A 72,089-nucleotide genomic window follows, 5' to 3' on the forward strand; every position below is an offset into this window, starting at 1 on the left:
ATTATTTATTAAAAAAAACTAATATAATTAATTTTGTAACTTTATTAATTAACTTAAATGACTAGAGTGATTTCTAAAAGATCATATATGTGTTATAATTTTAGTTTTTTATATTAAAAATAATAACAAATAATTAATTTTATAATTTTAACTTCTACTAATATTATTTGATTATGATTATTTTAAAAATTAATTTTATATTTAATTATAAATATAAATAATAATATATAACTAATAATATTTTAAAATAAATATTAACGATTTTTTTTTAATTTTATGAGTTTTCAAATAGTCAACAATTAAGTACATCAGAATTTTGACTATTTTTATTGTGATATCTTAAATACTCTCTATTTTAACTATATTCAAGGTGATAAATGATTAAAAATACAAAATTTTAAATAACTATAATAAAATTAAGGATGACAACGTCAAAATCGAACTGAATTGTTCCGTTTGGGACGGTTTTCCCCAAAACCGAACGGGGATGGGGTTGAGATTGTATTTGTGTTTCTCGTCCCGACCCGCCTCGATTTCACCTCGATTGAACACCATAAATATAATTAAATATATTAAATCACCAATATATTTATTTTTTCACAATATTTTATAAAAATAGTAAGGTTATTTCTTTATAATAATATAAAATTTTAATATATTATCGTTTATATAATTTTTTTATATAATTTTATTTATTTAAAAAAAAAGTTATTAACTGTGACCCGCTGGATTCCTCAAAAAAAATCTAACGGGACAGAGATGATATTAAAAAATCTCCAAAACTAAAATGGGAGAAGGATAATAAATGCATTCTCTGTACCCGACCGACTGCCCCGTTACCGTCCCTAAATATAATAGAGATTTATTTGTATCATCACATAAACCTAATTGAAAAATAACAAGAAAATCTTTCAAATTAAGTAAGTATCCACACTCAGAAACCCTCTTTTACTAGCTTAGCTGGTTTATTTCGTATTTTCTCTGCAAGAGGGAGAGAGATTGACTGTAACTTGTCACTGACACTGGACCAGTTGTCAATTTGGCCTACATGCATTTTCCGAGAGTACAAAAAGGAAATCTTTACTTGAGGGAGTATCAAGATCTGCGTTTCATTAGATTGAAAGAAGCAGGAAATGGAATCCCTGTTTCTCGTGCATTCCGCCAGGCCATTTTCATCTCCATCACTTCCGTTATCATCCGACTTCTCTCGAACACCATCAAGTATGTCACCATATGTTCTCAAATTCAACGTTTTTACATTTTGGGGGATTTTTCTTTTCCCTTTTCTCGTCTCTACTTGAATGTTTTCTTTTACTACTCCTAAGAAATTAATGCGTATTTGCAATCTAATGAACTGATTCTTTTCATGGTCGTGTTAGTTTTGTTTTCTTTCGATGAAACAGTAGAAGTTCATCGGCTTTAGGGAAAGACAAATTGAAAAATTGATAGAAAAACAAGATAATGAATAAGATTCAACTTGTTTTCAGTGCAATTGGTCCCCATATCATTTGGAAAAGATTGGAATCCTTAGTAGTGATGTTGAATTAAATATATTACATGATGTTGACATATACAATGGATTTTGAAGTGAGTTGTGGATCTCTATCAAATGGATTTTGAATTTGGAGTTATTCATGTTGTAAATGTGTCAACAATTTCTGATATTGGGTTCTTAGTTGGGTAATTTTGTGAAGGGCTTGCTAATTGTTTGTATAAAATGGAGAATTTGTAGGATTGTTTTATGTAAATGGGGCTAGGGCTGGGCTTGGCTTGGCTTGGCACCTAGTGATTTTTTTGCCACTCTTTTGCATAGTTTTGACATCAATTTCACTGGACAAACTTATCCAGTTACCAGTCTATCCACATAGAAAGCATAGTATTCATCTTGAAGCAGGGATGGCTGATGATTATCTGTCATGGCTATTAAGAAAAATTCTTATTACATAAGTTTAAAGGTTTTATTGGAATTCTTACTGTGTTTTTCGCTAAACACATAACCTCATGCTCAATATAATTTGTATTCTATCAATAAATTTAATTTAAAATATCTTAATATTAGAAATAAAAAATTTTAAAAAATTCGCAAACTCACCTATTCTGTAATTTTAGCCATTCACATAATCAAACTATAAGATTATCAAATATGTTCTTAGGTATATTAATTATATATAATTAGTCACTTAAACATAAATATTACATTCAATTCAATCTCATTCTCCTTCTTTACCCCTTTTCCTTGATTTTTACTTTCATCATATTTTTATTAAATTGTTATAAGATTGTATGGGAGACCAGTATATCTACTTTATTCTTCACATCTTTTGTTAATAACTTGTGAGTATTTTGTTTAAACACCCTGCAATTTGGATTTGGATTTGGATTTGGATTCTGATCTAGATGAGAAATCGGAAATAAAATTTTGAACTGTGTTTGACTAAGTTCTATTTTCAAACATTACAAAAAAGTATTTTCAAAAAGTATTATCGACGGTTTCTCATATAGATCCGGATCCAAAATATGTTCCAAATGGACCAAATATCACTGTTCAATACTTATTTCTTCTTGTATATCATTACCAGTATCAGGATGCAGAACTTTGAAAATCAGGCAAAAATCCTCGGATGATTTGTTACCACAAAAGCAACTTCTAATAAGCCATGTTGCAAGAGTTTATGGAACATCTCTAGCCTCTCGGAAACATGATAATAAATATCTGGCAAGGGCAGCAGCTGAACAGCCTTTTGAATCTGATCCTGAGATTTATCATCCCAATGCCCCAAGGAAATCTCTACATGATGCTCTAGATGCTTTCTACAGGTTTTCAAGGCCTCATACAGTTATAGGAACAGTTATGTCCAATCTTTAGCTAACCAGTTTAATTGCAGTTATGTAAATGATCATGCTCCAGATGCTTACATAATTAGTTTTTGAGCAGGCACTGAGCATAGTCTCGGTCTCTCTCCTTGCTGCGGAGAAGCTGTCAGATATTTCTCAATTAGCATTTTTCACTGGGGTGACTGAGGTGCTTAAAAAATTTCACTGCATTTTCATGCTTGTTAAGATTGGATCAGGACAGCTCCTTACAGAAAAAGTGCCTTATCTTTTCAGGCCATTGTTGCTGCCCTTTTTATGAATATTTACATTGTTGGTTTGAATCAGTTGTCTGATATAGAAATAGACAAGGTACCCTCTTTCTTTTGTTCGCATTTTGTTATTTCTTTATTTCATCGCTTGATTGTTAGTTACTATAGTCTATAGCCTTGTTTGATGTGAATTATTTGAGATTATTTTCGAATAACCTACCATTCAATCAATAATCTACTCATCAATCACAATTTTCAAATAATCAACCAAAATACACTCTACTTTCAAACAAAACAATTATTTATCATATATATTTATACCCCTAATGTATTTTTACCCAAATAACCTGATTTTCTATAACTTACATCAAGCAATGTTGGAAATAACCCTAGATCAAACAAGGCCTAAGTAAATTGGTAGTTCATCCTTCATTATTTGCTCTGGGAAACTTGTAACAGTCTCATGCTTAAAATCTTGAACTCATAACTAATGATTTTGTACATTCTCTGTAACTGGTCAACAATTTTAATATTTGGTCTATTTAATGTTTCAGGTTAACAAACCATATCTTCCATTGGCATCGGGTGAATATTCCGTCAGAAGTGGTGTTATTATTGTTTCATCCTTTGCTCTTATGGTATCAATCAAATCTCCATTAATTCTCCATCTCTACTTGAAATTAGTTCCAATAATCATGAAGAAATGCTGGATTTTTTTTTATCTCAGATCCCATATTTCATTAGTATGTTTACTGTCTAGAAGATGGAACTCAAGATTATGTGAAGACGACACTATATATAGCTCAGTGTTATTTCAGTAAACAAAATTAACCCAACTATTTACCAACAATGTTTATAATGAGTTAATTATTACTAAAGGAGTAATTTTGAATGTTATACTTATTTATAACTACTAGATAAGTATCAAAGGTAGCTATATCCTAAGTTAGTCACTCATACATGTATTTAAAGATGACAACTGACTAAAGACACCCTTTTCCAACTTCTCCATAAAGCTCTCCAATAATGATCTGTAAGTATGGGCATGCTCTTCAAACTTCTTCATCAGACTACACCATAAATCAATGTGTTTCCTAAAGTGTCCTATCACCTTCAAACAATAATTTTCCTTGATTCATAGTGATGTGTGGGCTGCCTATGAGGTTAACTCTCTTTCACGGTCTAAGTGATTTGTCTCATTTATAAATGACCACTTGTCTTCAAAACTTCCCAAGTAAACAACATTTTTCAAAACTTCCACAAAATGGTTCAAATTCAATTCAAAATTCTTATTCAAGTTCTTAAAGCATACAATGATCTAGAGTATGTTAGCTCTCATGTTGAGTTATACCTATCTCTAAATGGTATTATTCATACAAGTTCATGTGTGTACTCCCTCCACCACCACACAGACACACACCAAAATAGGCGTCTGAGTACAAGAATTGTCACCTACTAGAAGTGAGCACAGTAATTGTGACTTACTATAGGTTGCTAGGGAACATCTCTTGACCCATATTCTTAAATTTTTCAAGGGGATGCAATTCTAACAATCCTTAGTTAACATATTAGAACTGTGAACCGTTAAGTATACTTCAGCACACCTATCCTCATGTTAAGTTCCTATCAACTGTTATACCTCCACAGTATTTGGTTTTTCTCTTTTCGTCCATACTATTTATTTTTAACATGTTAGAGTTTGTAGAGCTGTCGTGAAAACAACTTCTAGTAATACAAAAAAACGTCTGTACCAAAAAATAAGTGTTCCATGAGACGAGAGTGATGAATGTTATTTGTTAGATAACTCAACCATAAGTCGTTGATATCTCCCTTTTTCAGTTGAAACATTGTCTTTGTTGATTCCAAGTTTGTGAAGTGAGTCTATGGGTATGGGGTTGTTGACAGCCTTACATCCTAGAATGTTTGTTTCCTTGTTTAGGTTGAGGACTTTGAGTTCGATCTCAAATAAGTGTGATGTGTTGTTTTCTAGATGGTGTCCCAAAATCTTTGGTAGTCTTGTATCCCATGAGATTTTAGCCATTTTGAGTTTCATTGAGTTGACGAGCCAAGACATATCGAGGCCGTTGTTGATATCCTAAGTTTTCTAGGCGGGAGCAATCGCTTTTCCAGTGAGGAATGAGAGTTTGTCTCTACCTTGAATGTTCATTTTAGTATTTTACGGAACTTGACCATTCGTGGTAATTGCTGCCATAGAACTTGAAAATCGATATAGGGGAATAATAAACGTTTTGGTTATGAGCAGAAGGAGAAGAAGTCCAGTTTGAGCCAGCCATTTAAGAGGATATTAGGTTGCTGAAAGAGAAAGAAAAGGTGTTGATGCCAAAGAAAAATTGGACAGTATAGGAGAAGAGAATAAAAGAGGATCGAATCTAGAGAAGATCGATTGAGATGAAACAGTAGTAGATTCGATTTTTGGTTGAGAGCTTAAGAACGCTATGGTACCATGTAGAGTTTTGAGCTCTTAAGAGAGTGGATATTATTGAAATAATCTGATGTGTATTACAACTGATAAAGATCTAACAACTGAATCAAAAGACTAGGCTGCCATATCATAAAAAACTGTAAAGTCATCTGCACCAAAACAACAAAAAGAAGGAATTGATGAATAATTAGCAAGCATTATTAGATCAGTTAGCTAATAGTTAACAATTAATTGTTTTCCTTTCCTTATACTTTCTTTATTTACTTCAATATTAGTAGTATAAATACATATGCTAATGACCATTGTAATCAATCAATAAAATAATGGTTATCAAATTGCATCTCTTCAAGAACATAATCAACGTGTTCTTGATTCATTTCAATTTCTACAATATTCTTAATTCAATTTGACAATTTGGTATCAGAGTTGATAAAGGATAACTCCCGAAAACAGTTGGAAAATGGCAGAATGACATCAATTTTAGTTCTACCAATCATTACCGGAAACAGGTAGCAGGCCTAAATAGAGAATCAGAGTGGTACACTATTGCTACTGAATAAAGAAAAGTGGCGAAGAGTCGCACTCGGTTTCAAATCCCACCCCCTCCCCTCCTCAACATTAGTAGTATAAATACACATGCTAATGACCATTGTAATCAAGTAATTCAATTGATAAAATACAGTTTATCAAATGCTTCTCTTGAAGAACATAATCAACGTGTTCTTGATTCATCTCAACTTCTACAATATTCTTAATTCAATTACAACAAGTACAATGGAGCATGTATAAAATACAATTCGATGACAACGAAATAAATTAAGTAGTGAATATGGAGGAGTTCCAAGAGAATTAAGGCAGTCACAGGCAGCAGGCCTAAATAGAGATTCCTGGTGGTAGACTATTGCTTACTGTATAAAGAAAAGTGGCGAAGAGTCACGCTCGGGTTCAAATCCCACCCTCCTCGTAGCAAAAAAAGGAAAAGTATAGACGACAACTTACTGAATAAAGTAACACACTTTTTCCCTCTTCACTTTCCGAACACAAATCATCTGCTTTAGTTCTTATTGGACACAAGAAAAGTATATGCGCAAATTACTTACAACCTTTCTGCATCTCCAAACTTGAAGCATTTTATCATGATTTTTTACATAAAAGTAGTTGTTGATCCTGCATCCGCAATACAATTTACTTTACAAATAAAAAAGGTCAAGTTAGTTACTTTCTCACCAATTCCCCACTTCAGCAATCCCCAATAGATCCTGAAAACAAAACTACCTTATCAATTCTGTTATGCAAGACTAATCAAGTTGACATTTGTTCTCTGCAGAGTTTCTTGCTTGGAGGGGTTGTTGGTTCATGGCCACTATTTGGGGCTCTTTTCATCAGCTTCATACTTGGAACTGCCTATTCAGTTGATGTGAGTTTCTATTTCAGCCATGCTGCCACTTAATTGGTTGGATTACTTGTTTGATTACGAAAAAAGAAAAAAACTAGTAGTTTTCATAATGAAAGCAAATTTCCACATTTTTTTAAAGGCTAGTTGCATTACTTGTAGCTTGTTGATTATTATTTAATATAAAGAATCAATGCTAACTTAGTTTAGACCTTTCATCGTTCCAGTTGCCATTTCTGAGATGGAAGAGATTTGCTGTTGTTGCAGCAATGTGCATCCTTGCTGTACGTGCAGTGATCGTTCAAATGGCATTTTACCTGCACATTCAGGTTTCTCATCCTGATTATCTATTTTTAATGCACTGCTGCAGTTACTAGACTATTTTATATGCCATTTACTTCAACCACATTCTTCCACTGAAAGTTATAAACTTCTTCGTGTAAAATCTATTGCTTTGCTATGTTCTTATTCTGCTGCTGTCACAACCTGCAGACATTTGTTTTTCAAAGACCAGCAGTATTTTCAAGGCCTCTGATATTTGCTACAGCATTCATGAGTTTCTTCTCCGTTGTTATAGCATTATTCAAGGTAAATCCATTTATTTTTATTTTCTTGAGTTTTTTGTGCACCAAATGAATCAGAGAAGCTAGAAGAAACTTCAGTGTATTAACTTGCTGAAGTAAAACTAAAAACATCGAGTAATTTGCACATTAATTAGCAAGAAATGTTCAAGGATACACCCAAAAAATGCACCAATGAGATGTCCCAGTGATTGTTATAATATGGTATTGCATTTCTCTGTTTGCGACATATAAATTTCTTTTTTCTCAACATTCAGCATGACAATTAAAGTGATGATACTAGTTTTCTCGGAAAAACAAAAGTGATGATATTAGGTAATGGGAGTTGAAATTATCATCATACAACCAATCCATTCAGATTAGTCTTGAAGAACTGTTAATTTTCTGCAGAAGGTTTCACCTGTTTTCAAGAAAATATTGGTTATATAGAGCCTATGTAGAAACAAGTGAACGAGACTCACATGCATATGGGAATTCTTTAATTTGAATTTGAGAGACGGTTACTATAACTATGTTGACATATCCCCTCTTCTAACCTGAGGGCAAAAAGATGTGTTTATCCCAGGACCCCAACTTCCTTGAGGTCTTGTGTTTGAGCCTGTCAGGTGGCATGTATAGTTGAATTGGTTGAGTGTGTTTGCGGGCTATATGCTTAACCCGTGGGGATCAGTCGCACTCCGAAGGAGTTGCTGAACCCAACGTTCTAAAATAAAAGAAAAACAATGTTGACATATATTTGAGAATATTAATATCAGAATTTAGATTTGGGAACACCTATTGGGGTTGATAAACCCATTTAAAATCCAAGTTGTTAAAACTATTTAACTGACATTTATTTTGTAGGATATACCTGATATTCAAGGAGACAAGATATTTGGCATTCGATCCTTCAGTGTCAGATTGGGTCAAGAACGGGTTAGTCATGAATATAACAATGATGTCCTTATGGTTGCATCTCAGATTGTAGGATACCTAAATGGTTTTCTTGTGCAAACTCTTTCAGGTTTTCTGGATTTGTATCACATTGCTTGAAATGGCTTATGGTGTTGCCATCTTAGTTGGAGCATCCTCTTCCTGCCTTTGGAGCAAATACATCACAGTAAAGCTTTTACTTTTTTGTTCTAATTAGTTCAATGACAGTTTATACTTCATGTGATTAAACATGATTATTGGAGGAACTAGGAATATAAAGTAGGATAGCCATTAAAATCAACTTCGAATCAATAGCAAAACTTACATATAAATATCTTTCACTATCCTGCTCAAATTCGCAGATAAGTTATCTACACTTTTAAATCATTTTACATTAAACGAGATGGTAAAAATACATTTTGTTTTTTGTGAAAAGACATCATTTATTAATGAAATGCATTGTTATAATATACAGTGATTTCAATATATATAATAAAAAGGTAAACTTTCAGTATTTATGATAAATTTTGTTGTAATGTCAGTTATTGTATTGTCTGGTGATTCCTATAGATGATTTGTCATTTGTCAAAAGAAAAACACTAGTATCTGCACGAAATATGTTTAAATGATGCATTTTTTCTCCTAAGTGGTATTTTTGTTGCTCATATTCTTCAATATCTTAATCTTTTTGATAAATATACAGGTATTGGGTCATATAATCTTGGGTACACTGCTCTGGATTCGTGCGAGATCTATTGACTTCAATGACAAAAATTCAATAACATCCTTTTATATGTTCATATGGAAGGTGAGTTAGAACTTGCAAACTGCATAAATGGTGGTTGATTAATGAATTTCTTCATTTGTTTACTACTCCGATATAAGTAATCACGATTCTGCTGTCTTGCAGCTCTTTTATGCGGAATACTTGCTAATACCTCTGGTTCGGTGAATATGGTGTTTAGTTTTAATTGTGGGCAGTTGCTACTATAGTTGTTTGAAGGCATTTGAAGGCAGATTTTCCAATTACTGGTTGCACTAGGCATTATCTATTGAACCCTTTCTCTTGGATCAAGATTGATGGCTGTGTTATCTATGTGTATCAAATTTTAGTTTCTAATACTATGTGCATTATGATAATACCTGTTATTATACTTGGGACTATAAGGATGCTTGAGTGAGGTTCAAATGAATAGTCTTTTACAAGAAGACTTTTTGTGTTTAGGGCCTCAATTGTTCTTTTATGACATCAGAAAAAGGTTGTTGAATCTTCTTCTGGCACTGTCATAAAAAAATTGTTTGGTATATAGGGTTATTTGAATGATAATTTTAAATAATATGTTTGATAGAGATTTTAAACAAAAGAGTTTTTTTTTTTTTTTTTTTTTTTTTTTTTTTTTTTTTTTTTTTTTTTTGTAAAAGGATTTAAAAAGATATAATATGATGATAAATAATTTTTTTTAATAGAAAGTATTTTTGTAAAATGATTGTTGAATTATTTAAAAATTTCAACTGAAAAAGGCAACTTATATAGGTAAGACATATAATTGGCTTAATCACTTTAAATTTCTATTTTTATCATGTTAAACATGTAACTTTTAATATAATACTTGTACAAGATGTTAAAGTTGGCATGTTCGATTATTGTTATTCTTTTTTTTTTATCAAAAATGTTAAATTGTTGACATGAATTATTATTCATAGTCTCTCTTTAAGAAATTTTCCCGGTACAACTCGTTCCAAATGTGAGAAGTTTTCTCCATTATTGGCGTCTTTTAGGGATCATCTATTACGGATCATCCCTCAAAGTGAGGGGTAAAACAATCATTTTAAAAAAAAAAATTGGGCTGTTTTTCCCTCCACGTGATAGGAACAGAGGATGATGTAACATGTGATCTCTTTCAGTCTTTGGTTGACGACTTGGTGCTCAAACACCTCTCGTTTCCGGCATCTTGAGAAGTGTCTCTCATTTATGTGTTGTTGATTGAAGTGGATTCCAAAATGTCTGTCCATCCTATTTATATATTGTTGATTGAAGTGGATCTAAAACTTTTATTCCTAGGGCAATCATGACATTTTGTGTGGAGGAAGTGCAGTATCATGTTCTTTGGAGGATCTAATAACAAGAGATCTCAAATTTTACTACTTGACCTACAAGCCATTTTGATGTTGCTTTACCTACCTGGTATCTTCCTTATCTACCTATTTTTTTTTTAAAAAAGTTTCATCAAAAGAAATTGATTACAAATAGGCTAACTTGATGTGTGGCTTAGACAGACTTAGTCCAATGGATGAATTACCATGATGCTGAGTAAACTTTAAGTATTGTGATTGACTACATTGGAAACACAAAAGGTCATAGTCTAATAGATGAACCATTTCCTGTCTTACCCACCTTTCAAACAATTTTTCCCAAACTACCCACCTTTTCATTCACATTCTCAAACTACCCACATTTCTCTCTCTAAATCATTAATCAACCCATTAATTAACTCACTCTCTATCTTAACCCACTAATTAACTATCTCTCTCTCTAAACCCATTAATTAACTCCTCTATCTCTTTCAACTATTAATTAATATCCTCACTTTTAAACTATTAATTAATTCAATTAAAATATATTATATAAATATTAAAATAAAATAACACATATGTTTTATTTTTATTTAAATCTATAAATATAAAAATAAAATAACACATATGTTTTATTTTTATTTAAATCTATAAATATAATATATATAGTTCAAATTAAATACACTACATTAAATAATTTAAATAGCTATTATAAATTAAAATAAAATAGAATACATTAGGGAACTTAAAATAAAATATATTACATAAAAATTAAAATAAAATACATTACATCACAATAAAATACACAACATAAACATTACAATAAAATAAAATACATAATAAATATTAATCACGTTCAATATACAATAAAATGCATATTTTATCTTTATAATTCAATTTTATGATATCTACTCCATTTTCCACAAGAGCAAAAACCTCTATATAAATCCACATTATGTTTGTTACCACCCTTTCAATATCCATTTATGGTTCTGTATTGTGCAGTAACGATTTTGAAGACTCCTCTTTGTTCATTGCATGGAATAATCTTGTGTGATGATGTTTTTTCTCAACAGTTTCAAATAATTCTCTTGACCTTTGACAATAAATTTGACCATTTTGAAGGTCATTAAACGTCGCAGTTTCAAATAAATAAAAAAATTGAATTATAAAAATAAAATATGCATTTTATTGTATATTGAACGTGATTAATATTTATTATGTATTTTATTTTATTGTAATGTTTATGTTATGTATTTTATTGTGATGTAATGTATTTTATTTTAATGTTTATGTAATATATTTTATTTCAAGTTCCCGTTTATGTCATTTATTTTATTTTATTTTAATTTATAATAGTTATTTAAATTATTTAATTTAGTTTATTTAATTTGAACTATATATATTATATTTATAGATTGAAATAAAAATAAAACATATGTGTTATTTTATTTTAATATTTAATTGAATTAATTGATAGTTTAAAAATGAAAATAAAACATATGTGTTATTTTATTTTAATATTAATTAATAGTTGAAAGAGAAAGGAATTAATTAATGAGTTTAGAGAGAGAGAGAGAGTGAGTTAATTAGTAGGTTAAGATAGAGAGTGAGTTAATTAATGGGTTGATTAATGATTTAGAGAGAGAAAGGTGGGTAGTTTGGGAATGTGAATGAAAAGGTGGGTAGTTTGAGAAAAATTGTTTGAAAGGTGGGTAGGACAGGAAATGGTTCCTAATAGATACCTTATTGATATTTGATTAATAAATCAATCAACTTTGTTATTGTTAAGGTAAGTCAAATGAGGGGTTTTCATTGGTTGTCCCTAAATGAAAATCTTAAATTGGAATTGGTAAAGGCTCTGTCATTAAGAATTTTTTTAGACAAGTTGGTTATATTTCATATGTTTGTATCCCTCATAGTGAGAGAGCTAGGGGTGTGGAAGATTGTTGGGTAATATGGTCAAGTTCAGTTGTCAAACACTCACCATATTTTTGTGTGACTTCATGGTTAAATATTTATGTAATGATTCACGTTTTCTTTTGTCAATAGGGTAGGAATCTCTTTATGGGGTGAGGATATGCTGCTGCTGTGCCTCAATCTGTAACACCATTAAAAAAAATCACTTCAATCTCTTAAAATAAATAAATAAAACGATTCATTCTAAATAAGACATCGTTTTTAGTTGTGACACAGATTGAGACCTGTCTTTATGGCCCCAGATAGAATCAAACCTTGTACCTTGTGTCATGCACACAACCCAAGATTTTATTTTGATGGTGCATTGCATTTGTCACATGCCGAGTAAAATTAAGGCCTTGTTCTGTTTGAGTTATTTGAAAAACTCAAATAAAATCAATTTTCCAATCAATCACTTCTCAAAAATTACATCACTCATTTCATTAACCAAAATACTAAAATACCCTCTATTTTAAATTATTATTTTTTATTTTTATTTATATATATCAATACCCTTTAAGTTATTTTACTAAAAATAATCATCATTTTTTCAAAATTATCAGCCATCATTATTATTTTCTCCCTTTAGGTTTTTTAAAAAACTCCAATCCTAACAAGCCCTAAGTATTGTTATACATATAGGTTCTTTATAACATTTGAGGTTGAAAGGAATACCAATCATATTATATTTATAAATACCAATTACAAATGTGTAACATTATTTTCAAAATATTTTAATAACATCCTATTTGTTTTTAGACTATTACTTCCTACCATTCTCATATTCTTTGAAGCAAAATACAAAATAAAAGGTACTTTCATTCATAATACCTATATATAAATGAGGAGGAATAAAAGAGAGAATTTGAGAAAGTGAATGAGAGAGAGAAATGAGAAAGGAAAATGAGAAAGGAAAATGAGAGATTGATGTGTCACTATATCACTTATCACTGGTTGGAAAAATAATAAAGGGTGAGAAGAAGGCCAATTAGATTGCGTCATGTCATTCACTTCCGTTCTCTCCCAATCATTTCTATGTATAAATACTTTTATATATATATATATATAATTTTACACACAATTTAAAATTTTTAAAATAATTATTTTGATTATTTTCGAACAAATAAATCAAAATAATTAACCCAAAGTCAAAACATAATCAAATAATTAATTGGAATAATGATTGTAATAATTAAATCTTAAATTATTAAAGATAATGGTCAAATAAAATAAATTGGGATAAATGTTATATCCATTTTATCTCAAATTAATTTTAGAAAAATTAAAGGATTAAAAATAAATAATTTAGGATGAATGTTGTATCTATTTCACCCCAAATAAATTATTTATTTAACTAAAAAATATAAAATAAATTGACAAAATAAATGTCATATTTATTTTAAATATTTTGTGTATTTTAAAGATTTAAAAATAAAGGCAAAATAATGAAAGAAAAATCAATTTCAAATAAGCCTTTTGATTTTAAATAAAAAATAAAATATGTAATCGGGTGTAGCCAAAATTCGGGAGAATAACTACAACTAAAACCGCGGTCATAAGATGAGCTCTGAATTCTCATCCAACGCCCAAAAGCAACCCGTGTCGCCCGCTGCAGTAGAAGAAAACGCTCGCGCGAAGCAGTGGATCACCAAACGACCGCTCTAACTTCATCTCCTCCAACGCGAACGGAACGCCGACATGCTGACGGAACACTCTACATTTGCCAAACACACCCGAAATGACGTCGTTTCGTATGAGATATTCGTCTTCATCGCGATCGCCGGGAAGATAAAAACATCAGTCATCTTTGATTTCTCAAAGATGGAACTTTGTCATTTCTTGACCATTTGGACTGATTCAAAAAGTGAAATGATCACCCTACTTTGGTGATCATTTCCCATACATCTAGGATCGTGATCACGACCTATATCGACAACTAGCTGGAAGAACAACCAAAAGACCATGGATGACTTTTGACTAATTGAGGTCAACTTGCTACTCAAACTGACTTGAAGAGGCTATAAATAACCTCCCTTGATAATTCTGAAGCCAAGATACAGCCTATCAAGCTTTAAATCCGAAAAACACAGATATAGCACATCGCTCAGAAAGAGGCTTCATTCGAGAAATAGGTTTGGACTCTACCACCAAATGGTTGGCAGTGAGACAAGATTCAGTTAGTTTCATCGGGTGCTTGTCCGTCATAAGGTATTGGACCATAAAAGGAAGGCCTTGGAAAACTTTTCTCTATACTTTCATCATATGTCAAACCAATAGATTCCTTATATCTCATATAATTGATTGATATAAAAATAAGAACATTAGCTGTTCGTTTTGATTAAATCAAATACTCAAAAATTTCCAAGTATTTTGAAAATTTTAATTTTGATCAAACATGATAGGATAGATCAAACATGATCCAAACATTTGCCCAACATCATTACAATCATGTTGTGATGCTTTCTGGACCGTGACTCAAGAGAATTAACACAAGAACAATAAAACGTTTTTTTGATTTTTTAAATTTAAATTTGGATTTTATGATTTAGGTTGATTGATTGTTTCTAACATATCTAAAAAGTTCATAAGTGATCATAAGATCAATATCCAACCATAACACACCATAAACAACAAACATACAAGATTATGCAATTTGAAATATAAAAATTTCAATTTCAAACTATAAATATGAATTAGAGGGTGATTGGAACCTTACCAAGGATTGAAGAACACTCATTGATCCTTAGGAAAACGTTTTTGAGATGCTTAGAACTAAACTTTAAGCTTTCAAACAGTAAATTTGAAAAATCTAAAAGTTTCAAGCTATAATGGCGATTTTTCCTTCGATTTGAAGGTGGAGGGTGGATTCCTTCTTTTCGGAATGACTCAGGGGTGTATGTATAGCATCCCTGAATCGGTGAAGGCTTCAAATGAACTAAATCAGTCAAATGTCATTAATGGCGTTTTGGCTTTTCTTGAGTCAACTTAGCGAAATAGGGATGAATCATCCCTATTGTTATAGGAGAGATGATCACCTTGGTAGGGTAATCATTTTAGTCTTTAATTCAGCCGAAATGGTTGACTTTAGGCTGTATTCCATATTAGAGAAATCAAAGATGGAAACTCATCCTTATCCCTCCGGTGATCGCGTTGGAGAAGAAGGTGGCGCATGAAATGACGTCGTTTCATGCGCGTTTTGGCGTTCCGTCAGCGTTCTGTCAAGTGTCGTTGCATTTTGATGGACGACGCTAACGTCCAATTAGTTTATAGGGTGCGGCGCGGGCGCGCGTTCCCTCTGTTGCAGTGGGCTACGCGTGCGCGTCTAGAGCGTTGGATGACAATCAAACACTTATTCGATGGCTGCTGCTTCGTCTGTAGCCATTAAACAGAATTTCGGTTACACCCGATTCCGAATTTTATTTTTTATTTAAAATCTTAAAGGATTGTTTGAAATTGATTTTTTCTTTCACCATTTTAACTTTAATTTTGATATTTTAAACACACAAAAAATTAAAATAAATATGGAAAATATTTTACCAATTTATTTTATTTTTTTTGTGTATATTTTTAGGGTTAAATAAATAATTTTAGGGATGAAATGGGTACCTCATTTTATCCTAAATTATTTATTTTAATCCCTGATTTTTTCTAAAATTATTTTAAGATAAATGAGTACAACATTTACTCCAACTAATTTTATTCTTATTATTTTGACCATTTTCCTTAATTAATTAGACTTTAATTATCACAATAATTAGTCTAATTAATTATTTTAAATGAATTTTGGTCATGGGATTAATTATTTTGATTTTTTTTTATAAAAAAAACAAATCAAAATAAATTTTTTCTTATAAATTGGTGTGTAGATTTTTAGTGTTTACACAAAGGCATCCCTTCACCATCCTTTTTTCGGACATCATTTTTAGGCCACCGAAATTGAGATGTCCCATTCTCATTTTCCAACACCACGTTGGATCCGTCACAGACACTTGCAAATAATTTGTCTCTTCAGTTTGAATATGAAGCGAAAACATCATATTTTTTAACACCTTCGCAATTAGTTTAGCGCTTCCGTCTCGTACCCAAAGATTACGATCCTTCATTAGAATTTGGTAGCCGCTTTCCATGAGTTGTCCCAAATTCAAAATATTACTCTTTTAATTATGGACATAATACACATCGGAAATAAATTTTATGTACCATCCTTCAACCTAATCAAAATGGTACATTTGCCTTTAATCTGTATTTTGAAGCATCTCGGTTGCCTTCTTCCCAATCTCTTCGACTTGTCGCCGCACATGTGGTTTCTCACACCGCTTCCAAGATACAAATAATGATTAACTATGCTCTCACTATGATGACCTCCTTTTATTTTTTTAGGATTATACCAATCAAAAAGGATTTTTTTGGAGAGAATATTGTGAAACCGCACAAAATCATGTGGAAACTTGACTTCCTTCCAAATCATAAAAAATGTTGATGTAGGGAAATTCCCCTTGATCAATCAATGAATTGAGAAATTTAATAACAAGCAACAATAAAGCGAATATAACAACATAAGATTTGATATCGGAGTTCGACCCAAAAAATTGGTCTTCGTCTCCGTCGATCTCTGTTAGGAACTCGATTCCACTATCAGAATCAAACGTTTCAATTACACACTTGATTTTAGTATATCATTCACACTTCTCTCATCTCTCACTTGTATGGATTAATTATCTATTTATAAAAGAAACTTGTCCTAACTCCCTTAAAAACCTAAGACTTTAGACGATTCCTCACCGTTTGATTGTGCACTTCCACCGAGATCATGAAATGTGTAGGCTTGAACACTTCATTTAAACAGGGCCTGACCCATCAACTTAATATCAACAATCTCCACCTTGGGTTGACGGGTCATTCTCTTGTTTTAGTGGAATTGAATATGTTCATCACTTCATTTCTTGAATCCTTCATTGCACTACGTCTCTTGAACTCTAAGAAGATCCAAACAATGCCTGAATTTACTCAGAGGTAGTACTTTGACTCTAATAGCAGTTGTGTTGTTTTATATTCCAACCTTGTTGATTGAAACCACCCCTTGTGTTATCTTCTCTCGAAGAAAATGGTGCTTGATATCCACGTGTTCTGTTCTATAATAGAACACGGGATTTTTGCACAAGTGTAGTGAATTTTGGCTGTCTGTGAACATTGTTGTAGGTCCTTTGAACACCTTCAGTTCTTACAGCAGACCCTGAATCCACATTGCTTCCCTTATAGCTTTAATTGATGCGATATATTCAGCGATTGCAACTAACTCTTCCAGCTAATACAATTACCATTCACCAAAAAATTGAAAGCCAAAGTTGATTACTTGAGTCTTTATCTCCCGCATAGTTTGAGTCCATGTAACCAATTACACTAACCTATGTACTACTTCTTTTCTTGTAACATATTCTCACATTAATAGTTGAGGCTATGTATCTTAGTAACCATTTCATTGAGAGTTAGTGTTCACGGCCTAAACTCGCCATAAACTTGCTCAAGACACTAATCTCATGTGCCAAGTCTGGCCTGGTATAGACCATTAAGTACATAACAGACCCAACTACACTCGAATACGAACCTTTATCCATGTAAGTCTGATCTAACATGGTTTTTTCGAGTTCACATACGACATCAGATACTGATTCGTGACCGACAACTTTTCTGGCTTGGCTCCTCGAATCTCAAACTTGTCAATCACCTTCTCGAGATAGCACTGCTGACTGAGAGTCATTACACCATTATTCATGTATATGCTAATCCTTATTCCTAGAATCTTAGCAACTTTGCCTAAGTCCTTCATATCAAACTCGGAACTTACAATAGTCTTCAACTTCTTCATACTCGAAACTTCTTTGCTGATTAGTAGAATATCATCTACATATAGCAGAAGATAATCAGCTTCAAGTATACTCTTCCCTTTGAAGTATAAACAAGTATCATAGTTGCTCCTCATAAAGTCTTATTGAGAAATAAACGTATCAAAATGTAGGTATCACTTAGGGCTGCAAATGAGTCAAGCTTTTCGTGAGCCGCTTGCGAGTCGCTCTGTCAAAGATCGACTTGAGCTTGACTTTAACTGAGTTTCAACCGAGCTCGAGCTAGCTCGTTTAATATTCGAGTCAAGCTCGAGCTCATATAATGCTTGCTCGATGGCTTGTCGAGCTTTTTCGAGCCTCATCATATATAATATATATTTTTTTATTTATTTAATATTAAAACTCAAAATTTAAATAATATTTTTTTTCCTTCCTTCTCTTTTCTTCAAAACCCATATGAAGACCCACAATCCCTAAAGTAAAACCCTAATTCTTAATATATCTGCGTGACTCTTCATCTAATCTTGGTGATTGTTTCGTTCTTCTTCATTCTTTCACAATTTCTTTCACTCATTTTCACATTTTCATTCACTCTTCATCTCTTCATTCATTCTTCACCATTTCTTTCGCTCTTCATCTCTTCTTCTTCCGTCTTCACAATTTATTTCACTCTTCATATATTTTTTACTTTTAGATAACTTTGTTTTCTTTTTGTTTTAACAAAATCATAATAAAAAATGATCTATTTTGTTGGTTAACTCATCGGTAAGTTGTGTTCATCCTTTTTTTCATGTATTAAGAAAAACGTATGCTTATATATATATATCCTTTTTTCATGTATTAAGAGAAAATATACTTATATATCATTTTTTTCATGTATTAAGACTTAGGAGAAATTTATCCTTGATTTCTATCAAAATATGATTGATTGATGATAGAAAAAAGCGACTGACTATAATAATTAGTATATTATATATAATATTGAAAGAGATAAAAAAAATGTTAATATATTATATATAAGATTGAAATTGATAAAAAAAAAGATTAATATATTATATATAATAAAAGTAAATATTAGAGATATAATAATTAGTTTATTATATATAATATTGAAAAAATAAAAATGGATAATATATTATATATAATAAAAATATATTATATATAATATTGAAAGATATAAAAAATGTTGATATTATATATATATATATATAAATAAAAATAAAAATAAATATTAGGGATATAATAATTTATGTATTATATATAATATTTAGAAAGATAAAAATAGTTAATATATATAATAAAAATATATTATATATAATATTGAAAGAGATAAAAAAATATTAAATATTTTATATAATAAAAGTATATTATATAGGTAGAATTTTGAGAGAGGGAAAATGATATTTTTATTGCTTATATTTTCTTGCCTTTATATAAGAAGTTTAGTGCTTAAATAGTGAAAATTACACATCAATAAAATAAAATATCAATAAAATAAAAATCAAATCTATTAATAAAATAAAAATTAAATCGATTATAATTTATTTGATAATCACCATCAAATCTTCAATCAAGTAACAAATCAATTATTCTCACTGATTTGCTACTAATAACATTTCATTCTTAAAATTGTTTATTCTAAAATAATTCTACACTCCCCCTCAAATGGGTAGTAGATTTTGAGACTGCCCAGCTTGTCACATACTTCATTGAATCGGCTTGGTGAGTATGTCAACTACCTGATTGCGGGATATAATGTAGATGGGTGCAATAGAGCCTTAGACAGAAATTGAAGAGGGTATTGCCGATGTGATGAAATATGGATGACAATTAGTTCACTTTGGATCGCTGGAGTTTCGCTGGATGGCAGTGAAAAGGCTTTGAATTTCCAGAGTTTCACTGGAATTTGATGACAGCGAGTTGACTTGAAAGGCCAGAGTGTCGCTAGATGGCAGTGAAAAGACTTTGAATTACCGGAGTTTCACTGAAATTTGATGACAACGAGTTAACTTGAAACGCCAGAGTGTCGTTGGATGGCAGTTAAAATGCTTTGAATTGAATATAATATTTAAAGAGATAAAAAAATAATATATAGATATATATTATATATAATATTGAGAGAAAAAATGTTAGTATATATATTATATATAATATATTGTCGGTATCTACTTAAAGTAAGTTAAATTTTAGTTATTTGTTCTAACATTTATTTTTTATATTAATTATTTTTAAGTTAAACATTTCATATTATTGAATGTAGGTAGTCGTACGTGTGCTATGATTGAATAAATGCGTTAAAAAAGATTAATATATTGAATGTTAATACAATTTATATAGTCTTGTACTTTGATTTTGGAAATTTATGTTTTAAATTTTGATTAGTAATGGTGATTTCATGTTTTGGACTATCATGTTTTGAAATTTTTAATAGTTATGATTGTTTTATATTTTAATTTTGAAATATCATGTTTTAAATGTTGAATATATATGAAAGTTTGATATTTTAATTTTGAAAATAGATTTGGTTTGAGTTCGAGCTCGAGCTTAAGTTTGAAAATTTAATTTTTGTTTAAACTTTTCGAGTCGAGTCGAGTTTGTAGATAAATAGTCGATTCGAGTTCGAGAAATTTATGAACTCGTTCAAGCTCGAGTTTGAGTCGAGCTAATAAATACTAAATCAAATGGAGTCGAGCTCGAGCTTAAGCTGACTTGAGCTCGGCTCGGCTCATTTGCAGCCCTAGTATCACTACCTCGGTGATTGTTTGAGTCCATACAACGCATTCCTAAGTAAACACACCATGTTCTTCTCTTACTGAACTTTAAACCCTTCCGGCTGCTCCATGAAGATGGTTTCCTCTAGATTTCTATGAAGAAACGCAGTTTCAACATCCATCTATTCTTGCTCAAGATCGAACTGAGTTACCAGTGAGAGTATGATCCGAAAGGTTTTGTACTTGACAATTGGTGAGAAGATCTCATTATAGTCCACTCCTTCTTTTTTAGAGAATTCCTTAGCAATTAATCTTGCTTTGTACTTAACCCCTTCTTAATTCAAAATACCTTCCTTGATCTTATATATCCATTTGCACTTGATCACAAATTGTTTTATATATCCATATCCCAAGTTGATTTCTTATAAAGAAAATTCATTTTTCCATCATAACTTTCATCCACTTGGATTTATCACTAGAATTCAAAGCCTATTTCAAATCTTCTGGCTCAAATTTGTCTAACTCAGCTGTTGTCATAAATGCATATGCCAACATGTCGGTATAAGCCAAGAACCCATACCTCTGGCTAGGTTTTGGTTGTCTCATTTCTTTATCCCTTGTGAGTTGATAACTAGCTTCCAACTAATTTGTAACTTCATCGTCTTGTGTCAAAAAATGTTCAACATATGTACCAGTAAACTCTTCATGATTATCAGCAACCATTTCAATGTCTTGGTTTGAAATCAATAGCTCCATCTGACCATGATCCCCAGTATTACTCTCCATTTGACCAGTACCACTAACTTTCTGAAACATTAATGAAATTGAATATGCATTTGTCCCCTGCTCGCTTATACCTGAGTCACCATGATTAGTAATATAGTGCTTGTGAGAGACACGCAAAATCCTTTTCATTAAACAATGCATCTCTATTGATTATGGTTTTAAAATCACCAAACTGTCTCAACCACAATCTATGATCTTTCACTCCTTGAGGATATCCAAAGAACACACACTTCACACTTCTTGGCTCTAACTTGCATTCTTTTTTATGAGCAAAGACTGTGCATCCAAATGGTCTATGATGAGACATATCATGTGGCTTACTAGTCCACATTGTTTCAAAAGTATTGAACTCAATTGTTGTCGATGGACATTGATTCACCAAATATGATGTTCTCATTACAACTTCAGTCCATAAGGACTATGGACTTGGACAAACCTGCCCCCAAAAGCATTTACCGAGACTTATCCATCAAATTCGATTCATGCGCTTAACTACTCTGTTTTGATGGGGTGTGATTCGAACTGTTCTATGTCTCTAAACCCCTAGCTCGCGATAATGACTATCGAAAACTTTGTTACTAAATTCTAACTCATTATCTGTCCTCAGGGTCTGTAACTTTTTCTATATGTCAGATTCTCAATCAAAGTTTGTCATGTTTTAAACTTCTCAAATGCATCACTTTTGTGTTTTAGAAGATAAACCCATACTTTACGAGAATAATCATCTACAATTTACAAGAAATACAAGTTACCTCCATGCGTAGATGTTTTCTCAAGACCCCATAGGTCTGAATGGACATACTCCAACACGCCCTTGGACTTGTGAACCCTAGTCTTAAATTTTTACCGATGCTTCTTGCCTAACACACAATGATTGCAAAATTTTAGACCCTTGACTTTATCTGAGCCTAATATCTTTTTGTCATCGAGAATTTACAAACTATTTTCAATGATGTGACCGAGCCTCCAATGCCACATTGTGGTCTTATTGTCTTCCTCTGAAACTACTAGTGTAGATTGACTTGATAGTCTCACGAATTAGTTGATACAAACCTTCTTTCTTTATGCCTTGAATCACTGACATTTTTTTCTTCATTATTTTCATTTTCTAGACACTATCTGATTTGTATACCTTAAGTCATCAAGAACCCCGAAAGATGAGGTTTCGTGACAAATGAGGCACGAACCTGATTTGTTTCAGGACCCTCACAACACCATCGAACATTTTTATGATGACATCTCCAATACCTTCTACTTGACATGCATTATTATTTCCCATCAGCACATTACAACCACTTAGATTCTGAAAATTAGAAATTTAATCTTTTCTATATGTCATGTGGAAAGTACAACCGGAATCAAGAACTCAGTCCCTCCTAGCATCTTCCATTGACGCCATTAGAACCTCTCCACTATCATAGCCATCACCATAATTCACAGATTCTTTAGTCTCTACTTGCTTTTTCTTGTTCTCAATTAGCTAGATATAATAGTTGTTTCGAAGATGACCAACCTTACCACAATGATAACACCTTCTTGTTTTTGTGGCTTTTATTCTCTTTTGAGTTGTTGTTGGTGTGTGGTGGTTCTTTTTAGAAGCTTTTCCCTTTAGCCATGTATTTCTCTCCATTCGAGCTCGCTTTCTTGTTTGTCCTTAATTCCAACTCTCTCAACTTCAATATCGAAATCACCTCTTCAAGAGTGATACTTGTTCGTTCATACTTGATTGCATTACAGACTTTCTTGTAGGATTCAGGAAAAGAGTTAAATATTATTATTGCATGGTTTTCATTGCTCATTGCTTCGTTCTTGGCTGAGTTTGTTAACTCGATATTGAGTTTTAAGAACTCATCAAGATTCTGAGTAAGAGTCTTTTCTGACATCATCTTGTATTTAAACAGTCTCTCCTTCAAGTAAATATTGTTGGTTAGAGACTTGGATAGGAACAACTCGTTTAAACGCCCCCACATCGATGTCAGACTCTTCTTATTATCTATCAACTGAATCACATAATTTGAGAGATGAAAAATGATCATGTAAATCGATGTATCTATCATCTCTCTCTTGATCTTTACTAATCTCTAGTGGCCACGAGACTGGTTCTTCTAGGGTTCGCAGAAGATGCTGATGTGCCAAGAGAGTCTTGATTTTTTGCTGCCAGATACGAAAATCTCCATTGCCATTGAACTTGTCAATGTTAGTCTTCATGCTTGGCTGCCATTGGAATTCCCAAGGTGCAAATTTCTTTGTTGATCTTATGCTTATTTTTTGTTGAACCCGTCAAATTTGTTTTTACTTGCGCCTGAGTCGGACTCTTCCTTCTCCGTATCACTAGCCAGCGTTGAAGACCTTTCCAAGATTTCTCAAGATTCCTTAAGATTGATTTGAATTTTGCCCTAACCAAGCTCTAATATTACTGTAAAAAATTATTTCTTGATCAATCAAAGAACTGAGAAATTTAACAAAGCGAATACAACAACATAAGATTTGATATCGAAGTTCGACCAAAAAATTGGTCTACGTCTTCGTCGAGCTTTGTTAGGAGCTCGATTCCACTATCACAAATTCACAATCAAACGTTTCAGTTACACACTTGATCTTTATATATCACTCACACTTCTCTCCCCTCTCACTTGTGTGAACTATTTATCTATTTATAGAAGCAACTTGTCCCAACTCCCTTAAAAACTTAAGCCTTCAGACGATTCCTCACCGTTTGATCGTGCACTTCGACCGAGATAATGACATGTGTAGGATTAAGCTTGAACACTTCATTTAAACTGAGTCTGACTCATCAACTCAATATCAACCGTTGATTTAAGCTAGACGTGTCCATGATTACACATGACTATTATGGGAACTAAGTCATTTAACTCATAATATCTATATGAGTAGTGCAAGTTGGTTTAAGCGCCTACTGAACCAAAATCTTTACTGCATTATATCTATATGATGAGTAATATGACTTTAAGAAAACAGGGATACTACTTTCTTTCAGAGGAGAAATGACTTGATCTTAACTTCTTGAAGGTGGTAGGACATGTGGTGTTTGTAGCAAGTCTTTATATTTGGCAATAAATTTGAGAATCAAGGTCAGGTAAAAATGCTTAGGTAGGTTTTCAGTCATGATTGTAAGCCTCATTCCTTCATAAAGTATTGAAAAATCCTTCCAAGCTGCAAAATGATTTAAAAACTAACATAGTCCACAAACTGACCTGAAAGAAAAACTTGCTATACTATATCTAGCAATCTTCCTCCACCATCCATTAGAAGCAGCTTTAAAAAGTACACTATTACAACATTAAATTTAAATTATTCCATTCGATCATATCCTTCTCTACTCAATAACTATCTCCGATAAACTTAACCCCATATTCCCTTTCTTCCCACAACATTCCTTCCGAAAGCTCTCGCAACATCCACTTGTCCTCTTTATCTCCAAGCTCCCACAACAAGGTCCCTCATCCGGCCTAGAAATGTCAACATGAGGATCTATCATATGATGTTCTTGAGTGCAACATTTGTGCTCATTATGTTCTGGTGCCTCCTCATCAATCCCTGTTATGTCCCAATTGTGGTTGTCAACTAGGCTTGAATGGACAGGTTCGGGTTTCGGGCAGCAGTTGTGCTTTTCTTCATGGTGGTGATGTACATCCAAGCTTGAATGAGTAGGTTTGGGTTTCGAGCAGCAGTTGTTTTTTCCATGGTGGGGATGGTTATCCACAACTAAGCTAGAATGGGCAGGTTCGGGTTTCGGGCAGCAGTTGTTCTTTTCTTCATGGTGGTGATGCACATCTAAGCTAGAATGAGTAGGTTTGGGTTTCGAGCAGCAGTTGTTTTTTTCATGGTGGTGATGGTTATCCACAACTAAGATAGAATGGGAAGGTTCTGGTTTTGGGCAGCAGTTGTGCTTTTCTTCATGGTGGTGATGCACATCTAAGCTAGAATGAGTAGGCTTGGGTTTCGAGCAGCAGTTGTTTTTTTCATGGTGGTGATGGTTATCCACAACTAAGATAGAATGGGAAGGTTCTGGTTTTGGGCAGCAGTTGTGCTTTTCTTCATGGTGGTGATGCACATCTAAGCTAGAATGAGTAGGTTTGGGTTTCGAGCAGCAGTTGTTTTTTTCATGGTGGTGATGGTTATCCACAACTAAGCTAGAATGGGTAGGTTCTGGTTTCGAGCAGCAGTTGTGCTTTTCTTCATGGTTATGCCCAACTAAGCTAGAATGGGCAGGTTCGGGTTTCGAGCAGCAGTTGCGCTTTTGTTCATTGTGGTTGTGACCGTGGCTAGCTGTCGAGCCACAATGGGATTTCTTATGTTTATGAGCATGTTTAGGTTTATGTCCTCCTCTAAGAAGAAGCATGCTATTGAATATGACAAGTAGGCATGTACCAACATCAGTTAGAACAGCTGCCCAGACAAGTGGGTGACCGGCAATGGCTAAGGCTAGAATGGCACCTTTAGTGGAGATTGATATGATTACGTTTTCAATTACTTTCCTATAGGCTTTCCTAGCTAGCTTAACGGCTTCTGGTATCTTTCTTATATCATTTGACATGAGAATTACTTGCCCTGTTTCTGATGCTAGAGCTGAACCGGAAATACCCATTGAGATTCCGATGTCAGCCTCAGCTAATGCCAAGGCATCGTTTATGCCATCACCCACCATTGCTGTCGGGGCTTCGGTTTGGAGTTTCTTTATTATATTTGCCTTGTCTTGGGGTAAGAGTTCTGCATGTATTGCATCAAGAGCACCTTTTAACTGTAAAAACAAAACAAAACCAAAATCATTGGTCTTTCCAATGCAATTATACAACAGATATACAACAGATATACATCCAGATTTGATTAGCTAACCTGAGTTTGTATCTGGTTAGCTGCACCATTGTTATCACCAGTAAGCATGACAGATTTGATGCCCATAGATTTCAATTCAAGGATGGCTTCATACGCCCCAGTTCGACAAGTATCAGAGAGACTGAAAATTCCTACTGCTGTTTCTCCAATGAATATGTATCCCACAGTCTTCCCTTCCATCAGCTCAGGATCCATGTCAGGAACTGCAAAAGATTCAATCTTTACATTTAATTGACAAATTTCTCTTCCTTTTAGTAAAAAACAGTGAAGATATTTTACCTGATGAACACCCAGCTCTTATAGAAATCTTACGATTCCCGATATAGATTTCATTCCCTTCTATTTTTCCAAAAACCCCTTCACCAGGAAAGTCTTGGAAACCTTCCACTAATTCAGGCTTCGGCTCAACTGAATGGGTTCGTCCATAATCCACAAGAGCAGCTGCCATTGGATGACTGGACTTGCTCTCTATGCATGAAACCCTTTAAGAAAGATTGAGTTTTATGATCAGTTTCTGATCTTCAGATGATTAACATACTTACAGACTGAGACTGACCAGTTTCATTTAAAAAATACCTACCAGTAAAGAAGTGTGTTGATGGGGAAATAATCATGGAGTGATTGAAAGTTTTTTACTTCAAATTCGCCTCTAGTTATTGTCCCAGTCTTGTCAAAGGCAACCACCTTAATCTTAGAGAGTTTTTCAATGTATTCTCCTCCTTTGATTAAAAGTCCGGAGGTTGCAGCCTTTGAAAGGGCACAGAAAGTGGCTACAGGGGTAGATAGTATAAGAGCACATGGGCAGGCACTTACCAATACTACCAATGCCAAGTGAAACCACTCTGTTTTGTTGTGGACATTTAATGCAGCAGGAATCACAGCCAAACCGGCAGATAACAACACTATGGCTGCAAGACGAAATAATGTGTAAGATTTTTGTCATGTTTTTGTGAGACAGCAGTTTTTTTTCAGTGGGGGAGGCTAACAGATATGTTATGAATTGGTATATGTTTGTGCAAATTGAAACTTATTCACCAAACTTGTATATATGCAGTTTCATCAATTATTAGTCCTTGCAGAAAAGTATTAGAAACTACTTTGGAGAGTTACAAATTTGAGATTGACCAAAGAAACAAAACCCAATGAAGGTTAAATCTTCAATTGATAAGAAGAAGTCTACTCAAACTTGTTTTGGTGGACATTGGCTTTAATATCAAACTGGGTTCTGGCCATATATTGTTGCCAAATGATCCAAAAAAAATCTTTATAACAAAATTCACACTGTAATATAGATCATGATCCAAAAAAATAAAATCACTCTCAATTTGAACTTTGACAATTTTTGAATGAGGTGAAAATACTTGTTTCCAAATAGATGTTCATTCATGGAACTATGCAAATTCGGCAGGAGTCTGACCTGGTGTGTAATACTTAGCACATTTGTCTATAAATCTCTGAGTTTGGCTTTTACTATTTTGAGCCTCTTCCACAAGCTTTGCCATCCTGGCCACGACACTATCTTCGGATAGAGAAGTTGTTTTCACACTGATATAACCTGAATGGACACACACACACACAAACAAACAAAAATCAAAACTCATTACAAAAGATTACATCTTTCATAACAAGTAAATGTTTTGGAAACTAAGGGCAAAAAGTGTTTACCAGTGAGATTGATTGTGCCAGCCCAAACAATTGAATCAATTTCTTTAGTCACCGGGAATGATTCCCCTGTTAAAGTCTTCTCATCTACCTCACATTTTCCTTCAACTACAGTTCCGTCTATTGGTATATTAGTACCAGCCTTAACTGCTACAATGGTGCCAACTTCCACTTTATTAGCATCAACCTCTTCCCCTGTTTCAGCTAATACAGCTCTTCTGGGAACTACATTCATCAGGGAAGTCATGGTTGCACTTGCCTATGCAAGGAAAATAAAAAACATTATAGAAAGTATTTTCTGTAAACTAGATTAAATTTATATTGAGTAGCTAAAGATGTGAAAATTTGTCAGATGTGCTATTAAAGAAGAACCTTGTGACTTGCTCTTGCTTCCAGCCATTGTGCTATTGAGAATAGGAACACAATTGAGGCAGCTTCCCAATAATCCTTCAAAGCAATTGAACCCGCAACTGCAACATTAAATTCATCAGCCTTCATTTTGTCAAACAGAAAAAAGAAATAAAACTGCAGACAGCAACCATTCTGAGTACTTGAAATTGTGATTCTAGTTGAGAAAGTAAGAGTAGTAGTAAATAAAGATTCTCAATAATTGAAGAATGACCTGCTATTAAGACTAGAATGTTGGTATCAAGCGTGAGATTCCGTATTGCGGTTAAAGATCTGAGAAGAATAGGACCAATTCCAACAGCAACAGATCCTATGGCTAGCCATTGTAATGGGCTGTAAACATACTTGAGGAATGAAAGCAATAAAAGTACCCCACTTAACATAGCATATACACTTGGCCATTTTTTCTTGTGATTCGACTCTCCATATGTTCTAACATTCGCTTCAAGCCTCGCATGATTCAATGCCTTCACTGCAAGAACCGAACAAAGAATCTTGACATCACATCATTTTGCTGCTTTTTAAGTTGAGCAAAGTTGCAATTTGTAACGATTTTTTTTAGTTTATCTTTATCAATATCATCATACTAAAGGACTTAGTAGAACCAACTCCAAGAAACAAACTTTAGTATATCAAGTAGGAATATCAGAAACACAGTGTCAAAGTGGTTGAAGACCATATCCAAGGAAAATTGAATTTTGTTGAATGAGAATATATCAACAGTTGCCCATTTGGAAACACCCAGATGGGTATTTTTATCCCCCATGTAAGGATTTGTCTATTAACAAAATTAAAACCAGTGGCTTCCTTTCTAACTTGAACAGCAGTCAAACAGACAGTCTGATTGGATAGTTTTAAGGCTAAGGGATAGGTCAAGCATATCACAAAAATAGTAGGCACCGAAAGAAAATAGCAGTTAATATTTGAAAACAAGAATCAGATATATGTCATTTATTAGTAAATGCACAAAAACAGATGACTAATAAGCCAATATAAGACATGTCATTGACCACATGCAGCCATGTGGCAGTCCAAAATGGTCTCTCATAATTCTAGTCAGAGCCACCAAACTCTTAGCAATTAACCACCAAAGTAGTACAATAAAGTGATATCATTCAAATTAAAATAATAAAATTTCAGAAATACATATGCGGAATAAAGGGAAAATAAAATAAACGAATCATGATCAAGAAAGTATTGGGTTTGGTTGTTTCACACTACTTTCCTTATTGTCATTAACCAGCCCTTCTTTTGTCCAATTCACATTCACAACCTTATCTCCCTTTTTTTATTCCATAAAAGAAGACCAATTTACTAATCACAATCTGATCTTATAGGATTCCAAAAGTTGTCAAATATATTTTTTTATTTATTGGGAAGAATGATTCCATATACTAGTTAATAAAGAAATATATATTATATTTAATTGTTTGATCATATAAAATTCTCATCATATAGTTATATTGTAGAAATGATTTGTTTAAAGTTGGAGTTCATTATTTTTTTATTTTGGGATACAACTATTTTCTTAAAATAAAATAAAAAAAATTATTAGATGACATATTTTTTAATAACTTTAGTTTCGATTCTCCTTTTTGCAACTAATCCCACGAGTTAAGCATACACTTATTCAAAGAATCAAAACTTGCCACATATGACGGATATAAGAATCTTGAGTAAGGGTGGGTTTTAAAAAATTGTAAGGTGCACTTAAAAAAATAACAAAAAAAATTATGGATTAAACCATAATAAATAAAGTTTTGATTTTTTTTTTTTTAAATTAGATAAACAAAATATTGTTTTAAATTAAAAAATTATGGGTAATATCTAATTTGTATTTTTTTCTTTGATATTTATCTTTTCACACTCAAACCTTCTAAAATCATTTCATTATAGAAATGAATTTTTTCCAATTATCTTATATTTATGGCAATCAAATTTGGGGCCTCTAAAATCATTTTATTATAGAAAGGAATTTTTTCCAAGTAAACTATCTTATTATCTTTTTGTATTTATGGCAACCAAATTTGGGGTAAGCAAAAATAAAATAAAATATTTAAGAAAATCCCAATTATAGATTTATTATAAATAATAAAAAAATTGCATATTTCAGTTATTTGTTTTTATTAAAGTATATAAAGTTATCAAAACTTCACTTTAATTAAGAGAAAAAGCAAAAAAAAAGTATTAAAATATTAAAATATTAAAAGAAAAAGTCTAAAAATTAGGGAAAGAATTCATACCAATCTGGAGTTGAGATAGAACAAGATCATCATGAATGACAATGAGTGTTTTGGAAGGTACGATAATGGAGAAATCCTTAATCCCATCAAGCGACATAAGAATTTTTTCCACCAATGGTACCTCCGATGTACAACACAATCCGACCACATCAAAATAGCTTTTTGTAAACTTCTTCTTGTTCTGATCACCATCGATTTCCTTCTTAATAATCTCTCTTAATTCATCTGACCCAGTACCGTTCTTCACCATTTCAGATTCCAGTTTCACGATTAATCGGTCCTGGGTTCTTCAAACATGTAAAAATTAATCTAGAAATCGATCTGAAAAGTAGAAATCAAGCATCTGGGTTAGGTGTAGAGAGGACTAACCTGTAGTTTTATGTAAGTTCTACACGAGTAAAAGCTTCTTTGTGAAGAGAATTAATGGCGGAAGAAAGAAAAAACCAGTTTGTTAAAGCTGATGATAGAAGATGAAGAAAGTGAGGGTGGTGAAAACGAGGCGGGGAGGTTCATTTTAAAGAAGGATTGAACGGTGAACCGAACCGGGTTTATTTTTATGTACCCCACCACTTTACTTGTTAAAATGGAGTTTTCTCTTTTTAGGTTCTTTACCAAAAATAATAAATATTTATTATTTTCAGTTATCTTCTTTTTTCTTTTCATTTTAGGTCTTGTTTGGTGTTTATAAAATTTAATTCTTAATAGTATATAATAATATTTTTAAATATGTTATTGAAAAAAGTGAGGATAAAATAAATAAATATGTAAATATTTCAATCATACCTATCAAACAAGTTAGATAATACCACCGCCTTATTACAATTTTTTTTTCTACCGACATATAACATTAGTTAGGAGTTCATTTTCTATTTTTCTTCTTTTATCTATAATTTTATATTTTGTATTTTAAAATAATATAAATGATATAATTATATTTAAGACATCATAGTTATGGGTTTGAATTTTATTGAAAACGTTTTAAGATTAAGTGAACAGTTACGACAGTTAAAGTTTGTGTTATGTTATTAAATTAAAAAAAAAGTAAAACTTTTTCTTTCATTGAAGTGAATTTAGATACATTTATAACATAATTTTATCAAAAACAAAAAAGTAAATAAGTCATACATTTTTCTTTGTTTGAGTGTTATTAAATTAGTTCTATTTAAAATATATAAAGTAATAATAGTCTTCTAGAGTGAACAGATAAATGTTTGAATTTTTTTAATATATATATAAATATATATAATTTTTGGTTAATATTGAGAAAGAGCTTAAGTAAAAGCTAAACGTACTATTTTTTTATTTTTATATAAACCGGGAAGTGATAGTTATAGAGATCTTCTCAATCTTACTTTAAAATAATAATAATAATTTTCTTATATATTGATTCATATTTAATTTCGAGAGGATGTCATGTTCTACTTTTAATAAGAGTATTTTTTTAATAAAATTTTTAAATTATGTTAGTAATTTATATATATATATTTATTTATTTATTTATTTATTTATTTCTGTATGTTCATATGAATTTTACATTATTCATTTCTTAAATATAAATAAAAAAAACATTTTAATAAAAGGTGACCCATCTAATTTGTTTATAATTTATTTTAAAAATATTTAATAAGTATGGATAAAAACAAAAAACATTTAGACCAAAAACTTAGACCAGAATAATGTGTCAAGTTTTGTATAAATTAAAAATTTTATAAGTGAAAATTTTCATATTTCAATTCACTCCAAATTTAACCCATCATTTTTTTTTTCAAATTTCTATTTATTATCATTCTCTCTCTATATTCCCCATATTTTATATATCATTAATATTCATGTGTTATACAACACACATTCACAACCAGGAAGGTTTTGTATCGTGTTAGGCATACATTTTCCTCATCATCATGCCCGATATATCATAAAGTGCAATTAAAGATAATTAATGTTGTCATTATGAGAGTATATTAACCTATAGTTTGGTGATTTAATTATTTTACCTAATTACCTATATTCTTTAATTATATTTATATGAAGTCACATATAGACAGACCAAACCAAAGTGTATTAAGATTTTTAAAAGATGGTAAATAGCTCTTCATTCCTTTTATGCTTGTGTGCTTAAACAAAAGTTGATCATTAACCAAACTGACTTTAGGGTTTGATCTTACTACACTAATTATATATATGTATATATATCTTTTGTTCATATGGACCATGGTATGACTCATGAGCTAAGAGAGTTTTTATTTCTCTTAAAAATATCAATTCATTCTAAAAGGTGTCAAACCAACAAGAAAGTATTACAGAAAAAAAAAAATACAAACAAAGAAAAAAGAACAAAAAGACATGAAGACATAGAGTAACTTTAAAGTTATGTTCTCTTTAAAAATGTGCACTTCTTCCTCAATTTAAATACATATATTTGCTTACTATCTTTGCGTGTCTGGTATTTAAAATGGAAGTTGTTTTTGCTACATTTTATTTGAAAATGAAAATGCAAAAATCACTAAGATTGTGGTGCAAGAAGCTTAAATGATCACTTGAAAAACAAAAACAAAAAATGAGTTAATTGTTGCTAAATTAAAATAAGAGTTATATATAAAAAATTAATTAGAAAATAATACAAAGATAACACTTACAAAATCAAAATTAATCATTGATGATCTATATATATATCAAATTACATAAATCCAACGATTATTTGATTTGTTGAGAATTGATCCAAAGACGAACGCATTTGAGTTCTTGAACGATAACGGTTAAAGTAGAGCAAGACGAACGGACCAATGAAATGGCGTCGGAAAAATCTCCACCAAAGATTGAGTAGTAGTTAAAAATTATCCTTAGCCGAAGGTTGGTAATCAACGCCGAAATAGGTTCTGCCAAGTGAAAGTAGACAATCTACATATATGGTCAAAATAGTGAAAAATTCAAACAAATTATGGGAGGATAATTGTAAAAGGTCTTCCATATAAAAGATCAAATTGAGTAACTTTTTGTTGAAGAAATTAAAAGTAACTTCATATCTGATTATTCCATCTCATTTGCTGCTAAGAAGGGGACGGATATAGACTCAATGAAAGATTATTAATACAATCGGAGGGTATAAACAACAAATGATCCACCAACGATTGAAAATATTATTCAAACTATAACAATCTGAGAAAAAACATATTTGAGTGATGTAAAGAAAAACAAGACACAATCCCATGTTAAAAAGGTAATTAGAGGGGGCAAGAAAATTTGAACTTTCAACTTTTTTAGAGTTTATTTTTTTCGAGATAGAAATATGTTTTTATTATTTTTTTATCCATTTTTTCTTCTATATATTATTATGAGAAAATAATAATAAGAAAAATACTAAATATAAAAATGAAATAAAAATTTGTATTAAGAATATAAATTTAATTGTTATGTAATCACATTTATTAATAGTGAAAGGTTAATATAATCTCAATTAGTTTGATTAGTTTTATTTATTTTATAGTTAATTCTAAATATGGTTTAATTAATTTGAATTAAATAGTTAAAATCTTGAATTAACTATTAGAATCTTCTTATGATTTAAGAAAAGTAACAAGTCAATATTAATAAACTCTTAAATTTAAATTAGTTAAACTTTTATAATTTTACGAGTTTATAAATTAACTTGATTATAACCCACTAATGTTTTTAAGTTTTTAATAGCAAAACGTATTTCTCTATTCACTCTACATCTTTAATCTTTACTTTTTAACTTTTTTTCAACCACTTTGTTTTCTTGAAAGAGTCGGCATTTTCTATCACAAATCTTATGTCGTACCATTCTCCTAGAGAATACGGAATTGTATCATAAATTGTGGTCAATAAAGTTATCATCTTCTTCAAATCTACTAAATAGGTAAGTAATTAGGTATGTTACGTCTTTTTATCATTATATTTCTTTTTAAATTTACAATATTATAAGTATTTAATCGAGTAATATGACATGAGGAGAATCAGGTACCCGCTGAATCGGGGATGTGGTAGAAATAGAGATACCTATCGGGTTTGAGAATTGGTACTTCATTATTCGACAAGTAAGGTTTTCATTGTTATCCCTCCTAAAATCGCTTTAAATTGAAGTGAAAGACATAATTGTGAGTCATACTAACTTTCAATATTCAAAAAGTAAATAAATAAATAATATGTATTTCAATTTAATGAGAAGAATGAGTGAATTTATAATTATACATTTAAAAACAAATTATTATTTATTCATATAAATAAATTAATTTAATTGATTTTATAACTATTAATTTTTTTAAAGTTATTTATATATTATTGTTTATCAGGTTAATTTTATACTTAATTATTGTAGACAATTAATTTTTAAATCTAATTTTTTAATTTTAAATAATTTTGAGTCAACTAATTATTTCATAAAATATTATTACACGAGATTAAAATAAATAATTTATTTAGAATTAACGTTGTATTCAATCAGTTTTCAAATTATTTATTAACAGAAACATCGGAAAATTAAATAAAATTAATGTTATGTTTTAAAATATATGTTAAAAAGGAGAAGAAAATACCCAAACCAAACAAACCAATCTCTTGCTTAATTAAGTGTTGATGTCATTGTTTGCTTTATATGTGAAGTGAGAAGAAAATGAGTAAAAGGTGAGGTAAATCAAACACGCCCCATATTGGGAGTCCGACCATTGAGCTTGATATGTATTATTATTATATATGATCATATATATATATATATATTTTTGTATATTAGTCTATAGTATATAATAGACATCAAAAGTTTCCATTCAATTCAATACACACAAGTTTGAGAAAAACACAAGTTTGAGAAAAACAATAAACCAGACTTAGAGAGCAAGCAAGGTGGGTCAAGAAGAAAAACTCATTTTCATCAATTACTTTTTTTTTTCTATGTATATATGTATTTCTACAATGGGTAAAGATACATTATAGATGTATATGTCATCTTTAACGATGATGATGTTTTAAAAGATTTAGGTGTAATCTCTTATATTTGTAAGCATGAAATTTGACATACACAAAATTTATAATAACATTTATAATTTTAAAATAATATTTTGAATTATTTAATTTAAAATAATCCAAAAAAATTAAATTATGATTAATTATTTTAATAAATAAACCCTAATTAAAAAATTAAATAAAAAAAAAAATAACTTGAGATTAAAATATTGTATTCATTTTACTCAAATTAAATCCAAAAAAGAGTTAAAATAATTTAATTATAATTTTAGACATAAATTATGTGTAATTTATGGCATAAAATAATTAAACAAATACCTAAAAATAGATGAGCATAATTTTATTATGTTTTCAAAAATATTTTGTGTATTAATTTAATGATGAAAAATGAAAAAAATGGTTAAAAATTTGATTTTAAATAACTATTATATTAAAAATAAAAATTGATGATTTAGTGTGAACAAAATTAAAGAAATCAGCTGCAATAGGAATTTCATCTAACGCACTAGGACCCTCTGCGTAGCCGTTTGTAACCAAGAATACGCGCGCCCGAGACTACACAAGATTAACTAACGGAACGTCAACCCCGTTAGCCAAAAATGTCTAAATGCCCAAACACCTGACAGATCGCCAACAAATCAAAACGACGCGTTTCATTTTAATGAAACGACGCCATTTTGGTCGTCTTCTTCGCGAACGTCGGAGGATCGCGTTTGACACTAACGATCTTCCAGAAATCCTATCATCGTCGTTCCTCATCCTTATCCCTCCAGATTTCACCCATATGCACGTCTCTCCATCGTCATAATTTCGCCTAGGGTTTGAATTCAAATTCTACCCTAGAACTATGCCTACGAAGACAAAACAGAAATCAAAGGGATAACTTTAGAAGCCAAATTGAATACGAATTCGACTTCGAAACCTACCTAGCTTGAGTATAAATACTCCATACGTCTCATTCTATCAATCCATCGAACGTAATTCAACAATAATGGTCTGCTTGAAGATCTTTATCGGAACTCCGATAACTGTTTTTTTTTAAAAACTCTTCCAGTATTCTAAGCTTTGATCAAGAGCTTTGGAAAGCTTCCTTAAAATCATAAGAGTGTTCTCCAATCACAAGTAAGCTTCCAAATAACCTGTGATTCATGTTGTGATTCAGAATGGAAAATTTTCAATTTCAATCGGGCTGAACTTATCTATTGTTTAATTTCGTACTTTTTATAGTTGAAATGGATCCTTAGATGATTTCCAATCTTTCCGTGAAAAGATATTTCATTAATTCAACCCCAATCAAAAAGACCCAAATTTGATTTAAAAATTTGTAAATTTTAATTTTCGTGTTCTTGAGCTTGAATTTTGATAAACATACATCACGATCATGTTTGATCGAATTATTATTTTTAAATAAGTTTAAATTTTAGTTTTAAAATCTATTAAAGAGCTTGTTTGATGTTCTTGTTTTGGCTGTGTTTGATTATAAACATCATTTGGATGCAGTTGGAACAAGAATTAGGCCATGCGATGGCCTAATTCAAAAGTTCCCAAATCTTGCCTTAAAAATTATTTCGAAAAATTGATCGTCTTAGGGCTCGATTGATCGGTTCTAGGATTAGGAATTGTGAACCCTACATCCACCTGAGTTGATAACAACTTACAGATCACGTTTCCATGATCTGTATCAAAAGTTGTAAACCTACAACTTTGAACCAAATGACAAACACTCGGTGTTCTTGGACCGAGTCCTAAAGGAACAAGGACCGAGAATCCTCGATCCTGACCAAGACCCAAGGACCGAGAAAATCAACCTAGGACCGAGACTAAGGACCAATATTCTTGAGTTAGGACCGAGCCATAAGACCGATGTTCTTGAGTTAGGACCGAGCCCTAGGACCGAGAAATCCGACCAAGAATTTTCACCTAAGACCGAGAAATCTGACTAGGGACCGAGACTCTCAAGTCTTAAGACTGACCTTGGACCGAGTTTCCCAAACCCAGGACCGAGGATCTCGGCCTAGAGATAGCCTTAGACCGAGAGGTTTCTAAACCTCAACTAAGGAACCTAGACCCAAGCTAGTCCATGACATATAGGATTTTATACCTAGACCGATAATTTCAGCCAAGGACCGAGAGTCCTTGGCACCCTAACCTAGGGACTCCGGTCCTCCGACCCGAGTAACCCGAACCTTGATTGAGAGCTCCCTTGGTATAGACCGAGTCACTCTAGTCCCCAACCGATAAAAAGAGATCCGACCCTTAGTACTCCGCTCCTAAGGCCTGTTTGGTTCAACTTTGCTAAACCCAAAATTATTTTTTTTTAATTTTGGAACGCCAATCCCTTTTCAAATGATCCCGAGAGGTCGGAAAATGATATCAAAATATTTTTGAGATATTTCTCAAATAAATATTTTGACTAAGGCTCCGTTTGGAATTTATTTTTAAATTCTAACACTCTTTTCTGATATTTTTCAGGTCATTTACTCAATCTGTTCTAATCGTAATCGTAGGTACGCACCTTTAAATAATTTAGTATAATTATTTACGCAATCCAAACTTATCATTGTTTAGGACCCTTGGACTACTAATTTAAAGAAAATAAATGTTATAAAAAAATCTTTTAATAGACAGACTTTTAAAAAATAAAACTGTTTTTCACAGGCGCGAAGGACATAGCACGCAAGTCCTTTCCTGAGCGTAACTAAATAACGAACCCTAATGGAAACTATGGTATATAAAGTACGTTTGTACACGTACATCTTTTTATTGATTTTTCTAAAAATTAATTGGCGACTCTATTTTCAAATAAATAATATTTTCTTAAATTAATTATGTTTAATTAATTTAAATCGGATTTCAATCAAATTGTCATTTGATTATAACAGATCCCCAAATTATTAAATTTTTTGAATAAAATTAATTGTTTTTTACATAGTTAATTTTAAAACCTGCTAGGTACTATCAAAATCTTTAAAATAAATAATGTTTTACTTTAGAAGATGTCCGACACACAAACCAAGGTTGAAACCATCGAACCTCAAGCCACCCTAGGTCCCCATATATTGTCACATGTTATCCAGCACATGTTAAGCTACATAAGGGATTTCCCGGAGGTTACAAGATTATAAGATTTATTTATAAGAACTTTGTGTTACCCATTATAAGTGATATTATAATGGATGGTATAAGTGACCTAAGGGTCCCGTAGTTATGTACTCTTGTTGAAGAGTTTTCCATGCTAAAGCTTGCATCTCTTTATTTATGTTACTTGTTTGGTTGAATAAAGATTGATATGTTATAAATGAAGCACTAAAACAAAAAGGAATCTTTTCTACTTTAGGTTCTTTTTTTTATCAATAAGTGGTATCAGAGAAGGTTGTAGACCTCGTGTTGTTTATAATAATGGAGAGAAATACGAGTAGAATGATTACTCTTGATGACTCTAAATATCATGTGTGAAAATGAGAGATGAAAGATCTTATTTACGTCACAAACTATTATTTACATGTGTTTTCTGATGAAAATCTAGAATAAAAAATTAATGAGCAATTGACCTTGAGTCATCATCAAGTGTGTGGATACATTATGCAATGGGTGGATGATACTTAACTATGTTAGTGAAGAGATATACACGAAGTGTCTGTGGAGAAAAATTGAAGAGTTGTATACTCGGAAAACTAGTAACAACAAATTGTTTCTAATCAAACAAATTATGAGCTTGAACTACCAAGATGGAAACATCATGTCTAATCACATGAATACATTTTAGGGGATTATTAACCATCTAGCTGGAATGGGTATCACATTCGATGATGAAGTGCAAGAGTTATGGCTTCTTGGTACACTATCAGACTCATGGGAGGCGTTCAAAATGTCATTGTCAAACTCAACCGCAAATCATATTTGTACTATGGAGGTGGTAAAAACTAGTGTCCTCAATGAAAAGATGAGAAGAAAATCACAAGATTATTATTCGCATTTTGATATCTTATTTACTAAAAGAAGATAGAGGACTAAGAGTAGAGACTGTAATGAGAAAAGTATAAGCAAAAGTAGATCTGGTAACAATGCTAATACTGGGTGTTATTCAAAAAAGGGGCATACTAAGAAGTTTTTCTGACAGTTCCTAAAAGAGAATAAAAATACAAATGATAATGAAACAAAAATCAATGATAGTGACAAACATGAGAAAGTCAATATGGCCATCGATGATTTCTTTAGTTTGTATGATGATGATGTTATTCTCGCTGATTAGGAGACTAGTTGGGTAATTGATAGCGGCACTTCAATACATGCCACATCGCGAAAGAATTTCTTCACATCCTACACTTCTAGTGATTATGGAAGTGTTAAAATGAGTAACGATGGCATTAACAAAGTTATTAGTTTTAGAAATGTATGCCTAAAGCTTGAAAATTGCAACACATTAATTCTGAAAAATGTGAAGCATATCCCCGATATTCATATGAATTTGATCTCTACCGCTCAATGATGAAGGTTTTTGCAATAATTTTCGTGATGGGAAATGAAAGCTTACTAAAGGATCTTTAATATTGGAAAAATGAGAAAAGTGATCATCATTGTATGTGATGCGAGAAACGATTAAAGATTCTTCAGTCAATGCAATTGATGATGAAGAAAATGTTGAGCTTTGTCACAACAGACTTAGTCATATGAGCAAGAAAGGCTTGATGATATTGGCTAAGAAAAGTCTTCTCTTTAGAGTGAAGAGTGGTTCTTTAAAGAAGTGTGCTAATTGTTTAGCGGGGAAGAAAACTAGAGTTACATTAAAAATTGTTCCTCACTCGCAAAAATTATGTATATTTGATTTAGTATTATAATGTGTGTGGTCTTAAGAAAACAAGGACACTTGATGGTGCCTTATATTTTGTGACTTTTATTGATGACCATTCAATGAAGAATTGGGTTTATAACTTAAAGTCCAAAGATCAATTATTAGATGTTTTCCAATGGTTTCATGCTCTTGTGAAAAGACAGGCTGACACAAAACTTAAGTGTGTTCAAACTGATAATGGTGGTGAGTATTGTGGTCCTTTTGATGAGTACTGCAAGAAACAATGAATTCGACATAAAAAAAACACTTTAGTTAAATGGTTTAGCTGAGAGGATGCACCGAACACTAGTTGAAAGAGTAAGATATTTTTTTTCGCAATCACATCTTCTGAAATCCTTTCGGGGTGAGGCTTTGAATACGTACATGTTTTGAATATCATATTGTGCGTTCCTTTAAATTTTGAGGTGTCAAACAAGATATGGTCGGAAAGGAAGTTTCTTATGATCATTTTCTTGTCTTTAGGTGCAAGGCTTTTGTTCATATTTAAAAAGATGAACTATCTAAGCTTGATGTGAAGACTAGACAATGTGTGTTAACCAATTATGGGTTAGATAAGTTTGGTTACAGATTTTATGATCCAATTCAGAAACACTTCAATAGAAGTCGAGATACTATGTTTATCGAAAACCAGAACATAACATATATTGATAAATATAAATAAATGAGAAGAATAAATGTGATTCTATTGAGTTAGATCCATTCCTACACATGCAACACATCCTAATCATGGGGGAGATGTGTCAAATGATAGTGATGGTATCGCTAATGATGAAATTCCGCAGACTAGTGATGTTGATGCAACTGAAAATGTTGATGAACAAGTTGAACTTTCTTAGGAAATATCTATTAGAGAGTGTTGTCCCTCGACAAGACACCCTTCAGGTGAGTATGTGATCCTCACGGGTGTAAAGGAGCAAGAAACCTACCAAGAGGCAATTTCTATTGATGATAAAAAGTCGTGGTTGAAAGCTATGGAATATGAGATACAATCAATTCATGTGAATCACACTTATGACTTTTTAGATTTCCATAAGATAAAAAAACTCTCAAGAACATATGGATTTATAAAATTATGACCGAAAATAACATTTCACAACCAAGATACAAGGCTCAGTTGGTTTTAAAGGGTTTGGTCAAAAGAAAGGTATTAATTTTGAAGAGATGTTATCTCCGGTTGTGAAGATGTCATTGATCTAAGTTGCTCTTGGTATAAGATCGTATTTTAACCTAGAGATTGAAAAACTTGATGTGATAACTGCAATTTTTTATGGTGATTTAGAATAAAAAATTTATATAGAGCAGACAAAGGGATTCAACGTCAAGGAAAAAGAGCATCTTGTGTACAAATTGAAAAAGAGCTTGTATGGTCTCAAACAAGCTCCAAGCAATGGTGCAAGAAGTTTGACTATTTTATGATGAGTTATGGGTACAACAAGACATCATCATATCACTACGTGTTTGTCAATGTACTCAAAAGATGACTTCATTATTCTTCTATTATATGTTGACGACATGTTAATCATTGATCATAATACTAGAAAGATTGATTTACTGAAGAGACTTGATAAAATCTTTTGCGACGAAAGATTTGGGACCAACAAAAAAGATCTCGGTAAAATATTTCTCGTGAAAGAAAAAATGGGAATCTGGTTATCTCAAAAGACTACATCTAGAAAGTTGTTGAAATATTTAACTTGAGTAAGGTCAAAACGGTTTATTTTCCATTTGCAAGTCATTTCAAACTTACTTCTGAGCAATGTCCTAAGAGTGAAAAAGAGGAAGCATAAATGAGTAGAGTTCCATCTCGTCTATTGTTATCAGTTTGATGTACGTCATGATTTATACTCAGACTTACATTGCTTATTCGGTTGGAGTAGTTAGTCGGTTTCTCTCAAATCCTAGTAAAGAGAACTGGGAACATATGAAATGAATATTAAGATATCTGAGAAGTACTTATAAAGTGTGTTTGTGTTTTGGCGACAGGGATCTTATGCTAGTTGGGTATATAAATTCATATATGGCAGGTGATGAGGATTCAAGGAAGTCTATTTTAGGATTTTTGAAGATTTTTCAAGGGGAGTTGTTTCGTGGCAATCAAAGCTGCAAAAATGTGTTGCATTGTTCACGACATAATATAAGTACATTAAAATCACTGAGGGTTACAAAGAAGCTTTATGAATGAAGAAATTTCTCGAAGAGTTAGGTTATAACCAATAGAAATTTGTTGTGTTTGGCGATAGCCAGAGCGCTATCCACCCTCCAAGAACTCGCCATTTCAATCTATATTTAAGCATATTGATGTGAGATACCACTGGATTCGAGACATGATTGAAAAAATGTAATTGCACTTGACAAAAGTGAAAACCAGTGAGAACGGATCAAACATGTTAACAAAGACTTTATCGAGTGAAATTGAGTATTGTCTATGAAGAGCGACCTACTAGTGCCCACTATATGAGCTGGAGGGGGAGTTTGTTAGGGAGTCTGGACCATTGGACTAATAATATATAATTATTTTTTTATTTTTTTTGAAGAGTTTTCAATGCTAAAGTTCGCGTCTCTTTATTTATGTTACTTGTTTGATTGAATAAAGATTGATAGGTTATAAATGAAGTACTTAAACAAAAATGAACCTTTTTCACATTAGCTTGTTTTTTTATCAACACCCCAATCTCTTACCTACCTACCTTATAAAGTCTTGGACAAAATCTATATGCAAGCTAAATGTTTGCTTTCGGTATTTCGTACACCTACCCTAAGGACAAGAATCTAGAGGCCATAAAGAGATGAAGGACGGAGTTCACATCCAACATTTTCTACATGCCCACTAGAGCCACCCGATCGAAGCCTAGGGTTACATGTGTAATCCTCATCCGTCAAACCTAAGGCCACAAATAGAGAAAAATAAATAAATAAAAAACCCAATTTACCCTCTAGTTTAGGTCATTTTTGGGATTTTAATTAGTTTAGTGTTTATTTAGGGTATAAATAAACCTTTGAACAAGCTGATAAGGGGAGGGGGTTTTTGTTTTGAGGAATGGGGAATATATTATTATAGTTTTTTATTAGGGAAGAGTCAAGATTTGAGATTGGGATTTCAAGTATCATTCAGGTTTATCAAGTACACGTCTATATACAAATATTATCTTTAAGCTTAATCTTTTTTATATTGTACAATGGCATAACTTAGACACACCCCTATAAACAGAATGAAACAAACCTAGCCACATGTTTATGTTCAGATAAAACTTTAGGTGCATATCTAGGTTATTTTAAATAAATAATCTGTAAAATTATATTTTTCTAAAAATAGAAAATAATTTAGAATAGAGACTGTTATTTAATAGACACATGAGACATAATGATGATGCCCTTTTCATGGTTAATCAAGTATCGAACCAATAACGAAACATTTAAGACGTGTCTGAACACACAAAAATATTTTTATTTTCTAATTTATCAAGTAAATTAGGTGATGACTATAAAGATGGCGATAACTCTATCTATAGAGTGCATCATATTATGGGAGAGATGTGTCAAATGATAGTGATGGTATCACTAATGATGAAATTTCGTCGATCATTGATGTTGATCAAACTAAAAATATTGTTGAAGAAGTTCAAGATGAACTAGTTGAAACTTCTTTAAGAAGTTCTGTTATAGAGCATTGTACCTCTTCGAGGTACCCTTCATGTTAGTATGTGATTATCACAAATGCATGAGAGCCAGAAACCTAACAAGAGACAATTTCTATTGATTAGAAAAAGTCGTGATTGAAAGCTATTGAATATGAGATTAAATCACTTCATTAGAATATTTCTCGTGATATAAAGAAAAGGGAACTTTATTTATCTCAAAAAGACTACATTGAGAAAGTTGTTGAAAGATTCAACATGAGTAAGGTCAGGATGGTTTATTCTCCACTTTCATGTCATTTCAAGCTCACTTCTAAGCATTGTCCTAAGAGTGAGAAAGATAAAACTGAAATGATAAGAGTCCCTATCCGTCTATTGTCAGTTATAGGTCATAATTTGTGATTGTCCTAATATTGTTTATTCTATTGGAGTAGTTTGTCGGTTTCTTTTAAATACTGATAAAGAGCACTTGAAAGTAGTGAAATGAATATTAAGATATCTAAGACATATTTCTAGAGTGTGTTTATATTTTGACGGGAGTGATCCTATGCTAGTTGGGTATACAGATTCAAATATGGTTGGTGATGTTAATTCAAGGAAGTCTATTTCAGATTTTTTAATGTCTTTTGTAGGGAGAACTGTTTCATGGTAATCAAAGCTACAAAATGTGTTGCGTTGTCCACCATAGAAGATTAGTATATTGGAATGATTGATGGTTGCAAAGAAGCTAGATGGATGAAGAAATTTCTCGAAGAGTTGGGTTGTAACCAATAGAAAATTTTTGTGTTTAACGATAGCCAATGCGCTATTCACCTCTCCAAGAATTCGTTATTTCATTCTAGATCGAAGTATATTAATGTGAGATATTACTGGATTTGAGAAATGTTTGAAACAAAGTAACTGCACTTAAAAAAAGTTCACACCTGTGAGAACAAATCGGACATGTTGAGTGAAAAGCTTGAGACGCGTTGGTGAAGAGTGGGCCTTCTAGTGCCTACCATATGAGACGGAGGGGGAGTTTGTTGTGTAGTCTGGCCCATTATGTTTGGACTAATAATATATTATAAAATCGCCTCTTCTAGCCTAAAGGCAACAAGAGGTTGATATTCTCAGCCTCTCCGAGGTCTTGGATTCGAGCCCGTCAGACGACAACTTTGCCTGGTTAAATGGTTAATTGTGTTTGTGGGCTATGTGCTTAATCCGTTGTCCTTTTTTCCCCAAAATATAATATATTATTATATATTATAATTTATTATATATATACTATATAATAAACATCAATTGTTTATATTTAATAAACACAAGTTTGAGAGAAACAAGAAACCAAACAGAGAGATTAAGACGAAGGAAGACGTTAGGAAGAAAAATTCAATTTTTATACTACTTTCTCTTCTCTTTGTAGATAAATAAGGTTAGATATTTCTACCATTGGTAAAAACACATTATATTTGTATATGTCATCCTTAACGATGATGATGTCCTTAAAAGTTTAGGTAATCTATAGATTATAAACCTTATTTTGTAAGAACTTTATGTTACCATTTATAAATGATATTATAGTGGAATGTTTAAGCAGCTTAAGGGTTTCGTGACTTTTTACTCTTATGGAAGAGTTTTTCAAGTTAAAGATTACGTCTCTTTGTTATGTTGTTTGCTTGGTTGAATAAAGATTGATATGTTACAAATGGAGCACTAAAATAAAAATGAATATTTTTCGCATTAGGTTCTTTTTTATCAACACCCCAATATCCTACCTACTTATATATTAGTAACGGTTTTAATATAACCGTTACAAATATATATCAGTAAAGGTTTTCGAAAACCGTTACTAATATCTCTTGTGAAATTTTATAAATGAATGCATATTAGTAGCGGTTTTAATATAACCTTACAAATGTACATATCAGTAAGGGTTTTCGAAAACTGTTACTGATACCTCTTGTGAAATTTTTTAACTGAATGCATATCAGTAATAGTTTTAAGGATAACCGTTACTAATACCCCTTATATATTAGTAACGGTTTTAATATAACCGTTACAAATGTATATATCAGTAAGGGTTTTTGAAAACCGTTACTGATACCTCTTGTGAAATTTTATAAATGAATGCATATTAGTAACGGTTTTAAGGATAACCGTTACTGATACCCCTTAGATATTAGTAACGATTTTAGTATAACCGTTACAAATGTATATATCAGTAAGGGTTTTCGAAAACCGTTACTGATACCTCTTGTGAAATTTTATAAATGAATGCATATTAGTAACGGTTATCCTTAAAACCGTTACTGATGTTCGCATTTTGAAAAAGAAGAATAAAAATACTAGTGTCTGTAACGGCTAATCCTTATGACCGTTTACTAAAATATTTATCAGTAACGGTTTTAAATGGCCGTTACTGATATCTTAATATCAGTAACGAATATATTAAACTGTTACTGATAAAAACTTTCAGTAAGAGCGGTATAGCGCCGTTACTAACATTCGTTACCAAAACCTCATTTTTCACTAGTGTACCTATCTTCTAAAGACTAAGCCATAAATTATATGTAAGCAATATGTTTTCTTTTGGTCTTTTGTACACATTCTCCAAGGACAAGAAGCTAGAGGACAGAAAGAGATGAAGGACAAAGCTCACGTCCAACATTTTATGCACACCCACTAGAGCCATCCGATCGAAGCCTAGGGCTACCCGTGTAATCCTTGTCTGTCGGACCTAAGACAACAAACAAAGAAGAACAAGTAAAAAAAACTCAATTTACCCTATAGTATAAGTATTTTTGGGATTTCAAATTAGTTTAGTGTTTATTTGGGTATATATAATCCTTGTAACGAGCATATAAGGGGTTCAATTTTGAGGAAAGGGGAATATATTATTTTAGTTTTTGATTAGGGAAGAGTCAAGCTTTGAGATTGGGATTCAAAGTATCATTCGGGTTTATCAAGTCCATGTCTATATATAAAATATCATCTTGAAGCTTAATCTTTTTTTTTTCATATTGTACAATGGAATAACTTAGAAACACCTCTATGAACAGAATGATACAAGCTTAGTCACATGTTTATGTTTAGATATAACTTTAGGTGCATATCTTAGGTTGTTTTAAATAAACAATGTGTAAAATTAATACTTTTTTGAAAATGAAAAATGAATTTAGAATAGAGACAGTCATTTAATGGACACGTGAGACATAACGATGATGTCATTTCTCACTTGTAATCAAGTCCCGAACCAAGAACGAAACCTCTAAGACGTGTTTAAATAAACAAAAATATTTTTTCACAATTTCTTGAGTAAATTAGTTGACAACTCTAAAAAGTTAAAACTAGTCCAAAATGATTTTTTTTACGTCATTTCGGATCCTCATCTAACTCGTGATTCGAGATAAATGTAAGTTATAAGGCTATGATTATTGTGTTGAAAACTTTTTAAAAATGGTCAATTTTTAGAATTACAATTATATATATATATATAGTAACAATATATAATTACTATTTCTTTTAAAGTAAATTAGAACTATTTAAAATAAATTCTCGATTTTGAACCAAAAGTTTTCAATAAATTTTGTTTTAATTGTATTATTTACTTATTGATTGCTTTTTTACCTCTAAATCTATAATATTAGAGTAGAATTAGCAAATAAATCATTCATTTTAAATTTTATCTGACAAACTAAAAAACAAGATTGTGGTGTGGACGAATTAAAGGAGACAGAAATGACAAGCATATCTTTAAATGAATCATATGGTTGTTTTAATGTAAGTGAGTCAACATGCATATTGTTTATAATAAGTACAAGTTTGAATAGTAGAAACAATAATTGAATGAAATATTATTCTTTATATATATTTATGCTCTAGAATCCTTGTTTAATAATATGTTTTTCTGATTGTTTGTATAAGAATGGTTTATAATAATTAAAATATTATTAGTATTTATTATTTTCAAATATTACAAAAATAAAAATATATTAATATTTTTATTGACATTTTGAGTGAAATAATAGTTGATGCAACTATTATGATTTATTTAGAAATAATCTCGAATACTTTAAGTAAAACAAAACACATGTTTAAGAGATTAAGCTTCAATAATAGCCTAAATATTTTCTGTTCATCCACCTCCTCAGCTGTAGGGTGGGGCGGTTTAGTAGGCCACCTCACTCTCCTCTTCAGAATTTTTTTATAAAAAAAAAGGTTGTCACGATTTGGACTTAATGTTTTAACTATTAAACTAACTAGGGCCTTCTTTGGTATAAAATTATTTGAATAAATCGGATTATTAAAAAAAAAATCAATCGTTGTTGATTTTGAGAGAGTAGATTTTTTTGGTAATTGACCGGATCTTAAACCTTCATGGTAACAGTACTAGGCATCGAGAGACATCTTGTTTGGGTCGACTCGACGAAGATGATTCATGTAGGATCTAAATCTTTCGAATTTGAAATATTAGAGGTACACCCCAAGGTGAGCTATCCCGAAAATAAAGAATGGAAAAAAATGATTGTTTGAGGTAGACATTATCTAGTTAAAGTTGTTACATCGAACTCTTCAAACATCGGCTTGTAACTGATGACATTTCGGCTCAAACCTCATGCGACGTATTTTGATATGGTTTCAATTCTCAGAGGAGGTATGTTGCTTTATGAAAAATTTTAAAACAACATTTATCATGCTTATTAAAGTGTATTAGACTAGTTGATAAATGAATCCAAAAATCTATAGTCATTTAGTTAATATTTAGAATTTGCAGATTGTTGTGTCCGAACACGCATGAGATTGCTTGTAGATAGGGAGAGTACACGAATTTGATTGTTTGGAAAGTCATAGATATGTGGAATCATAATTTTCTTAGTTGGCCCAATAATAATCTTAGAGGATTTATTGAGCTTGATGAGGACACTCACACTCAATAATTGTGGGAGACCGATTGGGTTAGTATCATGGTGCATCAATCCGATACACATATTTGTTACAAGAAATTCATTTGTATTGACAATGAAACACATGTACATAATGTGATTGTGTGACACGCATATCCTATTGTCGTGTGTTTTTTATTGACCACAAACATATGTTTTGTATCAAGGAACAAAATGGGGTATTCGTCAAGTCCGTTCGTTTGAGGTTGTTGAATCCGTTTAAACAAGCATTAGAGTTAGTGATAACCCAATTTTACATTGATTGGATCTATATTGATTGGATCTATATGGCTAGCCTTGTAGATGCTGAAAGGAAAGTTGTATAATTAAAATTTTGGAAAGAATTGATCTAGTCGGGAGAGATTTCATGCATGTTGAGGATGGACTAACTTAGCCAACGGGTTTTCGTGAAGCTGAGATATAGTATCCATCTCCACACCTCTCAAGATGTAATGCCACCGGATGTCGAAATGGGGAGGGTAGGTAGGTGATTTCTATGGACCATGAAGAGTCCCTATCTTATTTTAACGAGTCTAATCTAAACATAACTTCATATGACGCTTCTTAGGCAATGAGGCCGTGTAATATATTATATGTGGTGGTGTACTAAGCATTGAGGTCATCAACCCCATCTTATTTCGGATTTGTTATTCAAGTTTTAAGCGAATAATAAGGCAAAAAAAGAATTTTAGTCACATTTAAATGACATAATTCAAGTCAACCATATTAGATCATTATATAATGATAATAAGTGTCGTGAATTGTCAATTTTCATTCACGAAATTTTCGATAAGAAATTAGTTGATTCTAAGCTAGATAATTATGTCAATGAGAAAATTTTGGTAGAATTTTCGACACATAATATTTGTTATCTAAGAAAAAATGACTAACCAAGTATAAAAAGGAATTTTGGTCACATGTGGAAGACATAATCTAAGTCACCTATTAGATTATTATACCTTAAGAATAAGGACCTTAAATTGTCAGTTTCATTTATGAGGTATTCTATTAAGAAATTGGTGGATTCTAAGTTAGATTAAGATGTCAATTCTTTACACATAATATGACGTTGAATGAGAATAAATCTCCAAGTTAGTGAGTGTCCATTAATCTAAGACTAAAGTGTGGCCCAATGTGTGGAAGATTACAACCCTCCCGTACATTTTCAAACCAAACTCTTCTTCGTCGAACAATTACCAACGTTGTCCACTAAAAAAAACTAAATGATCTACCTAAAGTTTATATGCAAGAGGAAAAGCGCTTCTCAAAGTCGAGAAAAGTTATTCTGATTAGATTCTGTAAATGATTGGAAAGATTACTATTGGAAACGTTTATGAGATCAATGACGGTGTCAAGAGATACATCATTAAGTTTCTAGTGAGAACTCTTATTTTAGTGTGACTAAAATTCGATAAATTGATTAGTGGATTGTAAAGGATCTATGTGATTGGCGATTGCGAGTCCCTTAATTTTATAGGGGCATCTAAGGGTTCTTGTGGCATGGAGTGAAGACATGTATGAGAAAATGAATGTTAATTTCGGTAGATACTTGGTTAACTTTAAGTTAAAAAATGAGAAGGACAATTTTCGTCAGGTAATTTTAACAGACTATGAGCTAATTCTTCCTTACTTTAAAACATAATTTTTTAATGAGATAAAAAACATGGCTAGTCTATAGTACCTACCAATTATTTTTGCGGGTGACATGGAAGAAGTTAAATTTCTATTTGAAAGAAAAAAGGGTTCTTAGGCCCATTAAAATAATGTGTGAGCTCTCTAATACAATTTAAGACATCGAACTTATCGACATGTCTTTTGAAGGATACAAATTCACTTTTAAGAGAGGGAATGGAAATGCGGTCATAATCATTCCATGTCGACATATTTCTAGTTAATAAATCTCTTTTTCGAAGAGTTTATAATATATTTCAAAAGATTCTCCTATAGAGTTGTTTGGATCACCGATTGATCTTGATGGAACGTCGAGTGATAGTGAGAACATGTCGACTAATCGTATTAAAAAATAAATGACTAATTAAGGAAAAATTTATATTACAGTGCAATCATGGAGGGAGAGTCAAGCATAAATATGTTCCCTATCTAGTAAATTCTTTGTGAACTTAAAAAACCTTTTGTAAGCTCCTCAAATATAAGTTTGTGGAGGATCATGCCATTGTTTGTGCTAAAATTAATGATTTATGTAATGGGATCAACGTCATTAACGGCAAAGAGGAGATTTGTGATCTATTAGTAGTGGAGGATCACTTGGTTAATGAGTTGCTCGCTATGTATAAGGAAAGCGAATTTGGAGCATGCTAATGTAGTAGGACTACATGGCTAAGATTCGGGGATAAATACCAAAATTTTCTATTGGACCATGCTAGCATAGTAGGACTACATGGCTAAGAGTCCGGGATAAGAACACCAATATTCTATTGGATGTCTAATACGCAAGAAAGGAATAATATGATTAATTCAATTTGGTTCATGGGAAGTTCATGAAATTGAACTAGCCATCTCTTTGAATATTGTCGAGTTCTATAAAGGTTTATTTTTAAAAGTCATTTAAGGCCACATCTAAATTGAATTATATCACTTTTGATTTCATTAGTTCAATGTAAAAATATTTGTTGGAGGCTCATTTTTTATGGAGGAGATTAATAATGTCATTAAAGGTGCGAAAGTCATAAAACTCTAGGGTGCGAACTTTGATTTTTTTACAACTGACATGTCCTTTTCTTAAGACTTAAATTATCAAAGCAATTGATCATTTTACTATTTCTCGTCATTTGACAAGAGTTGAATTTTTACATTAATATGTCTCATTTCTAAGGTTTCAAGGACTATTATGTGAAAAAAAAATTAATGTCATTAGTCTAGTTTCATCCTTCTATAAGATTGTTTTAAAATATTTATGTAATCGGTTAAATACGATACTAGAGATGTTCATCAAGGGTCTTCAAATCTTTGATACGGTATTAATCGTCAATGAGTGCATTGACTTAGTTAATTTAAGAGATGAAAAATGTGTTTTTGTCAAGTTAAACATCGAACAGGTTTATTTATGATCACTCAATTAAGAGCTTTTTTTTGATGTCATGGTTAAAATGAGAATATGGTGAATTAGGCTATATTATGCTATATTAGATTTCACCTCTCAACGTTTAAGTTTTCTTTCATTGTAAATGGGAGTTCTCAAGAATTTTTAATAGCTCTCGGGGATGAGATATAGTGATAAATTCTTTCATTTCTTGTTCATCAATATTATGATAGCCATCTCAAGGATTATGACCTTCCCAAAAATGAGAAACTCGTTCGTGAGGTGAGTTGTGAGGCGAGGAGGCCCCCTTTTAGCGTATTAAATTTAATTTATCAATGATACACTATACATGATTCATGAAACATACAACAATTTGAAGCATCTTCGAGATATTTTATGGTTATTTTGTGATTGTTTCGGTCTAGTGACAAAAATAAGGGGATATTTTGAGGTCATGGGTTTGAGTCCGCCAAGTGACACGTCTTGTTAAATTAGTTTAGTATTTGTGAGTTGTGTTCAATCCACAAGATTAGACGCACTACGATGGAGTTGCAGAACCCTTCCTTCCAAAAATGTAATAAGTTTTGATATCTTTTTTATCAAATTATGTTTCGTATGGGAGAAAGATGAGGTTGATCAATGTTCTTGGGTTGAGGATTGATGTTATTTTGTCAACCTATATTGCTATTCCCTTAGGTGATAAGGCACGATTCAAGGTCTCCTAGGATCCGATTATCACTAAAATAAAATGTAAAATATTTATATAGAAAAATAAAGTAATCATGAAAGGGGGTGGACTAATCCTCATTAAGAGTGTGATGTCCTTTATGTATACCTATATTATATATTTATTGATTATCTCCAATAGTGTGGCAGTGAAAATAGAGAGAATAATGTGTAAATTTTCTTAGGAATGTTTTAACTCATCGTTTTGTCATTTGGTTAGTTGGGATAATGTTAAATATTATAAAGATTAAGAGAGATTGTGTGTCTGATCTCTTGTTTGCTTTAGTAAGGCCTTTCTATCGAAATAGTGTTGTAGATTTGCATCGGAGCCTGATAGTGTTTGTACATCGATGATTTGAAGTAAGTATGGTCAAAATTGGTTTAGTTAGTTCACCTAAATGTCTAATAATCTATAAGGTTATAGTATTTAGAGGAAAATCTATTATATATGGAAGAGCTTTCATAAGCAATCTAGATTCATCATGGAGGTGGGTATTCAATAAGTTTTTGGGACGATACTTGGTGCATTGTAAAAAGTCTCATTGTGATGTATCCTGAGCTTGTTTTCATTTCTATATGTATGAATGTCATAGTTAAAGAGATTTTTGATTCTCGGTCTAGTGGTTTTCCTATTTGAATAACGTATATAGAAGATTAAACATTAGAGAGAGTTCTTCATACAATAGAGTTTTGATCCTAGTAGAACACAAACACGTGTCCCTATATGAATAATACATTATACATTGACAATATATGAATAATTTTTGCATGGAGTATTGTTACAATTTTTTCACTAAATTGGTTCCAAATGATTTTTATTAGGGAAAGTTTTAAAAGTCAAAGATTCCATATAAGATCTTGTTCTTTAGATGTAGCACTATTAATGGTAGAGTTCTTATGTATGATATGTGCATGAAAAAAGTTATATTTTGACAAGTTGTATGTTCCATATGAAGGTGAAATCGACGACTCAACTATTTTTGTATTGTCGGGTGGTGGTTGATATCTAGAGTCTCTTGTGGAGTATGACTAAAATTTAATATTTGATGCATGAGTTCTTGAATAGTTGTTGAGATATTTGGATTGAGATAAACGATATGAAAAACATGGATTTTTTTATAATCATCTCGATTATATTTTGGTAGAAAATCTAGTTAGAAAGAAACCGTCAAACCTTCAATAATGGTGGTCGTTCAATGTTATCAATTATAATACTATTATTATTAGTATGCCAATTTCTTAGACTTTTTCGGACTAAATTTTTATACTGAAATAATATATTTGTAATTTTATTTTGAAAATAAATAAATATTTATATAAAAAAAATAGTTAAAAAAATCGAATACCAAAATATGACACTAGATTTTACACCGGAATTTATAAATTTATAAATCATGAGCCAACAAAATAATTTCCAAAAATTCATATAAGCGCTCATTAAACGAGATAAAAATAAATAATTAATTTAAAATTGATGGCGTATCCATCGGGTCTTTTATTGAATAAAAGGTATTACTATAGTCTTTTGATGTTTTGTAGTAAAATAAAACATAAATCAAACAAAAAAGCTCGTTGGAAACCGCCGTACGCGACCACGAGTGGAGGCCTACATAAACTGTCAACGGAGGCGCTCAAGTGGACGGGACCCGACTCGGTCAATATCCAACGCTAGTGAAAGGGCTCGACCTAGTTGCATTACTCTTGGCCATTACAACCGTTACAAAGAAATGGAAGATTTGAAATAATATGGAAACAGAAGATCTGCATTAATGATTAATGAGAAAAACAGAAGATTTGCAATAATGAGTAAAGTAAAATATTTTCAATAAATTTGATTAAATTATAAATTAAGAGCTTTTTCTTTTTAATATAAATAAAATATATGCTACTCTGAATTAGATAAAAGAAAATAAGAGAGAGAGGGAGAGAGTAACTCTTGTAATTTCTTTTAAGATATTAAAGATTTTATAGAAAATTCTTCAAGTCTTGTGAGTGATTCTCTCCCTATTCCAATATTTGGTATTAGGGCATCAGGTGAACGCCAAAAATCATCTGGTGGGATCAAATGTTGAAGGATGCAGGATCATCAGGGGCGCAACAAAACAATAGCATATTTCACTATCCACAACTAACACACAAACTACATTAGTTGGGTGATTAATGTATAGGCTATGATAGATCCAAGTAGTGTGGGAGGTAGTCGAGTTAGTAGAAGGCACAAAGATTGATGCCCGACTCGATAAGAAGGCAAAGTCGCATCTTTTAAAAGCACTTCCGGAGGATCTTCTCATGCAGGTGGCAAATAAGAAGACGACGAAGGAAGTGCAGGATTGTCTCAAGATGAGGTTCGTCGGCACAGACCATGTGAAGAATACACGATTACAAACATTGAAGAGTGAGTTCGATAGGATTCATATGAAGGATAGTGAGTTGCTCGATATATATGTTGGTCGACTCACATCCATATTGGTCAGGTACTCAAGCCTTGGAGAAACACTAAATGATGTTACGACAATAAAGAAGCTCTTCAACACCGTGCCAGAAAGTTTATTAGTATAGTAGCCGGCATCGAGCAGTTTTACAACCTCAGACGTTAACATTCGAGAAAGTAGTTGGAAGGAAAAAGGCCTTCGAGGAGCACACACGGAAGAAAAGCATAAGCACTAGAGGAAACAAATGACAAGTGTTACTCATTTAGGAGGAGTGGAAGACATGGTTAAAAACGATGAGGAAAACTCGTTGAACCAGTAGAAACTAAATTCCACAGATAGTGGGATCAGTGGTCGAGGAGGTAGAACCCGAAGTAGAGGCCAAAGGAGAGGAGGCCAAGGAGCACCGTCTCGAAAAGACAAAGAATGTGGTTCGGGTGGTCGAGGAGCTCCCCGAGACAAAAGTTACATTCAATGTTTTAATTGTAAGGAGATGGGACATTACTAAGCACAATGTCAAGTAAAGAAGAATGAGGTAGCACACCTTACCAACACGAACAACGTCAAACCAACATTGCTTGTATCGATTTTAGAGGAGATTCCGCCAATTAATGTTGTCATGCTGAATGAAATGAAGCTAACTCTAGAAATTCAAGAAGCTAAGAACGACAAGACATCAAGAGATGCTTGGTTCTTGGACAACGACGCCAACAATCACATGACTAGAGATAAAGAGAAGTTCTTTGAACTAAACGAGGTAGTCACTAGGAAAGTAAAGTTCAGAGACTGTTCCACAATACAAATTTGTGGAAAAGGTTCTATCATGTTTGAATGCAAAAATGGAGACCAAAGGCTTCTCGAGGGAGTTTTTTTAATTCCTTCTTTACAAATGAGTCTCAGGCAACTCACTGAGATGGATCATAGGGTGGTAATAGACGGAGAAGAGATTGAAGTCTTTGCTAGAACCCTCATGTCTTATCATGAAAATGAGACAAACTCATAATCGACTATGTCAAATTTGCTTGAAATTGGCAAAATCGGTTTTCCTTTTAGCTAATCTTGAAGATCCAACATGATTTTGGAATGCTCGTTTCGATCATGTTAACTCCAAAGCACTAAATTCCTTCGTATATAAGGGAATGACAGTTGATGTTCTGAAAATTTCTCCTCCAAAACAACTTTGTCTAACATGCCTAATTGCAAAACAGATGAGACAAGCGTTTGCGCTAGAAGCCAAGTTTCGAGCGAAAAAGCCACTCGAATTGTTGCACATTGACTTATGTGAGCCAATCACGCCAACAACCTTAAGAGAAAATTGATACTTCATGTTGATTTTTGATGATAATTATATGTGGATGTGGCTCCATATGTTGAAATCAAAGGATGAAGCATGCTCCTCATTTAAGAATGCGAAGTAATTGGTCGAGAATGTGACCGGACTTCGAATCAAAGTCCTTTGTTTGGATAGAGGAGGTGAAATCTTCTCGAGGGAGTTTGTAGATCTGTGCGAAGAAGCATGGATAGAACGACAATCTACCACATTGTACTCTCCTCAATAAAATGTTGTGGTGGAGAGGTGTAATCGAACATTAATGGTCATTGTTAGGTCGTTGCTCAAAAGCATGGTCGTCCGAGCAAGTATTGGGGGCAAGTAGTTCGTCATTCAGTCTATCTTCTCAATCGGGTTCCAACCAAAGCTATTCGAGACAAAACCCCATTTGAGATGTGGACTAGAATGAAGTCGCACCTAGAACACCTTCGTGTGTTTGGGGGTACAATGCACGCCAAGGTGACCCTCCCCATCTAAAAAGGTTAGACGATAGAAACTAGTCGTTTGTCTATTTTGGTGTCTAAGAAGGAAGTAAGGAACATAGGTTGCTCGAACCACAAACTGGAAAGATCCATGTGAGTCGTGATGTTGTGTTCGAAGATGATTGATCAGTGTTCGTGATCTTGAACCACGCTAGGACTAAGGGGGAGAATGTTGCATTACTCTTGATCATTACAATTGTTACATAGAAATGGAAAATTTACAATAACGTGGAAACAGAATATCTGTATTAATGAGAAAAACAGATTATTTGCAATAATGAAGAAAATTGAAGATTTGCAATAAATTTGATTAAATTAGAAAATGAAGAGTTTTTTTCTTTTTAATATAAATAAAATGTATGCTGCTCTGAATTAGATAAAAGAAAATAAGTGTGAGAGAGAGTAACTCTGGTAATTGCTTCTAAGATATTAAAGATTTTATATAAATTTCTCTAAGTCTTGTAAATGATTCTCTCCTTATGCCAATAGAGCCTAGGCGAACCAAATGTTGGTGAACAAACCAAAACGCGAAAGCAAGATTCCCAAATGGAGCTTTAACTCTCATGCACACAGAAGCTAACATAATGTCAACCAGATTCATCTGCGTCCAAAGAGGCTAATGGCCAAAGACCCTCGTCTTCCTTGTGCGCCCATGAGAAGTTATTGAAGACCGAAGAACACCGAAATTTAAAATCCTACACTTTTAAAATATTCCACCAAATTGTTTCTCCATGTAAAAAAATAATTTGGAGACGATCTCCATTCTCTATGTCTCATTTATTATTTACAAATGATACTCTTTGCATGATTTAGGCTACTGAGAGAAATGGCAAGCACCTTCATGATTTTCTTTGGCTATTTGGAGCATGTTCAGGACTATGATTTTCTTTGGCTATTTGGAGCATGTTCAGGACTATGAGTATGATATATTCTTCTGTAATTTAGTTTCGTCTAGGAGAAAGATTAGATTGACATGTATTCTGGGATTTAGAATTGGAACTTTTTTGTCTACGTATCTCGGGCTTCCTTTAGAGGCTAAAGCTAGATCCAAAGCTTCTTGAGACCCAATCATCAGTAAGAAGGAGAGGAAGCTTCCCATATGGAGAAGTAAAATAATTTCTAAGGCAGGTCATTTAGTTCTTATCAAGAGCGCTCTTTCTTCAATGCCAACTTATATGATGTCTCTATTTGTCCCCCTAAAGTCTATGGCCGTGAAGATGAAGAGAATTATGTGTAAATTTTTATGGGGATCGTCTAATTTCTCATTTTATCATTTAGTGAGTTGAGATAAGGTTAAATTAATTAAAGAGTAGGGGGACTGGAATCCACGGTCTTGTTTCTTTTAATAAAGACTTATTATCCAAATGTTGTAGTAGATTTGCATCTGAGCAAGATAGTATTTGGACTAAATTGATTAAATGTAAATATGGTCAGGATAAGTCTGGTTGGTTCACCAAAAAATCTTATAGACCTATGGATGCAACATATGGGGTGGTATATATATGCCATGTGGAAGGTTTATCGGGAGCATTCGATTTTTATTATGGGTGATGGAAGTTCGATTAGTTTTCGGGATGACACTTGGTGTGGTGGTAAATGTTTGGCGAAGGTTTTTCCCGAGTTTGCTTCTATTTCTATTTGTAGATATTAATCGGACAAAGATATGTTTGACATTCGGTCTAATGGTTTTGCTAACCGTATAAGATATAGAAGAAAAATGAATAGTGAGAAAAGCATGTCCAATGATAGACTTTTGTTCATGGTTAGAAATAAGGGGTTAAACCCTTCTTCCTAGGATTCTATGCGGTGGCATGATCTGAATAACTTTCATGTGGGATATTGTTACACTTTGTTCAATAAAGTTAGCCCGATAAATCTTTGTTGGGAAAATTTATGGGAATCTAAGATGCCTACCAAGATCTCTTTTTTAGTTGGAGTGTTATTCACAACGAAATTATCAATGACGATAGATGTATGAAAAAATGCATAATTATTGTGAGTCGTTGTCGTATATGTTACAAAGAGGTTGAGACAGCTTTTCATCTACTTTTACATTGTCACGTTATTGCAAGTATATGAAGTCTTTTGTAGAATTTGACTGGACTACAATGGGTTATGCCAAAAATTGTTAGTGGCTATTGGGAGGCATGGATTGGGTGACTAAATATGCGAGACTTAGAAGATGGGTCTCTATCCCTATAATTTTTTGGTTGATTATCTGGTTGGAACGAAATCGGAGAACTTTTAACAACGGAAGTAGGACATTAAGGATTATTCACAATGTCATTAGCATGACGATGTTGAAGATTAATTCTGAAAAATCTATAAATTCGTGTGGAGATTTTATTACTCTTTTTGAAAGTCTTCGAGTCAATTAATTATTCTAATGTATTCAATTTGTACATAACATTTTTCATGTCATGCTTTTATTATTGTGCTTAAACGATTTTTTTTATTAAATTGATCATTTTCAAGACTCATTTGGTTTATTTTCTCTATTTAGTTAAACTTCATGTTTGAGTTTTAGAACTCCAAAAAATATAAGGAAAATTCTCATATGATTATTATATTAAACATGATTTGTTTATGCACTAACATTGGCGATTGAAATAATTTTAGTTTTCTGTAAAATTTATCCTCTCATAAGCATGCATGATTTTCACTTTGACTTTTCTAACATTTTTTACTATGCACCATGAATAACATAGAAGTTTATTATGAATAGAATGGACATAATCCCTTAGAAATAAACTCATTTTAGAAGCATGCCTAGGATAAAGGTTTATAAACAAAGTGTAAAATTTTGTCATGTATTGAAAATGTCAATAATTTCGAAGTAGAGACCGTCCATCGGGTCTCGAGCACTTGGCCACAATGTCGACATTATTTTTCATATGTAACCAAGCACCGAACCTACATATTTGATAAAATTATTATTTTATTCCTAATTTTTAAACGAGTAAATTAGGTATCGACTCTAATAAGTCAGAACTAGTATATAATTTACTATCTTATAGATGAGCTCAATTTTAGTCAATCCATCTGTTAGTCAATTCATTGAACATTCTTGAAATAAATTTGGACACAAATTTACCATTTTGGTCATTCATCCAACCACAAGATTTGAGAGAAATGTAAGCAATTGACTAATTGTGTATCGAATCGATTCATCTCTATTATATTTCGATAGACCCTAATTTATTGAAGCTATAACATAAATTTATAATAATATTCAAAATTGATAATAATGTTTAAAAAATATTATAATAATGTTTAGAAAAAATTATAATAATGTTAAAAAAATATTTTTTAGTTTGTATATTTTAATTTTTGAATTTTTATTAAAATTTTATAAATAATTTATGATCAAATTTAAAATATTGGAGTAATATTAAAATATTTTAATTTAATTTATAACATTGTAAAATATATGGGTGAAATTAAAAAGTTATAAAAGTTCTAAGAAATAATATTATAAAACTATTCTTTTGAGTTTTATAATAAATTTTTTGGTTGGAGAATAATTATTGTTTGATGTGACATTTATACCAAAATGAGTTTAAAAATAGATTTTTCAGATAGAAATTAGTAAATGGTGTATAGTATTACATTAATATTTTAATAAAAATAATTATTTCAAAACCGAATCAAATTAATTCTGTAAAATAACTTAAATAATGAAAAGCCTGAGATAAGAAATTAAAATTTTAAATTGATGTCATTAATTGGGTGCGATAGTTGTAATCAAATTGAATTCCCGCCAGTTTCGCGTTGGAGATGAGTAATCTAACCATCCCCAATATAAATAAATAAATTATATATATATATTATCCCTCTTCAAAATATTATTTCTCATCTCTTTTCTCCTAAATAATATACTTCATAATTATATACATATATTATTGTACACTATAGTACATTTTTACTCCACATTTCTAATTCTTCCTACAATATTTATCTCATTAAATATATTTTTTTTTTAATTTTCTTTCTTCACATTTATTTATCTATCTATCTCTCATCAAACTTATTGTATTTTATCTCTCTTTCTCAATTCCAAAATTTTAAACTTAAATCTAAAAATCTAATGCGGTATACCTTGCTTCTAGTGTACTAATTGTTGGAATTTAGACTATGTAGATTATTTCCATTATATGAATAGAAATGAGAATTCAAAAACAATTTTGAGAATGGGTGAGTCCCAAGAATAAAATCGAGTTAGTGGATTTGTCCACATTTGTAAAATAGCAAAATGTAGCATTTTTCCATTAATCCAAGTGGGGTTTAATTTATTTGCATAATGCATTTTATTGCATAAAAATAAATAATATATTTGGATTAAATATTAATTGAATGAGTCAGTTAAATGGATATTAATATCAATGTGCAAATGAGAAATTTTCAATCAAATGCAATGATAAATGCATTTTGAAACCTTTCACATGCAATTGATGAGAATGCAATTGATTGCATTAATTGATTTTATTCCTACGTTTAAAAAATTAGTCATTATGTTGATTGGCTAATTTATCTTTATATATCTCAATTGATAATACGTTGTTAAGGAGAGATATAACAATTACGGAATTACATAGCTTTTTATCTTTCAATCACCCTAAATGAATTTTAATTGGTTTTTATTTTCAACATCACAAGAAGCTAGCTACTTCTTAGTTTTTCAGAAAAAAAACCTTCCATTGATCATTTTAATTGTGGCTTCACACAATTCTGCTTTGATCCCGGTGATAGTTCAGGTACGTTGGTCAAGTTCGTTGTGTAGTGATTCTGGTGCTGAATCACTACTAGATTCGTTGTACCCTGGGAGACAGCCATCTACGATAAGCTCCAGCACATACGGGAGACGGTGGAACTGTTTTAAGGGAAATGTGCTAAGCACATGCCTCGAATCAACATCTCAATCGGTGATTTCGTTCTTTGTATATCTTATTTATTTTTATTTATTTGTAATACCATTTTATATATATATTCTGTTATTTCAAGACAAGAATACTAACAATCTTAAAACAGTTTCTTTGTGCTAAGCTATTTAATAACTTGCGCCATCGAATATTTTTTTGTCTTTGATGTTTCAGAAATACGAGTCATGGTGTTGCGAAAGAGATAATGCTCATTTCGGAAAAATGGAAATGATTCATCTTAAAAAAAAAAAAACAACAAATAAAGATAAGTCTTTATTATATATAAATATGTTGATTATTAGCACATATGTTCTTATGTTGTTAAAACTTAATTTTATAAGCTAATATATTTTGATATAAAAATTTTTCTTAAAGAACTTTAATATGTATATTCATTATATAAATATTATATATAAAATAAATTAGAACATAATTAATTTAATTTGTTCTAGTTTTATTTTGAAGATTTGTTTGGTTATTAAAGTTATTAATAATAATGAATAAAAATAAGAAAGTAACTAATATGTTAGCTTTCAATTTTTATAAAATTTATGGTGTTAAAATTAATTATAATTGAAACATATGGTTTCAGTTTTAAAATAATTAATTATAATATATACCTTCTTTTTAATTAAGCAATATAATTAATAAGAATATGGTATGAAGATTTAATAAACAAAGAGAGATGATATCTTTATTTATACATTGTTTTATATATTACATTTTATTATGGTAATAAGTTATCGTTTTAAATGTGCATATATTCATTTGTTGACAGAGTCTAGTCAAATATGAAGTATAAGTTGTCTCTAGAAAGAAGACAAAAGGTCATAAAAGCGGTACAATAATGAAATGGCGCATTGGCGCAGTGGTTTGAAGTTCAGACGCGCAAGGAGGTGAAAGGTCGCATTGGCGCATTGGTTTGAAGTTTAGACGCGCAAGGAGGTGAAAGGTCCCTAGTTCGAATCTCTTTTAGCCAATGATTTCTTTCGTAGAAATCTTGTCAGTTATGGTTTCTTTCGTAGAAATCTGATGTGTTAAAAAATGACACTAGTCATTTATGACGAAACCATTCAAATTTCTTCTATAGAAATTATTAGATGAATGTGTTAAAAAATGACACTAGTCATTTATGGTGGAATCATTCAAGTTTCTTGTATAGAAATTATAATATGAATGATAAGTCAATGATTTCTTGGTAGAAATCAGACTAGTTAAAATGACTTTAATCATTGATGTTGAAACTATATTGAAATCATTCTAATTTCTTGTGTAGAAATAATATGAGATGAAGGATAGTCAATGATTTTTCTTGGTAAAAATCAGATTTGCTAAATTGACTTTAGTCATTGATGTTGAAACTATATTGAAATCATTCTAATTTCTTGTGTAGAAATAATATGAGATGAAGGATAGTCAATGATTTTTCTTGCTAAAAATCAGACTTGCTAAATTGACTCTAGTCATTGATGTTGAAATCACTGCAATTTCTTGTGTAAAAAAATTGTGAGATGAATGATATCTGATATATGATTTTAATCATGGATGTTGAAATCATTTTAATTTCTTCTATATAAATTATTAAATGTGAATTGACACACTTAACGATTCCTTAAGTGCTGGAGCCATTCTAATTTCTTGTGTAGAAATTATAGAAATTTAATTTGCCAAAATGATGTTGTTATTAATATTTTGAGGCATTTAAATTTCTTGAGATTAAATAAGTTATTTGTGTTAGAACTTATTATAATCATGCATTTAAAAAGACACGACTATGTTAGTCGAAATTGTCTTTGCAAAAATTGTCTCGGTGAGAACAATTTACCCAAAGTTATTTCTGAGCATGCATAGTCGTTTCACGTCGATTATTGTTCAGAATATGGCAATGTAAGTGTTTTAATTAAGATATAAAATATATTTATAATAATATTTTATTTGATTACGTTGTTAAATGATTATTTGTATATATATCATGCATATTAGTTAATAATATGATGATTCGTGTTCATTCGTAATATGTTTATATAGCCATTAGTATACATATATGAATAACGATCAATTATAAATGCATTTTGTTTTAATATAAAATTCTAAATTTTTTTTTCTTCATAAAACTATTTGTCTTTTGGTATGCAAAAACTTTTATGAAAAGTTAAAGTCATATAATTAATTAAGAAACGGACGAATTGATGACATGAATAATTATTTATAACAATTAGTTATTTATATTTGATTAAAGATAAATTGTCAATTAATGTATTTTAGAAAGATATTTGTTTAATGATATATGAAGTAATTATAATATATATATGACATATTATTTGATTATGTTATTCGATTATATATTTGATATACATGGTTCAATTTCATCATAAAGACTTGTTTAATTTGATGTTTTTGAAATCTAATAACTGCAAGAAAATTTGTGTTTCATTTGAGAAATAATGTGGCAAATGTGCCGATATTACGGGATGCAAACGTGCAACCGGAAATAAATGTTTAAGCGACTTCGGTCAAAGATGCTTGAAACATTATGATTTCTTTGGTAGAAATCATGTGATATGGTGAATATTTATTTGATTAAATATTCTAATTTCTTTTACAGAAATTAAGTGTTGAAATAAATATTTTAATTGATTAAATATTTTTAATTTCTTATGTAGAGATTATGTGAAGAATGATTTATATATGAATAAACATTCTAATCTCTTGTATATAAATTATATTTTATTCAATTAAATATTTATAATATAGTTATCTTATTCATTGTATGATGAGTATAACAAAAGAAATTTGTAAAAGAACTATGTGACAATTTCTTGATTAGAAAATCATTGATTTAAATCATACAAATGTGTGTGATTTAAAAAGGATACCAACACGAATGTGGGGGCAAATATTTTTTATTGATTATAACACAAAAATAATTGTGTATATTATGATAAATATAAAAATTATTTGTTGTTAGAGAAATATGTTCTCTATAAAAGATAAAGTTGCGCAACTTTATAAAAAGAAATAAAATAACAAGAAAATACCTTGTTTATATTTGCTGAGTTGGTGTTCAAATCGATATTTTAGATTTGAGGATTTTGAAATCAAGAGACGTGTCATATTTTGACATTATTTTCATAAAACTTTGAAGAACCAATGTCTTCAAAAGGATTTTATGAAATAAATGAAAAAGAAAATTTATAAAGTCTTGATATGACTTATAACAAATATTATAATAATGATATGAAAATTTGACCATACTTTTATTAAAAAGTGGATGTGACAATTATATATATCATGAAGACAATGAAAATTATTTCATTACGTGTCTTTTGTACGATATTTCTATCGTTGAAAATTACGATAAAAATGATTAAATCCATAAAGGATATGAATTGCACTAAACGAAATATCATGTTGTTATCAAATGATATATTGATATTATTAAATGAAAGACTTTACGTCTTAAAGTGAATATGTTTACACTTAGAAGTGCAATCTACGTATGGAAATCTTCTAAGAATCTTATGATGGATAGATTAAACGTTATAATCTATATTTTTGACTTATGTCGAAAAATAAAATATTTTTATGTAAAATATATAATCGTTTACACGAAGGCAAAATAGTTCAAAGACATTTTGTCTACTAGTTAGCCAAGTAAACAATATTTTCATAAAAAAAAAATTAAATGATAAGCATGTACGAATGATATGCTTCTTATTAGAAGATGTTCCAAGGTTAACTAAGAATGTACCAACATAAATTTCTAATTATTGTGATAGTAATTAGAAATTGGACAAGCTTAGAGTCAGTGACAAGTCTAGACATACACGTCTTAGACATAATGTCATTAGACTATAGTCTCTAATAGAGTTATCAAATTTGACTATGTAAGTCAAAGATAACATTGTGGATCCACTAATCAAATTATTGAATAGAGAGATAGTTTGAAGTCTTTTGAGACATTAGCCTATTATAAGTTGGTATGAAGGAAAACCCAACCTATGCAGACTGGAGATCCCAAGAACTAGGTTCAATGGGACAACCTAATTGTACTAACTTGGAAAGTTATTGTTGAGGAATAATCCTATAATAAAACAATATATATTTTGACGAGGATAAGCATATCGCTTTTAATGATTCTTTGTGAGCAAAGAGATCACCTATGTGAGGGAGAAGTGGGGCCGCTTCGAAGGAATTGCACGGCTCAATTTTAGACCCTCTCACAGAACCAGGCGCGTGTTCCATGGCCAAAATGGACACAACCATGAGAGCTTGACATGTATCAGGGAGAATTCTATGTGAAAGTGTGTAATCGTTTACACAAAAGGCAGAATAGTTCAAGGACATCGAGTCTACTAATCAGCTAGTAAAGTTATATGCTTTCACAAGGGAAGGTTCAAAGGGTTACACCTACCTATCCTATGTAGAATTCAACTGTTGAACCTTCACCGGGTTAATCTTTCAATTTCCATTCATGTGGGGGATTGTTGGAATTTAGACTATGTAGATTATTTCCATTATATGAATGGAAATGAGAATTCAAAAACAATTTTGAGAATGGGTGAGTCCCAAGAATAAAATCGAGTTAGTGGATTTGTCCACATTGGTAAAATAGCAAAATGTAGCATTTTTCCATTAATCCAAGTGGGGTTTAATTTATTTGCATAATGCATTTTATTGCATAAAAATAAATAATATATTTGGATTAAATATTAATTGAATGAGTAGTTAAATGGATATTAATATCAATGTGCAAATGAGAAATTTTCAATCAAATGCAATGATAAATGCATACGTTTGAAACCTTTCATATGCAATTGATGAGAATGCAATTGATTGCATTAATTGATTTTATTCCTACGTTAAAAAATTAGTCATTGGCTAATTTATCTTTATATATCTCAATTGATAATACGTTGTTAAGGAGAGATATAACAATTACGGAATTACATAGCTTTTTATCTTTCAATCACCCTAAATGAATTTTAATTGGTTTTTATTTTCAACATCACAAGAAGCTAGCTACTTCTTAGTTTTTCAGAAAAAAAACCTTCCATTGATCATTTTAATTGTGGCTTCACACAATTCTGCTTTGATCCCGGTGATAGTTCAGGTACGTTGGTCAAGTTCGTTGTGTAGTGATTCTGGTGCTGAATCACTACTAGATTCGTTGTACCCTGGGAGACAGCCATCTACGATAAGCTCCAGCACATACGGGAGACGGTGGAACTGTTTTAAGGGAAATGTGCTAAGCACATGCCTCGAATCAACATCTCAATCGGTGATTTCGTTCTTTGTATATCTTATTTATTTTTATTTATTTGTAATACCATTTTATATATATATTCTGTTATTTCAAGACAAGAATACTAACACTAGTGTATATAAATATTCTTTGTGAATGTTTAAAATCCCTAGACCTAGCTGCAATCGGTTTCGAATATCCATCCAATTTTGGGCACCAATGAATTCGGGAATTGAATGAGCTAACATATGCACGTCGGGTTCATGTATGAGGTCGGATACTAAATTTTAAGATTAGTTTAGAGACGGATAGTTAAGTATTGTAGGGTATAAACTCGTTGCCATCCTAATCGTTACACTACTTTTAATTATGTAAACAATTGAATCAATAAGGTATAATATAAAACTAACTCAATAAGTGTAGTACAAAATGTACTTTATATAAATGACATTAGTTAATTAAGTTAATATTGTTATTGAAATGAAACAATAAGAATAATAATAAAATAGTATGATAAATGGAATCCTCGTGTTATCCTTTTCGTATCAATAAAAATATTTCTCCACCATCTTTTTGGTTGTCAATTCATCATCTTTTCTTGTCTTTACTTGCTAATTTGGCTCAACAATATCATTTTTTTACATTTTTTTTTTTATATATCAAGTGTTCATCCCAACCTCACTTTAATTTATTAACTAGATAAACAATTGATATCTTATTATTTTGAACATTGGTATCTTAGTCTTCTATATAACATCCCATGATTAGGTTTTGTATAAATTAAACTACATATATTTAAATTGGACCATAACCAGTAACGACCCTTTATAATTTGGGGAGTCATGAATATGAATGTCTGAACTTTCTTACCTTTTCCTTTAATTTCCCATTCAGCCTAAACCCCACCCACCTTTTGGTCGACATGATAATTATTGGCATTCATCAATGTTTTCTGGAAAATAATTTTGTATCCATTATAAAAAAATATATGTTTATTTTAAATTATAATGAAATTTGTTGTTATTCAATTCTTATTTTTAATTATAAGTTTAATTGTCACTATAAATTATATTTATTAAATTATAAGTAATTATATTTATATTTGTTTTTTTAATTTATGAAGTTAATACGACACTCACTTAAACTTAAATAATTGAGTCTTTTAGAGATTTTCTCTCAATAACTTAGTGATTTATTAATAATTTTATTTACTATTTATATCTATGTTATATTTGCACATGCAAATATAAAATCAAGATTGAAATGAGATTGTTCTGTAAAAAAAATCTAAAGCTCAAAGATAGTGCGGATAAGATAATCAAACTTTAGATTGAGAATGTGAACAGAACTCTGTTTTGACATGATCTCTAGTTCGAGGATCACCCTATTATTCATAATAGTGTCTTTTTGATCTATTATTCGAATAAGACGGAAATGTCATCTGACTATTATCCAACAAGTCAAAAACGGAGAATGTAATAATATTTTTGAAACCTGCTCATGGCTAGAATAAGACAACTTCTAAGCCCGGCCCTGTTAGGAATATTGACCGCAATCTGAGCGGTACCACCCAACCTAACCTACCACCTATAAGCGTCCGTCCGTAAGCCGCCCGCATTCCTAGCTTAGCCTTATTTTATTTTTAATTTAACTTACAGCTATCTAAGGCATTCAGGGGCTGTGTAACTGCTGTGGTTGGGGTTTTTGAAGGAGTAGAAATTCCCGTTGGAGTCTGGACAAATGAGTCAAAAATATTATATTGCCTCCGAGAGGGGAATTCCAGAAGGTACGAGGATCCTCAATACTCTGTCTTCCTGTCACTTTAATAATTGTGAGGTTCTTGAGTTTGGAGTGTTAAAAATGAAGGAAGGTTTGACTCGGGATTAGAATGAAATATTGTTCGTGATAGAGGAGAGATAGTTCCATGATCCCATTTAGTGTGGTCCACCAAAGTTATTCCTAAACACCAATTAATTTTATGGTTGATGTTCCGTGAAAAACTTAACACGCGCGATCAAATTAAGAAGTATATCAATATCCCGGATCCTAGCTGCCTTCTTTGTATGGGAAATGAGGAGACCATTGACCATCACTTTAGGGACTACCCATTTGCTTTCTTGCTTTGGGATAAGTTCTCCACATTAATGAGTCCCCATAACTTCCCAAAAGAATGGACTGATATCAAGGAAATGACAATCATCAAGACAAAGGGGTAATAACTTTAGTTTAAATATCTTCAAGTGCTTCTTTGCAAAAATTGTTTATCATATTTGGATGGATAAGAACGCAAGAGAATTTTTAAGGATTTGAATTGATGTGGAGTTTGTTTCGAATGAAATTATATTTAATGGAAAATCACTCATTTGAATGTGGAGGTGAATTCACACTTGTGAAAAAAATTGGTTGTTTTGTCAAAGATGGAGCATTGCATATAAGAAAGTCACCCTTACTTTTAATTTCAATGCGCTCTAAGCTTCGTTTGTTTATGTCCTTCACTTTTGTTCTCATTCGAGTTATTTATTCTATTTTCATCTTGTTGATTCAATCATTTGAACGTGGAGGCGAATTTACTTGTGAACAAAATTGGTTGATTTGTCAAAGATGGAGCATTGCATATGAGAAAGTCACCATTACTTCTAGTTTCAATGCGCTCTAAGCTTCGTTTGTTTATGTCCTTCACTTTTATTCACATTCTAGTTGTTTATTCTATTTCATCTTTTTGGTTAATTCATTTTTGGCACAAGTTTGTTCTGCATGAATCCTGAACTCTTGTAATCATTTATCTTTTTTGATTCTTTTTATTTAATGACATTATGTCGTTTTCTTGAAATATAATTAAAAAGGTCATTCATTTCGAGTTATTTATTTTATTTTGATAAAAACAAAATATTTCTCAATAAATTTAATTAAAAATTACATATAATAAATTAATTAGTAAATAATACAAAATAACATTTATATTAAAATATATAATTGATGTTTTAGATATCAAATTATATAAATAATTTATAAAAATAAAATTTTCAACAAAATAATATCCAATGATCATTCAATTTGTTTAGGGCACTCTAAAAAAACTCATTTGAGTTCTTGAACGATAATTAATTGTTAAAGTATAATAAGTTGAAGGAATCAATGAAACGGTGTCGGAAAAATCTCTACCAAATATTATGAGCGGTAATTAAAAGTATTATTATTCGAGGCTTGGTAAACAAAACCGAAAAAGTCATACCAAATGATAATGAGTCATCTACATATAAGAGTGTAAGAAGTTCGGTTATGTCGATTTATCATTAGTCGATGGTTGGTAAACAAAGACGAAAAAACTTATACCAAATGATAATAAACCATCTACATACAGGGGTGTAAGCGGTTCGACCCGGTCCGTTTTCATCGAAAATTTATCACAATCATTAGTGTCAGTTTTTTAAATTTTCTTCTGTCGGTTGGCGATTAAACGTCGGTTCAATTTGGTCGATTATAAAATTAGTTCGGACAGTTTATCGATTTAATTGTGGAAAAATAAAAAATATATATAATATATTAAAATAAAGAAAAGAAAGGAATAAAAAATAACAAAATATATATTGAATATAATAAATTATAGAATAAAAATTTAATTGAATCTTATAATATAGGTAATAAAATAATTATTTAACTTAAAAGAAATATATTAGAATATTAATTAAATAAAAATAAGTTTTAAAAAAATATAAAATATTATATATATATTATATATATATATACTAAGATTTAAACTTGAACCAAAAAGTTAGGCTAGAAGAACATATGTTTAAAAATGTATGAGGTCAGTTTTTTATTATCTAAATGTTAACTGAACCGGTCAAATTCGTACATGAAATTATGAATTGGTCAGAACTTAGTTCGGTCGATTTTTATCGATTTGATCCGATTTTACGATTTAACTTACCTAAATGTATACTGCATGTATGACCAAAATAATAAAAATAAATTGACAAACCATTCGAGAATACTTCTAAAAAGGTCTTTATATTAAAGATAAGTTATAGTAACTTTTTTATTGAGAAAGAATGAAAAATAACAATATACCGATTATTTTGTCTTATTGCTACTAAAAAATGGACGGACACCGACTTTATAAATGATCATCAACATAGTTAGAGAGGAGTATGAACAGTAGACGACTCACCTATCAATTCTAGTAACTTAATATTGAAAAAAATGAAAAATAATTACATATCTGATTAATTGTCTCATTGTTGTTAAAAACGGACGGACACCGACTTTAGAAATCATCAACATTAACACAGTCACTGAAAGTATGAGCAGCAAACAACTCATCAATTACAAGTATTAATTATTCGAATTTCAAAATTTTGAAACGAAAATTTTGATCCGACTAAATAGGATATCAAACACAAATAAATGTAACCAACTCAAAACTGACTAACAAAAAGAGAAATAAAACACTATCCTCAAATAGATTATGAGAGATGATTTTTTAATTTTTTTATAACTTTTTTAATGATTAATTGATAAGTATGATTATTTTAATAATGAATTTTGTTTGACCAAATTATTTAAATTTAAATAATT

At 31.2% G+C, this 72,089-nt stretch overlaps 2 protein-coding genes across 3 annotated transcripts; one reads left to right on the forward strand and one right to left on the reverse strand.

Annotated features, from left to right (window-relative positions):
• The first annotated feature begins 976 nt into the window (after window positions 1-976).
• On the forward strand, window positions 977-9,566 carry LOC124942324 (homogentisate phytyltransferase 1, chloroplastic). Its single transcript, XM_047482802.1, has 12 exons — window positions 977-1,221; window positions 2,580-2,848; window positions 2,936-3,022; window positions 3,109-3,183; window positions 3,638-3,721; window positions 6,854-6,943; window positions 7,147-7,248; window positions 7,412-7,507; window positions 8,344-8,415; window positions 8,504-8,599; window positions 9,116-9,220; window positions 9,323-9,566. The coding sequence occupies exons 1-12, from the start codon at window positions 1,134-1,136 to the stop codon at window positions 9,362-9,364; spliced, it is 1,206 nt and encodes a 401-aa protein (XP_047338758.1). The 5' UTR covers window positions 977-1,133; the 3' UTR covers window positions 9,365-9,566.
• A 15,376-nt stretch (window positions 9,567-24,942) lies between these two features.
• Window positions 24,943-31,434, reverse strand: LOC124941388 (putative inactive cadmium/zinc-transporting ATPase HMA3). Of its 2 annotated transcripts, none has more exons than XM_047481699.1 (10): window positions 31,324-31,434; window positions 30,955-31,234; window positions 28,926-29,183; window positions 28,676-28,773; window positions 28,307-28,562; window positions 28,059-28,196; window positions 27,222-27,549; window positions 26,921-27,123; window positions 26,642-26,844; window positions 24,943-26,546 (listed from the first exon to the last, which is right to left on the reverse strand). In XM_047481699.1, exons 2-10 carry the CDS (start codon window positions 31,202-31,204, stop codon window positions 25,122-25,124), a joined length of 3,159 nt encoding a protein of 1,052 aa, XP_047337655.1. In that variant the 5' UTR covers window positions 31,205-31,234; window positions 31,324-31,434; the 3' UTR covers window positions 24,943-25,121. The 2 variants fall into 2 exon arrangements, with proteins under 2 accessions (XP_047337655.1, XP_047337656.1); XM_047481700.1 differs by having other exon boundaries at window positions 30,955-31,241; window positions 31,324-31,411.
• Between the last annotated feature and the right edge of the window lie 40,655 nt (window positions 31,435-72,089).

The sequence above is a fragment of the Impatiens glandulifera genome, chromosome 6 (assembly GCF_907164915.1).
Source record: "Impatiens glandulifera chromosome 6, dImpGla2.1, whole genome shotgun sequence".
NCBI classification, from domain to species: Eukaryota; Viridiplantae; Streptophyta; class Magnoliopsida; order Ericales; family Balsaminaceae; genus Impatiens; species Impatiens glandulifera.

Bases quoted from the DNA above. Each gene is read 5' to 3' on its own strand.
- LOC124942324 (XM_047482802.1), top strand. From the start codon at position 1,134: ATGGAATCCCTGTTTCTCGTGCATTCCGCCAGGCCATTTTCATCTCCA. The intron at 3,184-3,637 runs GTACCCTCTTTC...TTAATGTTTCAG, and splicing joins CTGATATAGAAATAGACAAG to GTTAACAAACCATATCTTCC. The intron at 8,416-8,503 runs GTTAGTCATGAA...AAACTCTTTCAG, and splicing joins TCAGATTGGGTCAAGAACGG to GTTTTCTGGATTTGTATCAC.
- LOC124941388 (XM_047481699.1), bottom strand. From the start codon at position 31,204: ATGGTGAAGAACGGTACTGGGTCAGATGAATTAAGAGAGATTATTAAG. The intron at 27,124-27,221 runs GTAGGTATTTTT...TCTTTCTTAAAG, and splicing joins ATCAACACACTTCTTTACTG to GGTTTCATGCATAGAGAGCA. The intron at 26,845-26,920 runs GTAAAATATCTT...AATCTTTTGCAG, and splicing joins AAGAGCTGGGTGTTCATCAG to TTCCTGACATGGATCCTGAG.